The following is a 72,089-nucleotide window of genomic DNA, read 5'->3' on the forward strand; positions in this document are numbered from 1 at the left end:
ACTACCAAAATTCTATTTTCTATTCAAATTTCATGCAAATATCTGATAAAATGAGAAAGTTACAAGCAAAAATGTGTGAATAAAAAGCATTTTCGGTCACATGACTTCCATTGTAATTAATGTATAATATTTTAGTATATTCCCCATTATTATACATATCATGACTTTCACAATCCTCAACTGATTTTCACAATCCAGGTGTCCTCGTAAAGGGAATTTTCAGCTCTATCTAGTCATGTAATCCATTTTGAGTTTAGGGGTGTTTGGAAATTTTGTCATCATACCTACTAATATTGTTCATTAAAACTGACATTTAACAAAAAAGGCAGAGGTGTGCTTGTCATGTTTCATTTTACAAGTCCAGATGTATTACACACACTGCACCTACAGCTTAAATCACATATTAATGTTTTATTATTTAAAAATAAATAAAATTAAAAATTATATTTTGAAGAAAACAAAGAGGCAGTGGTGTTTGATATCACTTTTATTGTAATTATTGTTTTGTAACGCGTTGCATGAACCACATTTTTGTCGCTATTAATATGTTCAAGGTTAAATGAAACGTTAAAGAGGCAATGCTGTTTGATATAGTATTTCGTTTCACTGTAATGTTGTACATTCCCTGAACTACGTTTTTTGCAGGTATTATGTTTAAATGAAAACGAAAAGAGGTAGAGATGGTTGATATTATATTTCGTCTAATTGTAAATACATACAGTGAAGCAGTGAAGATAACCGGAGTAGAAAAGGCGAGCTGACTGACGTTATCAAGTACACTGCTGTTCCTTTTGCAGAATTGCAGGACTTGCATCCTTACGTCCTCAGGAGTTCGTACTCTCAAATCAAACTTCCAAGTCCGAACTAACGTTACGAAGGACGCAAGTCCGAACTTTGCGTACTTTGTATTGAGAAACGGCTTCAGTTTCTCTCCTTTCTTCTTATCATCACACGATTGATCCATGATATTGAGAGCGAACGGAGACGCACTTCCCTGTTACTGAAGGCTAACGCCTTCACTAACACTAAAGCATTACAACTTTATATTTAATAATATTTTACATAGCTTGTAAAACGCTTCAACTGCTGCAACAATATCCATTAGTTTAAAAAACTTTAAGAGCACAAACCTTTCTTCAGGCGACTCACAGCCATAGACAGATGAGGAGCGCGGCGCAGCTTTATGGCGTCACTCACATCCCCAGAGCAAAATAAAAGTCCCATTGGTGCACTCACTGCTCTCTAGAATCATCTTCTTCTTCTTGTGAGTCATTCAATGAGAATGAATAAAATTGGACTTGGATATTTTCACATTTTTTACCAAAATGTATAATTTGTATGTATATCCCATATCATTAAGGATATATTTAACTATCAGAAAAGGCATTTTCCCATCTCAGGCATTGGTTTTCTTTTATTATGGATTATATTTTACAAGATGTGGTGACTGTAATTCTTCAACCCCGTTATGGACACTTTGGAGTCTCTCTGAATATGATCGTAAAATGCATTTCCAAAGAAAGCAATATGTTTACATTAATCAGATGTCCCCCATACTAATCCAATAATTTTAAATAGAAAAATGACATAAAATCACACCTTTTTACTCTCTTAAATCCTGAAATGTAACTAATAAGTGAAAGCAATCTTATAATTTTTCATCAGAAATTTGGTTAACTAAGAATTGTAATTAAAATCAATGATCGTATGATAGTGCTCGATATTTTAAACACAAATCAGCAAACATTAAATTATTTTTTCAACATTTTAAGAAAATAATATATGAAAATGACGGGGTTGAGACTATTGATGCGCCTGCATCAGTGTGTGTCTGTCTGTATATATATGCATGAATGTGCCTTTTGTTTCATGAATTCATCTTGTGAGTCAGTTCCACACCTCTTTCAACTTCCACATGGCGCTTTGTCTCATTCTGTGGGGGTGGAATGAGTTCAAGGACATCTTCAAACAGGTACCAGAGGATATCGTCCTGATGCGGCCTGAAGAATCGGTTTGACCCGACACGATGCATGCATTTGACCTGGACATGTGTTGTTTGTATGTTTAGAATGATGCCTGGATACAAATCATTGTCATATCTGAGAATACACCATTTACCAATCAGCTCTGGACTTTCCCACTGGATTTCTTTTCTGGATTCCCCCCGCTGGCTGTCTGTGATACAGCCGTTTCTATCTTCTGGGCAAAACAACGGGTGTTGAAGCACTTGCAGTTAAACTGCTTCCGAGTTGTGCACGTGCAGCTTACATCACGAACCCTCAGTTCTCCTGGAGCTACAGTAATGACCTGGTGAATTCTCAGTTTCACACTTGTGTTTGTTTCAGACAAGGCCCTGAATAACTCTTCTGCATCTGGGATGTCATGCCCCTTTGCTACCATCATGTCAGCTGCTCTTTTTAAGGCTCCCCCAACACCATCTGGTGCTCCTTTTCCATGACTAGCCTCGTAAAAGTTCCAAGAACCAGCCTTGAATCCTCTTCTGTCCAGTTCTGTAGTGGAAAGGTAGAAGTTTCCTCGTTGTTTGTATTGAGCACAGGGTCCGTCGCTTAAAAAGTGCAGCACAGACACTTGTGGATGTTGGCCTTGAAGGTAATCTATGATGCTGCCATATTGCTGGAGGGCCTTTATGTCTACTGGGGGAGATGGTGCTAAAGCACACAGACTCTGAGAGTCCACCAACATACAACACACCAGTATGAAGGGTGGCCTGCTGATGTGAAGCCCCAAAGTGGACCGTCTGAACTTGAGAACAGTATTTACAGCTTACAGAGTAGTCAACGTGTATCAAAGCCTCCTCCCCTGACATGTTGTTCTTCAGCTCACGACAGAAGGCATACTAGGTACAGGTATATTAGGTGCAAATTTGGATTTAAGTAGGTATTAATAAATACTGAATAGATTAATAAAGTGTCTAATAGTGCTGCATGTTCCACGTTTACTGACTTGTGTTCATGAGATGGATTGCCTGGGGAAAAAACTGTTCCGGTGTCTGGTCGTCTTGGGGCTCAGTGCTCTGTAGCGCCGACCAGATGGTAACAGTTCAAAGAGCGAGTGTGCTGGATGTGAGGGGTCCAGAGTGATTTTGTCAGCCCTTTTGCTCACTCTGGATAAGTAGAGATCTTGAAAGGTAGGAAGGGTTTGAGTACAGTGGTAACTCCCCATTTCTACCTGTATGGCTGACACTGGTGTTGTTTTGAAAGCTCCGCAATCTCTCTAGAATCACAAACATATAATAGAAATGTTGTATGTAGAATAAAATTTTCGTACCCATATGAGGATGCTTTTCTGAAGTTATTAACATCGTAAATCGATTAATATTATTCAAAAAAATGTATGTACATTCATAACACTTTGTTTTATGTTGATATACCTTGCCATTAAATTAACATTAAACAAGTTCATGCTGCTGTGTAACTGTTACAAATGGGGTGTGATGACAAATTTGATCTATCATTCTTTTGACTATTGTAATCAATCTCTTGTTATTTTGTTTGTTTGTGTATTTATTTATTTATCTCTCTTTTGGAAAGTTACTGAAACACTGTCAGGGATTTTTATTTTTATTTTGCTATGGGGGCAAAACAAAAATATAGCTGTGTCAATTTCTATTAACCACTACAGAAGTGTACTTATAATGAAATATGATTAACATTTACCCAGAGTATTATTACTTTTTTTATTGGCATATAATCTGTGCTAAAATATGATTATAATATAAACAAGTTACATATAAAATTAAGTTTTCAGTTGCTGGAAATGTATTTACAAACGAAAGTCATTAATAACAGATCCACACTGTAAATGAACAAATCTTCTGTAAGGATTGGATGGAAATGATAATATGGTCTGTATTTGACCTTTTTTATTTCAGTGTAATGTTCTTTTATGTAAGCAATTTTGTTTTAGATACATTTTTTTGTTGTGTAAAGGAATATGGTTAATTCATTATAAACAAATATAAACATCTCACTCCCCTGCTGAACAAAAAAACAGCTAATACCAGGCTAGGCTGGTTGGCTGGTCCTACCTGGTTTAAGCTGGTCTCCCAGGCTGGTTTTAGCTGGTGGTTACCCTGCCAGAAAAGTGGCCAAAACCCCTCTTAAACCAGCTGAAACCAGGCTGGTTGACCAGCTAAAACCACCCAACCAGCCTAGCCTGGTTTTAGCTGTTTTTTTTTCACCGGGATCTAATAGGGGTCGGTATTTTTACAGAGTTAGAAAAACAGTAAAGAAAAAGTCTCAACTTATGTAGGAGAGAACAAGTTGTTTTTACACGTTTACGAATAGGACATTCAAATTTAAACCATACTTTACACATTATAGGCAAACAAAACACAGGTTTATGTGATGTTTGTTTGATAGAGGAGACTGTAGAACATGTTTTGAAGGAAAGCATGTGAAAAAGAAAGGAGGATTCTTAAGGAAGGGTTACAGGCAGTAGGTTGCCAGGTGCCCGGGGAGCAGTTGGGGGATCGGTGCCTCGCTCAAGGGACTCACCTCAGTCATGGTACTGAGGGTGGAGAGAGTGCTGTACATTCACTCCCCCACCTACAATCCCTGCCGGACCCGAGACTCAAACCTGCAACCTTTGGGTAACAAGTCTGAGTCTCTAACCATTAGGCCACGGCTGCCCCCAACATATAATACAACAATTAAATTAATTGCTGTGTCCCAATTCGCATACTATCCATCCTAAATAGCAGAGGTGGAAAGTAACAAATTACATTTACTCGCGTTACTGTAATTGAGTAGGTTTTTTGTGCACTTCTACTTTTTAAAGTAACTTTTAAATTTTGTAATATTACTTTTACTTAAGCACGTTTTGATTTAAAGGGATAGTTCACCCAAAAATGAAAATTTGATGTTTATCTGCTTACCCCCAATGCATCCCAGATGTAGGTGACTTTTTTTCCTCAGTAAAACACAAACGAAGATTTTTAATGAAAACCGGTGCAGTCTGCCAGCCTTATCATAGACGTGGATGGGCCAAAAAACCTTTAAAAGTAAACAAAAACAGGCACAGACAAATCCAAATTACACCCTGCGGCTCGTGATGATACATTGATGTCTTAAGACACGAAACGATCGTTTTTGTGAGAAACTGAACAGAATTTATATCATTTTTTACCTTTGATACACAGCCACGTCCATCTGTCATGAGCACGAGTTTGGCATCAGTCACGTCACATGAGCACGCGCTCTAGCGTAGAATACGCAAACGCCGGAAGGGGAAATCAGTGAAAAGTCCCGGATGAGTTTGCGCAAGCAAACATAATCTTTTAGCGTTAAATCGGTTTAAACAACCAGGATACGCACAAGTAATTACCATTTTGTATAGCCGCTATACCCACAATGTCTGTGCACTGTGTAAACAATGAGTGTCGTATACATGCGACAGATCGCTTCCGGCGTTTGCGTATTCTACGCCAGAGCGCGTGCTCATGTGACGTGACTGATGCCAAACTCGTGCTCATGACAGATGGACATGGCTGTGTATCAAAGGTAAAAAATGATATAAATACTGTTCAGTTTCTCACAAAAACCGATCGTTTCGTGTCCTAGGACATCAATGTATCATCACGAGCCGCAGGGTGTAATTTGGATTTGTCTGTTCATGTTTTTGTTTACTTTTAAAGGTTTGGTGCCCATCCACGTCTATGATAAGGCTGGCAGACTGCAACGGTTTTTATTAAAAATCTTCGTTTGTTTTTTTCTGAGGAAACAAAGTCACCTACATCTTGGATGCATTGGGGGTAAGCAGATATAAACATCAAATTTTCATTTTTGGGTGAACTATCCCTTTAAGTATTGTACTTAACTACATTTTAAATATCATCCGTTACTGAGTAAAAATAAATAAATAAAAAATAATACTAAAAAAAATAATAAATAAAAAAATGTGCGTGGAGGGAAGGAGGAGATCACGCACCGGAAACTACTGATTGCTTTGTGAGCGGGAGAACAAATGCAGCGCGCTAACTGAAAGATGGAGACGGACGGTTTTGCAGAGTTACATCTCTCGGCTGCATGCATGAAGCAAACCGTCGCGCTAATGTCAAGGTAATAACAAACTTGCGCGTGCCTAATGTATAACACTCGTGTAAATCAGAGTCGTACATTCTGCACGCATAAGTCCGCTATTGATTCACAAACTATTCGCGTTCTCTGGGCTCTGATCCCTATCGTATTTTTGCATCAAAATATTTGCCTAGTTGTCCAAATTATTGTCCTGTGAGTGTTTTATAGTCACCCATCAAAGAGGAGTAAGGCTCGCTGTTTATGAGCATCAGGCTGCACTGACAGTTCACTGGTCTCTGTCGAACCTTCACATCGATGCGTTTCAACAGATTTAGAATGTATTTGCTGTAGTTTGAATTCGTATGTTTTTTTTTTTTTAATGGAAACAGTAGATATTCAGTCAGTCAAGTTCAAAGGGATAGGTTTAGTGGTCTTTGGGCATCTCCCTGTTGTCCTGTTTGGTAAGGCAGGTTCACTTATTTAAGAAAAAGTACTCTGAAGTTGTAAAGAATGTCTGAAGTAAGGAATTCAGGAGGTTTAAACCTGTATATATAATTTTAAAAAGTTATAATTTAGCAGAGGTTTTCTTTAAAGGTTATACAGTATATTTAAAGTTTGTTTGAATTTTGAGTTTTTTATAACATGCAGCAGAAGAATAATAAGACAAAACAAATGTTTTGGTTAATAAAAAACACTTAAAAATAAATAATTTGGTAAATCTCTTTACTGTGGAAGTAAATAAGTAAATAAATGAATAAGAGGACATGTCTGGCATAGGGGGGCCTTGCAAAATTGAACGGAGATGGAGGGGGGCCCCACAGTAAAAAACGGTTGGGAACCCCTGCTCTACTGAATTCACAGTTTATGCAACATTCAGTGGTTGTGATGTTTAAAGTTTTAATGGGATTATTGCTGTTCAAAAAAAAAAAATACTCAGTAAATTTTACTCAGAGTAAAATTTTAAATGAGTTACTTTTTACTTTTACTTGAGTAGATATTTTGACCAGTACTTTTACTTGTACTTAAGTAAAACTTCATTGAAGTAACAGTAGTTTTACTTGTGTAGCATATTTTATTACGCTTTCCGCCTCTGGTAAATAGTATTCGAAAATAGAATTAGTATGTCCCAAATCGTAGTATGCTTAAAAAAGTATTCCAAAGATTCCCGGATGGTCTACTACTCAACTTCGGAATTCGAAGTGCGGATCAATGCACTCTAACGGCTAATATGGCCCACAACACATTGCGCGGTGAACGAGGATTCGATTAGAACTACAAACACGCATAAAAAGTTTTTTAAAAAACTACAAAGATGGAGGATATGCGCGACCAACGGACAGGTAGAGAAAGGGGTTTGAGACTGATAAATAATCAGTGTGCAACCTGATAAAAACTATTTTTAAATGTTCATATTTATATTTACGCATTATATTTCATGTGCAGCAACATTATGAACTTTTATAATAATAAGTTTGGTCATTAACGTTTAAATGCATATTTATGCAAACACGAGCGGAGTTCTCGGCATGAGCGATTCATGAAAGAACATGCCTCTTCATTTCTCTCTAATACGGAAGGAAATTAAAGTAAACGAAATGTAGATAATGTTAACCGTGATGATTGACAGGACAGTTTAAACAGTGACAGGATTCAGGTAACTAAGCAACAGAGCGTCCGTTAAAGAAGCCGCCCGTTATGACGAAGTAGTATGTCCCAAACACTGATCTATAATAAAGACAAAATCATTATATAGATCAGTGGTCCCAAAGCTTGCCTACTATTCTGCTGCATACTCAAAAGTATGTACTTTTTCTTCACAAAAAGATAGGCATAGTATAAGTAGGCGAATTGGGACGCAGCAAGAGACTGCATTTATTTGTTTCCTTGAGACATTCCATGTCTTTGGTCTGTGGATGAAACATTTGGTCTAATATTGATATTTGGGCAGAAAGAAAAATTCAACAACAGCTGGAGGGTGCAAAGACAAACGAAAAAAAAAAAAGTTTTTAAAATTATAGCGCAGTGTCTTGCAGAGAAGGGCATTAATTAATATTTAACAATTGATATTTTAATTTAAAACACCTTTATAGATGCAGGTTGCAAGGATGACGACTGTGAGGGACACAGAAGTCCCCATCTTGGATCTGGGGGTCAAAAGCCGCTCCAGAATCCCTGAGGTGTCCTTGTGGCGGGACCAGGCCCTGACCAAGCTGTCACCTCCAAGCAAATGCCAAGGCCTCAAAGTTTAATTCAACCATCTACACAACTGTGGAGGTATGCAACAAACATAGTGGCCCTCTGTCCTGAAGCATAATCAAATATGCCTGTCTTCAATCTTCAGGAAATCCAGAAGACTCTGGCAAGATTGCTCAGTTGTGTTTGATTGTCATTTTTACTGCATATAAAAATTGTTTCTCCTAAATTATCATGTGGTAACCATTTCATAAAATCAATAAAACGCCCAAGGCTGCATTGTGCCTAGCACCAACCTTCAGCCATGACAATATTCACAATATAGCACAGCCCTTCATAGATTAATGTGTAAACATAACTGTTATAACAACAAAAAGCAAAATCATTAAAGATTCATTATCACTAAATTTGTTTTTATTTATTTATTTTTTAACCTTTATTTATTTATTTTTTTTCAATTTCCAAGATTTTGGAGCAAGGACCAGTGGTGGAGGACATCGTAGTCATCAGCTTGTCTGAAGCCAATGGTGAGGTGTCCTTACGCGCTGAGGACTTTAGAGTACACCGCATACCCCGAGCTCCTTGAAGGAAGTCCAGAAGAGCTCCTGTGCCAGCTTCCACTTCCTCTGGAAGTTGTTCACAACCACAGGAAAATTAAAAAAATAAATTATGTTGATGAACTGTAAATTCCCAGTTGTGTGAAATAGTTTTTTTTTTTTTTTTTAATTCTGTTACTGTTTGCGGTTCCATTTTGTTATATACGTGTTATTTAATTGTTTTGCACACACACACACACACATTTAAATAATTGTTCTTTATGTAGTTTAATTATAGATTTTTTTAATGTAATGTTACTATTCTTTACAATTTCTCTTATAGTTACTCAGTTATTTCTTCAGTTTTATAAATGTATTTCACATACATTCCCTCTGTTCCTCCCAAAATTTTTTATTTATTTTTATTTTTTATTGTTTTGTTACTTATTATTTAATAGTAATAAAGAATATACAGTACAGACCAAAAGTTTGGACACACCTTCTCATTCAAATTCAAACGTTTGGTCTGTACTGTAGATATGAATTCAACTGAAAAAAACTTGTGAAAAAATATCTTTCAGGTGGTCAAATAGCAAATATCAAATAGTGGAGCTCTGCAGCCATCTACTGGTAAAAGTTTTTTTAACTTTTAAAACTGGATTTTCCAAAAGATGGGCAAAAATCTTACACTAAACCATGTGAAATTATCCATGTTATCCCCATGAAAGTTAGAAATGTGGGTCTTTTATAAAGTGAGTTTGACATAAAAAAGCAGTTTTTGTGTAAAAACCTATTTAAAAAATATTTATTTATTAATTTATAGATATTTAAAAAATATCACTAACCCACTGAAAACTGCACAAATGTAGAGTAAAAACTTTAATAAACAGAAAAATATACACTACAGACCAAAAGTTTGAACACACCTTCTCATTCATTTGCAAAATCTGATTTCTATATGGAACATTTATATATTCTACTCTTGTACCATATTCTATTAAATGTACCATTATTCTTTTAAAGCATAACTGACCAACATCTTCAGCGTTTATGTTCGCAAATTTACGGAAACTTTGTTTTTCAAGGCACTTTGAGACTCTTCTTACACAAAAAGTAACACTGACAAAATCTGGTTTCTTGATGATTTGAAATCTTACAGTAATTCCGTAATAAATTACATAACATTAACTAATGTAGAATGTATTATAACAGTAGTCCAGCTTCCCGCCGTCTAATGGGTCCACATCAGCATCCCACCATAACTTCAAAAGGCTGAAACGTCAAGGCCTACAAAATTTCAAATGCATCTGCTTACATAAGCGATTGCTCATTTCATCGCCTGTGTTTTTGCTCAGGACATTCTGGAATCACGAGATGCAATAATTAGCATATAACAGTGAAAATGTGGGAACCCAGAAAATTCTGGGTAAAGCATTGTCTCATAAATAACTGAATATTCTGTGTTTGGCAGGGAAAGAGTACAGATATAGAATTTGTCAAAATATAGTACAATTTTTTTGTGTTTACATTACATAATATCTGAAAATACAGTCAAAAATGACTGCTTTCCCATTTTAATAATAAAAGTATAAGTAATAATAAAAAGCTGTAACAATGAGAATTAGGTCCCGAGGAGTGTACTTTTTGTATAGAAGAAATTGTAAGAGGAATGTGGTTCTGATTTTAACAGTTTTCCACAAAATAAAGGTTTTTATTGATTACTTTGTCAAGTCAACCCACAGCTAATATTTCTTTTAGATTTTGAGTTTTTAGATTATTCTGTAACTTAAATCTCCACTGTGTATGCGTGTTTACTTTAGTTGGAGGTGATTTATTTATTTATTTATTTATTTTGTCTTCAGACGCATCAGCGCGTGAACAGGACTTTTATTTTCAGCTGGTGATGTGACGTTATAGATCTGCGCCGCTCTCCTGCGTATGTTTGAGCTGAAGAAAGGTTTGTGGTTTAAATCATTTAAAGTGTTTAAATTGATACAGTACAGCCAGTCTACTTTATAGTTTTTACAAACTTTGTAAAGGCAGTTGATTATTCGGTTACACGAGTAACAGAAGAGGTGCGTCTCATTTCGGTCCGTATTTAGTGAATCAGATGATAAACACGGATTTATTCAGTGATGGAGAAACGAATCTTTTCAAAACTCCAGTTCAACTGAATCAAACGATTCACAAATGATTCACTTTTAAATCACCGCATTCTGTCGACATCTGCTGCTCAAAACACTGGAAATACAACGACAACAACAAACACAAACAAGTCTGAGTAACTTTGACAAACAATAGCAGTTCTCTGTTTATATGTATTATATTAAATTCACTATAATCATTAAATGCTTAATCTTAATTAAAACTGGATGGTAACTGTGTGTAATTTATTTTATTTCATTCAGTTGTTATTTATTGGTAAAACTTCAGTGTTTTGGCAATAAACAGGCCATTAACTTTAGGAAGCTGGTTGAGATTTACAGTTTGAGATTTAGTTTGCATTTATTTTCTTTCTGTTAATTGTTTGCATCTTAAACAGGATAAAAGTGTTCAAACACACAGAAAAACTCCTGGTGGAGAAACTGAGATCCACGTGACACACTATTATAAAGATGGAGTTTATTAAAGAAGAGAGTGAAGACATGAAGATTGAAGAAGCATTCATCAAACATGAAGATACTGAGGAACAAACAAAGATGGAGTTTATTAAAGAGGAGAGTGAAGACATGAAGATTGAAGAAACATTCAGAGGCAAACATGAAGATACTGAGGAACAAACAGGTTGGTTTTCATTCTCAGAACTGAAATGAATTTAATGGATAATGTCATACAAGTGTAGAAATGTTGAGATCACATGACAAACACTAACACTGCCTTCAAGTGCAGCCGAGAATATCCTGCTTTTACACTACATTTGTTATTATGAGATCATGCATTTAAGTTGTAACAATGAAATGGAATTAGCCTAAACAAAAAAATATATATATATGTTTTTGTAACATTAAACCTAATATCTGCTAATTATGCAAAAGCCAAACCCTTGAAAAGTAATGATCACATTTGGCTTCTGCATGCCGTCTACATTTGGTCATTTGAAGTATTTGGTAAGCAAATAAAACAGCTAGTGGACACTTAAGCTACATCTTAATTAATCTGTATACAACTGAAAATAGCGTTTTTGTTTTAAAATGTTCTCTATTCACACTAGTGTTTTCAAGCATTTTCCAAAGGTTTCTCATCCACACTGAAATGTCAGAAAGTGTTAAATTCACCTTACTGCGCATGCTTAAAACCTCATAAAAGCTCACTGAGACTATCCAGATGGAACGGATGATACTTTTTCACACAATGCTTCTAGTAAGATAGTTTAATTTACCGAAATAACTTTTTCTGTTGCTGTTGTTTTTAGAACAAGACAGTGTAGGACATGCAGAATAATTAAAATAATATCAATATAATCAAGTAAATAAAGAGAAGCAGCATCAGTGTGTAGCAATAGGTCACAGTTATAAAGAAGCTACTGCATTTTACCATGAGAACAGTATAAACCAGTGGTTCTCAAACTGATGGAGGGGTACGTGAACAAAATGCTGAACTTTGTTAAAGTAACAAAAACTAGTAAAGTATTTCTGACAAGCAAAATGCTACTTTTAGTATAAAAACAGTTAAATGTGAGAAAACGGTCAAATGACATCGTTAACTTTTTTTTGCGGTCCAAACTGACTGCATCCACGAGTCCTTGTTTTGAAAGTCACAAGGCCGTGTTCACACTTGGCGTCTTTTTTTTTTTTTTAACTGCCAGCATCTGTTTTACATTATAACCCTATGGAGTAAACCATCTTTTCAAAAAAGCCCTGAGCGCTTTTTTAAACGCCACCGTCGGCGTCTTTTTCTGCAGCTCAGAGCGTCTTTTCAAGTTGAAAAAAGTTTCTGAAGAAAACGCCCTACGTCAAGCGCTTTTTTGACAGCTGACCAATGACAAGCGAGTAGCAAGACCTGTCGTTTCCATAACAACAAGAAAAAATGGGAAAATGGGACTTTTATTTTATTGTTGTGAACCAAATTCGCCTCCCCGTTGACTTCAAAAACCGACGTGCAGAGCTGATAGCTTCTAGAGCCGCACATCGACATCTACAGTAGTGCCGTTGCGCTTCATGCGTCCCTTTTTTTAAGTCCCGGCTCGCAGCCCTTTCCCGATCCCATCCCCTGCTCTCTCTCTCCCACTTTGCTTTCTGTCTAAATACTGTCCTATCAAATGAAAGGCGAAAATGTCAAAAAAGAAAAGAGCCAGCTTCCTCTTTTATTGATATTTCTGCACCACACATAGGCTACTGTTGCAGCTGTTGTTATAGCAACTAAAATACGTCCTCTGCTGCAACGCTTCCAGATTTTTTTGTAACTAAAAAAGCATGCCAGTCAACTTTTACTGTCAAAAAAGACGCCAAGTGTGAACACGGCCTAAGTCTCGAGTCATTGCATTCAAGTCTTGAGTCAAGTCCCAAGTCAAGACGAGCAAGTCCGAGTCGCAAGTCTTCAACGTTGAGCTTTAAGTCCTAAACAAGTCATTAATGCTGTTTGCCCAAATTAGTGTATAGAACTATAGTAGGCATAATTATAAAAGAGCAATTCCAGCGTTACGGACGTGACATTCAAAGTCAAAACCTGAAATGTAAATTCTCATTAATTTTATTCTTTACCAAAATATTGAGCCATCTCTTTATATATTTCAAAACCCTTTAAAATTGAGTGCAGACATCAGAAAAGTTCCAGTCTAAAACACTGTTTTATATTTTAAATGAGGGAAATACACACACGTTATGGACATGACAAAAAAAAAATATATATTTTGTAGAATTTCTGCGAATTACAGTGCACAAACCAGAAGTAACAACGTCTGCCGAATCGACAAGAGCTGGCTGTTTGCAAAACCTAAAGTATCAATTTTGTTTAAATTTTCACTTTTTTATGCTTCAGAGGAAAAATCAGCTTACGGACGTGACCATTCTGAAAGCGTAATTTATCTGTCCATGAATATGCTTATAAAATGCTTTAAAAACTTTAACAGATATGTGACCCTGGACCACAAAACCAGTCTTAAGTCGCTGGGGTATATTTGTAGCAATAGCCAAAAATACATTGCATGGGTCAAAATTTTTGATTTTTCTTTTATGCCAAAAATCATTAGGAAATTAAGTAAAGATCATATTCCATGAAGATTTTTTGTAAAATTCCTACTGTAAATATATCAAAATGTAATTTTTGATTTGTAAAATGCATTGTTAAGAACCTAATTTGGACAACTTTAAAGGTGATTTTCTCAGCATTTAGATTTCTTGCACCCTCAGATTCCTGATATTTAAATAGATGTATCTCGGTCAAATATTGTTGTATCCTAACAAACTATGCATCAATAGAAAGCTTATTTATTGAGCTTTCATATGATGTATAAATCTCAGTTATGTAAAATTTTACCTTATGACTGGTTTTGTGGTCCAGGGTCACATATGTCTAGTAGTAGCTACACTGAAAAAAAAAAAAAACCTGTAAAAAAACGGTAATTTTCTGGCAGCAGGGGCGCCAGAAAATGTCTGTTAAAAAACGGAAAAATACTGTCAGGAAAAAAACAGTAAAAAAAATTGTAATTTCTTATCCTATAATAACGGTTTATTACTGTTATTCTACATGCATTTCACTTAAATGTACAGGTAAATACCGTAGTTTCTGAATTTTTTGACTTATATGTACCAACATTTTGAAGTACTGAAATCTGTTTTGTACCTTTGTAATACACTGATAACCATCAAAAGCAGGTGGTGACGACAACATCACATGATGAACCAAAGCCCATCACAAGGAGGTTTTAAATAATAAGATATATAGAAGGTGCACAGTGTCATTCACACAAACAGTAAACACCATCATGGTAACACATAAAACTGAAATAATGCAAAAAAAACATTAATTTAACAACATTGGATGTAACTTAAAACCCTAATGTACAAAACTGCCAAGAAAAATCTAAGAAAAAGTTATTTCAGCAAAAAAACATTCAATTAAAAAAATTAAACACGGAATTCTGGGAAAGCCAATTTACGGTTATTCACTTTTCACTTCAAAAAATGGTAAAGTACCGTAAAATTACATGCAATGTCCGACACAGTTTTTCACCGTATATAGAAGGGGAACTTACCCTTAACCATTTCACAGGTTTTTACTGTAGCATTTTTTAATTTTTTTACCATAAAATTCACAGTAATTTTTTACAATGTAATAGTAACTAATAATCATTCGTTTAAGCCATTATTTAACTAAATAATGTATAGAAAAATTAGCCATTTTAATTATGTTTTCTTGTCAGCTGCAAGATGAAATTCACAATGCTGACTCTCATCTCCACAGGCCTAGACTGGATGTGTTTATATAGAGAAATAAAGCCTTCCTTCAAATTTTTATTTAAGCATGTTGATGCAGTAAAATGCAGGCCTAAATGAACAACTTAAACAGGGTTTTGTTCTTTTTGTAAAAACTTTATTTTTTTCATGGTATGGTTGACATTGGCGTGGAATTGCCCAATAACAGTTCAGTACATGGACATGGCATACCATGAGTCTCAAACACCACCATTTCTTCCCTCTTATACAAATCTGGTTTTTGCCAAAGACCACCAAAAAATAGGTCAATTCCAACATAGCACAGACTGTTATGCAATAGTCCTGATCGCCCAATCATCGGTAACGTCAGCACATCAGTAAAATAAGGCGAGTCACTGAAGGGACACGGTTAGCATAATGCTAGCGGTAGTCTGTTACATTGCAGTACATGGGATTTCACTTACCACATAAACAGAGATTTGACTGCACTGATGATGGCGAATGATTTACAGATCCTGAGCATCACTAAAGCATCTAAACTTGTTTGGTTAAGTCCTTGTGTCGCTGCAGTATAACGTTTCACAGAGCACATGCGATCACAATAGTGAGAGTAAAATGATTGTGCATTCAAAACAGCGGATTCAACAAACCACATTAAAATCGGCTAGAGCTCCATAATTAAATATATATTTTCTATGTGCTATGAGCTAGCTATTGAGATGAGCAGCTCTGTGAAACAGCCAATCAGAGCAGAGCTCCTCATTAATATTCATGAACCTTCCAAATAAGGCAATAACAGACCATTTCATTCTAGGGGCAAATCCTAGGGTTGCAAATGGAGCTGTAAAACCATTTCTGGGAAATTTTTACCCTTTCCTATGCCATATACCTTCTATGTAGATATCAGAGAACAATTTAAAATATTGTATCAATGCATTCTGTGGCACCTTTAATGTTCACTGCTAGGACTGAGTAATGCTTTTTTTTAATATGAAATAGCTATGTAAATAAAAGTTGTGTGCATGTGGTCTTGCTCTGATATAATGATGACATATGTGAAATAAAGTCTGGCAACAGCTGTCGCTTTTACTCGATTGGTGCCTTAAAGCAGCACTAAGTAGTTTTTTTACCTTAAAATAATTTTTCCGAACTCGTGTCAGTGGTTCATCAACTCATAACAGGGTGAAACGGCACTTTCGTATTCGCTTTGCGACCCTCTATCGGCCATAACAGCACTATGTAAGTTTGGGTCGTCGGGTCGCGGTTTTGTAGTTCAAATGAGACTACAAATGCGACTTGCTTTACGCCAAAAATAAATAGCAAACAATGTCATTATTATGATTTATTTCGTTTTCATACTTCCATAAAGTCATGTAACATACTCTACCTTGTCACTGGACATCGTTATTTCCAAAGCCGGTCCTGGATAGCCTCCAAACAAATAACGTGCATGTGACGCGACTGTAGGCTAAATTATTTACGACGGTGTAAATGAACAATTCAGCTTCCAACCTGTAGAGGGAGCGTAGAGGGAAAAGTTCCTTAGTGTTGCTTTAATAATTTACTGGATGTTAGTTCTCAAGAATTTATTAGTTGGTAAGTCACAGAAAAAATGGTCCAGGTGGTCCTTGATGTAGGCCTAATTAGGCCTAAATATGTAGAGCGGGTGGAGCATGAGGACTAGGGATGCACCGATCCCACTTTTTCAGTCCCGATACCGATACCCAGGGGCGCCGCTAAGGGGGGAAGTTAGGACAATTCTAAGGGCTCACGCACTTTAGGGGCCCCCAGAGGTCTGCTTTGGTGTGGTAGGGGGGGCCAACCTCATATTTTGTCATAGGGCCCAAAATTGTGAGCGGCGCCCCTGCCGATACCGATGCCTGGGCTTTGTATATCTGTTGATACCCGATACCGATCCGATACCATTGTTGAATTAATAATAAACTGCATACCTTCCACCATGTAGAAGAAACTAAAGGCACCAAACTTTCCTAACTAAACATTACTGTCCTAACCAAGACACAACAGATGTAATGTATTGAATACTTATTTATTTGTTATTTAAAGAACAATTGTGCATTCAAATCAAAAATAGAATGTAATCAAACTTCTTAAAACAAATTTAAATAAATAAAATGTAGTAGTAGAAACAAAAGTGTATTGGTCAAACACACAATAGTAATCAAACAAGTTACCAGACATTATAAACATATTACTTATGCTATATATTACTATATTGCTTATGCTCCAACTGTTCCAGCATGTGACACACGTGCTGCTAATGAATGACGTAGGATCTGCGGTCGTAATAAAGAGAAAAGAAGAAAAACACACTATAACAAGCATAAAATACAGTGTTTCTACTATTTATTCTGCTGTGGCGGTGTTTAGTGTCCTGCCAACAGCAGAGTTCCGCGTTCAGATGCACGCAGTAAGCTTAAACTGGCCGCAAAGCCCCAGCTAAAGCAATTACCATGAATGTGCCGGGGGAAAAGTAAGGAGATATTTAAATCATTTATTAATAAACTAATATTTTCTGAGTCAGTGTCGCAAAGATGAAGTTGACGATCCTAAATCGCCATCTGCTCACTGGACGCGCTTTTAAAGCATAATGTATCTTTATAGATTAGGCCTATAGCTAATGAAAGAGTTTAGTCTTTGATTTCGATTTGTTTTATACTAGTGAAGTAATAATTTAGTAAATTCATTACTCTTACATTTATGAGCAAAAATGAAGTTTCACATAGCGCTGACGTCACCATGTCCTGCAAAGCTTTCACTCTCGCACAAACGATTGGATATGCACCTATTAGCACACATTTATCTAGGTTAAACGATTAAATTAATATTGTGATATGCTTTAAGTTTTTTTTTAATATCTAAGGATTTTAATTTAAATCGTCTGCCGCTGGCCGCTTGCGGTCGTTACTTTAAAAAACTAAAACTTGACTGAAAACTTTGACTTCACAAACAAAACCGGTTCCAAATATATTTCTAAATTAACTTTATAAACTAAAGAAACGAAAATAAATGTAATTACTTTGCTATTAAAAACAGCAGCTGTGCAATGGGGAGGAGAAAGAGAACTCGGCCAGTAATTCTGATCAGCTGTCGAGATTGGTAGGATTTTTTGCAACGAGTGTTTGTTTAATAGCCTATTTAACACTTATTTAGGCTATTTTCTTATTTAAATGTATTATTTCGTTGATTTATTTTAGCGTTTTGTAGGCTGCTTGTTCACCGACGGAAGTGCTCAAATAAACACGAACGTTTGTGAATAATGTTTGAGCCTCATTTATTTATATATAAAACACCGCACCACCGGCGGAGGTAAAAATCTGCCACCATCACAGCCCTACTTTACAATTCCTACCCTCCATAAATACGTGCACTACATGTTGTATTTAAATCTAAATTTAACATTCAACAATGAATGTTTTTGCGAGTATTAATTGTCTCAATTAATGACTGTGTTCCAGTCTGACACGCTCATTCAGTAAAGATTTAAACTTAACACAGACTGCCAGAATGTATTTTTAGGCATAAATGGAAATGCTTGTGTGAATTTGTGACATTTACAGATAAGGATATGACCGTAAACTGAAAGTTTTCGTGCTGAGGATGTCAAAGCGCCTCACAGGGCAAGCCACTACACTATAAGATTCCAGTTTAAAATAAGGAATTCACATGTTTTTGGGATCACCTAACTCACCTGCAGCATCTTAGTCTGTTTCCTTCACTATTTGTAGATGCATTTTGTCAACAGAAATGCGTCATTCTGTGCTGTAATTTGACATGATTCTCTGAAGCTATAAGTGCACTGTGGGCGGACAGATTAATCGATAATAAGAATCGTTGTCAACGAATTTCATTATCGATAATAATTGATTTTATCCATTAGTTGTTGCAGCCCTAATATTTAGTCACTGGTTACGACCGAGGAAGAGAAAAAAAAAGAGGAAAAAAACGTTAGAAAAAAAAAATTATCCGATCCCCGATCCAGCTATTTTTTCAATATCGGGCCGATATCCGATCCTAATATCTGATCGGTGCGCCCCTAATGAGGACTAGAATTGAGAACCACTGGCTTAGGGCAGATAGGATGTAGTTGTATGTTAGTTTTTACATTTTACATGTTTGGATGTTTTGATGTCTGTTGTTTTGTGCCATTAAACAATGGCTAACTTGTACTTATCTTTTTTCACCTTAGATCTGATGGCACTGAAAGAGGAGAGTAAAGTACTGAATGAAATGGAAGAGAAAGATCATGATTTCATAAATGGAGAAAAATCTTTTAGTTGCTCACAGACTGAAGCAAATTCCTTAAGAGAAATATACCAAAAGACGGGAAGAAGTTATCTCACCTGCCAACAGTGTGGAAAGTGTTTCAATCAAGCACAAAGTATTAAAAGACACATGAGAGTTCACACAGGAGAGAAACCTTATGGCTGCCAACAGTGTGGAAAGCATTTCAGTCTTAGAGCAAGTCTTAAAAGACATGTTAGAATTCACACTGGAGAGAAGCCCTACACATGCCCTCAGTGCGGGAAGAGGTTTAATCATAAAAGACACTTTGAAGACCACTTACGAATTCACACAGGAGAGAAGCCTTTCACCTGCAAACTGTGTGGGAAGAGCTTCTCACAAAAAGGAAACCTTGATAAACACATGAGTGTTCACACTGGAGAGAAGCCTTACACCTGCCAACAGTGTGGAAGAGGTTTTAACCGGAAAGAAAAGCTTCATTGCCACATGTCAATTCACACTGGAATCAACCTTTTCACCTGCCAACAGTGTGGAGTAAGTTACACTCAAAAAGAAAGCTTTAACAGACACATGAGAATTCACAATGGAGACCAGTCTTACTCGTGTGATCAGTGTGGAATGAGTTTTGATCAACGTGAAAACCTTGAAGTCCACAAGAGAACTCATGTGAGAGAGAAACCCTACACATGCTCTGAGTGTGGAAAGAGTTATTGTCGAAAACAACAATTTAAAGACCACATGAGATTTCACTCTGGAGAGCAACCCTACACATGCCCTCAGTGCGGAAAGAGGTTTAATCATAAACGACACTTAGAAAAGCACAAAAGAGTTCACACTGGAGAGAAGCCTTTCACCTGCCAGCAATGTGGAAGAAGTTTCAACCAAAAAGGAACTCTTAACAGACACATGAGAGTTCACTCTGGAGAAAAGTCATTTATATGTGGTCACTGCGGAAAGAGTTTCAGAAATAAAGCAACACTTAAACACCACATGAGATTTCACACATGAGAGATCTGTATTTTTATGTTATCAATGTGATGTGAGTCATGTAATAACATCAGAGAGAAGTCTTTGCTGTGCCGTCACTGTGGAAAGACTAACAGAAAACTAGACAATCGTGATATTCAGAGAAGCACCCTTGATATAATTCAAAATACCTGAGCTGTGAATTTGGGCTTTGTTTACACCAGGGTTTAAAATGTGTTTTGCTTGATCAGATCACAAATAAACTGTCTTTGTATCACAGTGTCTTTTGTCCAACTTCGACTACTTTGCCCATTTTGTCAAGGGGAGGGTAAATATGCATGTGATTTTTCAGATCTTCCGATCATATAAACATGAGCAAGTTTAGGGAAAACGACCAAAGAGGGAAAAGAGATAAAGAAGAAAACTTAGTAAGCAGTGCTGGTGATGGTGAAAAGGAATCAATAAATTGAGATGTGGAGGAATGAAAAATTGTAGTGCGATTTCAAGAGGGGTACGGAGTAAAATGTGCAATTGCATTAACATACGAGTTGAAACAAGCGGACAAGGTAGAGTGTGAAAAAGTACTTGAAGATGGAGGGTTCCTTGTTTTGAAGATGGAGGATCCCTTGTTTTTCTTTAATGCCACTGTTTTCACAACCAAAATTTGTGAATGTATCCAGTGACAGTACTTGTGTCCTCTATTTTGTTTCTTGGCCTCAAATGTCATGATGACTGTTCTTTCAGTTTGCAGTTGTGCCAAACTCTGCCTTCTCAACACTTGTATACCCCACCAGCATTACACCTCAGACAAGACCAGACAGACCAATTAGCGTTCAGACAGACATCAACACCTCACCAGTTCAAAAAGAGGTCAAACACTTACACCAATGTGAAATAAAGAACACTAATTAAAGGGGTCCGTAAAACGAAATGCGTTGTGATTGGTTAACAGTCCCACTGCATTGCGATCCCAACAGAAAGTTCTGTGTACAACTGCGCAAGCTGGATTAAAATGATTCTTATGTTTTAAATATGAATATATTTCTGACAAAACACACCTGATCAATAAAGGAGGCTATTACTGCAAACCCAGGTTAATGTTCAAACAACATGTAAAAGGGAGTTTTGCATCTGAGGACCCCTTTAAAGGGATGGTTCGGAGTAGATTTGACTTCAAGTTTAGTTAAATGTTCTATTATTGGTTGATACTAATCTGTTCACTGATTGGTTAAAGCCTCTACCATCTGAAGCAAGGCACTGTGCTCATGGAAGCAGCATTTTGGTAGCCTTGGGATGTTGGGCTAGCGATTTTGCAAGCCCTGCATCTTTAAATATCTACACAAAGGCTACAGTATTGAAATGACAAATACATGGATTTTGAGCACATTGTTGAACCTCTAGTCCAGATGGTAGGGTCTTGCTTATTGCCACTCATCTTGGGCTGCAGACTGGCGCAAGCTCCATGATGTTGGAGGACCTTCTGAAGATTCAAGAGTTGTTGCCAGAATCTCCTTTAGTTTCTGCTTCTCACTGTCTGTAAGATGGACATGACAAAAAGCTCCTTTGTGGTTCTGGAAAGACTAAACTATTGGTATACAATACAGTGAAGTAACAAACAACCCTTTCACACTATTTATTTAATTAAAATAATGGCAATAAGGAGTCAGCCTACCAAGTAAGTTTTGAGACCGTTCTGTTCCGTTACCATGGGTACCTCCTCAGCTGGTTCACAAGAATTCAGGAGTGAAATATATTGTGATAAAGTAATTAGATTTTGCAGTTTGGTTCAAGTAAATCAAACATTCTGGCAGCATGCAGGCAAAGAAAAATAACTACTGTAATGTTACTACTTCACGCATTGCTTTGATGCTGAGACAAAGTTTGTCTGGAAAAATTACTAGCAAGGTGGCATTAGCATCCTGGAATGACAAATAAAAAATGATTACACTATAGACTACACTATAACTAGGATAATGATACCATTTATTATAAGGGGCCGTATAGGCCGTAATTATTGAAAAACCTCTTACAAACACTAGTGAAATGAAACTCTTGAAAGTCCTGTATGCAGGCGGGTACCGGACAAGTGACCTGCTAAAATTAACAAAGTTTTGAATAATATTTATGTGGTACGGGTGCGGTAGGACGGGTGACAAGCACGGGTATTAAATCTTTGGACTTACAGGAGAAGTCCGGTGTGATATTGACCTAAAGTGTAATGAATCATGATACCGAGTGTGAACTTACCTTTTTTATAGCTCATCTCGGCTTGTCCCCTGCACTCCGAAATCTGGCACTAGTTAGCCGATGCTAACAACAGGTTGTCTTTGAGGGTACCTCGGACATCGGACTAGCCATGTAAATAAATCACTGTTTTACACCATTTACGAGGCACAACCCTGCTGAAAAAACAGCATACAGTCGTGTGAAAAAAATTAGGAAACCCTTTGAAAGCATGTGGTTTTTTGTAACATTTTTAATATATGGTTATTTAATCTCAATTTCAACAATACAGAGAGATTCAAGTAATCCAACTAAACAATGAAGAAAAGTCTTTTCAAGATCTTCTGTAAATGTCATTCTACAAAAATGCCTATTCTAACTGAGGAAAAAGATAGGACACCCTGGCCCCTAATAGCTAGTGTTACCTCCTTTGGCTGAAATAACTGCAGTGAGACGGTTCTTGTAGCCATCTACCACCAGTCTCCGACATCGGTCTGAAAAATTTTTACCCCACTCCTCAATGCAGGACTTTTTCAGCTGTGAGATGATTGAGGGGTTTCTTGCATGTACAGTCCTTTTCAAGTCACCCCACAGCATCTCAATGGGTTTCAAATCTGGACTTTGACTTGGCCATTCCAGGACTCTCCATCTCTTCTTTTTCAGCCAGTCTTTGGTTGATTTACAAGTATGTTTTGGGTCATTGTCATGTTGCATGGCCCAGTTCCGCTTCAGCTTTAATTTTTTTAACTGATGGTCTCACATGTTCTTCAAGCACCTTCTGATACACAGTAGAATTCATGGTGGATTCTATGATGGTGAGCTGACCAGGGGCCGTATGTATAAAGCTTCTAGAGTCAAATTTTAGTCTTAAGTGTTTCAAAATTCTAAGAGTGACGTAATTTTACTCTTATTTCTGGACTTAAGATAAAGAGTGATTCATAAAAGTTCTTAAGTGTTAAGACTAGGTCTCAGCTCCTAAATTATTTAAGAGAGTTGGAGAGGTCTCCTAACCTAGTTAGGAGTAACACAATGGCAGCAAAAAGGAGGAAACACACACTTTACAATACACATATGACATATTGGAGTTATATGATGATATGGAGTTGATAAAATGATACAATCGTGACCATCAAGCATTCTTTAATGTATTTATTTTTGTAATTGACCAAGTAATAAGCATAATAACTTAATCCACTCTACAAATCAATGCTCTAGCTGCAATAATATGTTTGTTTGTTTATTTATTTTCACTGGAAAATTTGAAAGATTGTAAAAATGCAGCAAAGCACTGGTGATGACACAGTAAGCAGGGTCTTAAATATTGTGACACTAACCTCACCAAACACACCAGTGGCCAAAAGTGATGTGTGGAGGGTTTTAATGACCTCACATTTCACTTAAACCATCAAAATATGCTTTCAATTGAAAGTAGTTAAAGCAGTCACACAATGTAGCTGATAAGGATGAGGACATAATGGTGAGTTCACTGATCTATATAATATAAATATATCAGTGGGAGAGTGTTGTAATCTAAATAAGGTTTAGTCTCAAAGTCTCAAAAGGGGGAAGGACGTCAACAAATCTAGTGACAAAATCACTTAACTGTAAACATTGACATTGAATACAACATAATCAGTTATTAATTTTGTGTTGGTCCTCTCTTATTTTTGCATGTGTTCATAATTTCTTTGTAGGACAGCAATGCCAAAAATATGACAAATTTTACTGCATTATTATCAAAAAATAAAAGTAAAACAATTGACTCCAAGCAAATATGCAATATGTTTACAAAATCAGTAACACTTTTTTCTCTATTTTGGCCACAACTTAAAGGCAGTTTATTGACTTTCCAACTGACCGTCAAACCATGCTGCAAAACAAGAAACTTAAGTTTGTGGGCTTTCTTTGAGTTCTTGGAGCTGTTCACATCATTGCTCCAACTGTAAATGAGGAGACATGGATTTCAAAGCAACAATAATAATTTGTGATAATTTTCCACAATGCAAAGCATTTGTTTAAATACACTGAAATATTAAATAGTGTCTTAATTAAATGTTTGTATTGTAGTTCCATCAAATAATTGGTGTTGTGCTGCGGTGACTCACATGAGCAGCTCACTATTGGCTGATTCAGGCGTCAAGGGCGGCCATTTTGTGTTTCAATCATTGTAGTCTTTAATTTACAACACTTAAGTCAGAACTTAAGAATCAGTCTCAAACTTTACTGAAAGTTGCTTTTAGATTCTTTATAAAAGTCTCCTACTCTTAAAAAAGTCCTACTTCTTACTAAGAATTTTTTGACACTTAAGTCAAATTTTAAGACTACTCTTAAGAGCATTTCTTAGAAGTTTTATACATACGGCCCCTGGTCCTGCTGCAGCAAAGCAGCCCTAAACCATGACACTTCCACCTCCATGCTTCACAGTTGGTTTGAGGTTCTTTTCCTGGAATGCTGTGAATCCTCTCAGAGAGCTCCTAACTTAACCTAAAAATTCCTTGCCAGGAGTTTTAGCTTAGAAGTGATTCCAGAACATTTTCAGTGAACTCTGAGCAAGGAATGGATGGAAAATCCTATCTTAGTGAGGAGGTGTGGTTGACCCCATTGCTAGGTATGAGTCGTCATTTCAAAAGCCGTGATTGGTTGATCCTACAAGTTTGATGAAAATGAACTTTTGGTGATAATGAGCAAAGGATGTACCCTCAAATCAATAAACATAATTATACACTCGAATCTTATGCAGACTGTAATTGTAAATAATATTTCACATTCAAGAAAATATCTGGAAAATGAATAGTAAGCTGTAGGGGTTATAGCCTAACATTAGAATCTAAAATATGTGAAAACTTAAGCTCATTACACCCTGTTCAAATAATGATTCGTGTCTTATTTGCTCATATTAATATCCTAGCTGGCATATTTTGTACTTTCACTGCCATATGGACCCCATTGAAAACAAGATGGGCTGTCCTTAATGAAGTAGAAATTGCAACGTTACAACTCAGTGTGGTCTTAACGAGGGTAACAAGGCTCAGCTTTTATCAATGTCTGTGATTGCTGGCTGGTCTATTTATGAAGACTTGTTAACAAATATCCTACAAACACAGAAAATAGCCATTTTGTGCAGCTGCTTAGGGGAACTCCTAAGCCACTAAAAGTCCTCTTCCCTGCTCTTAGCAGATCTCGCCTTAGGAGCCCTTTTAAGCGCTAGGAATCTTGAGGAATAACTTTTATATTAACTGGGATTTTCGTGTCACTTTTAGGGGAAATTCTAAGAAAACGTCATGACTCTGAGAATTTTCTTAGAATTTGGCCGCTAGGAGCCACTTTTTGCACAAAAATTCTTTAGGGATACGGGCCCTGGTCTTTGTCATCTTTATCTCTGGCAAATGTCAGTCTGGCCTTGATGTTTCTCTTAGAAAGCAAAGGTTTCCTCCTTGCACACCTCCCATGCAAGTTAAACTTGTACAGTCTCTTTCTGATTGTAGAGGCATGCACTTCTACATCAACAGTAGCCAGAGCCTGCTGTTGTTCTCGAGATGACATTTTAGGGTTTTTGGAGACCTCTTTTAGCATCTTGCGGTCTGCTCTTGGGGTGAACTTGCTGGGGCGACCAGTCCTGGGCATTGTAACACCGCTCTCTTTTTAGGATGTTACTCTGAGGGGTTGAACAGATTTTTGACTTGTACTGATATAAATCACACCTCACAAAACAAATGCTCTTTAAACCAATTTAATTTCCTCACAAGTGCTTATAACATACCACAAAAAAACAAGTTCATGAATAAACTCTTAAGCAATTTCAACAGTCTTTGTCTCTTAAATGAGTCAATGAAAGGATGAGAACTTATCGCTTTGATGTCCAGTCTTTGAGATGAAATGACAAAGATGAAGTATTGAGAGATTCACTTCCAAAGGAAATTTGAGAGCGACGCAATGCAATTATCCATAGTACGAGACAAGTCCATGATCAACAGCGTTCGGTGAGTCATCTTCAGCGCTGCGTTGGTTAAAGCCACACTCCGTAACCTTGTAACCTGCGCGAACCGCACATGATTTCCACACCCTTCGTATCCAAATCTCGTTCGTATAAAGAACGCACAGATGGTACGGCACTAAAAAGTCCTTTCTACAAAGAAAGCAAAATGGCTGACATCAATACGCTTTTATACAAATACGATATCAAAATGACAAGACATTCCTTACTCACAGTTGAGCGTAAACTCAAGAGTTCTCAACAACGGACTTGAAAGAGCCGACAGGTAGCGCGAGTTCACCACAATGGCAATGGTTTCCCTCTACCAAACGAACTACTTACTCTATGGTAGCTGAGCCTTTATCTTTGATTACCTCAAGGCCATAGCGCCATCAAGCTGCTCCTAGAGGCATTACAGGCAACCCTTAGACAAACCCATAGAAGATGAACAAAATAACAGTGCAAGATACAATAAACAACCCGTAATGTTTTTTTTCCGTTACAGCATGTTGGCAGTTGTTTTGAAAGCCCTCCACTTGTAGACTATCTTCTGGACAGTGGAACATTCCTTACCAGACTCATAGGCTGCTACAATGGTTTTTCTGAAGTCCTCTGACAGCTCTTTTGCTCTCGCCATGGTGCTCACTCTCACCTCAACAGTCAGGAGCACACCAAACTAAATGTCTGAGGTGTAAATAGGGCAAGCCTCATTCAACATGCAGAGTAACGATCTACTAATTATGTGCACCTGGTGTGATATACCAGTGTGTGAAATGTAAGCCATTTTAAGAGGGAATACATGTGAGGGTGTCCTATCTTTTTCCTCAGTTAGAATAGGCATTTTTGTAGAATGACATTTACAGAAGATCTTGAAAAGACTTTTCTTCAGTTTTCATTGTTTAGTTGGATTACTTGAATCTCTCTGTATTGTTGAAATTGAGATTAAATAACCATAAATTAAAAATGTTACAAAAAACCACATGCTTTCAAAGGGTGTCCTAATATTTTCACATGACTGTATGCTGGTTAGGTAGGTTTTGGTGCTGGGATGCTGGTTTATGCTGGTCCCTTTGCTGGTTTATGTTGGTCCCTTTGCTGGTTTATGCTGGTCCCTTTGCTGGTTTATGAGCTGTAATGTGAATCTGGAAGTGACTTGAAATTGGAAAAAAGACTTGAGTGACAAACGACAAACCATTTTGTTATACATTTCCTTCTTTCCCACTATTTTCATACAAGAAAGAATTGACCTTGTAGAAAACGTGTAGACATCATAGCTTTTCATCTCCTCTCACTTATTTGCCATAGTTAAATTCCATAACATGCCAATTACATGTGATACCAATTTCACATGTTCGCACATCAGTTTTTTTGCATTTTTTTAGTTAGTTCTTATTTATTGCCTTGATAATAGAAAATATGAGCTAGGCATCATGTATGACAGTTGCCAAAGTGAGATATGAGCTAAAATGACCAGATCCTGCCATGAGCTATATAGGAGACATATCTTGTATGTACATATAGGGCTTATATGTGGATATAAAGAAAGCAATACTGGAGACCTATATGGCCTGTATATGCACATATATGCACCTCAATTATATATATGTGCATATATACTGCATATAGGTTTCATATATGCGCATATATCCTCATATAGGGTCTTCCATGTGGGTGTTTGGTTGCCACTCCCCTGTTTCTGTGTATTTATAGTCCTTGGTTTCTCACTCCCCTTGTCTGTGACTGTTTACTTTGGTTCTTTGTCATTCTGATTTACGTTCCATGTTTCTTCAATAAATATCTATTTCATATTAACTCTGGTTTCCTGCAAGTTTCCTCCTGGCTCCACTGTACGACCGTTGTGTGTAAGGATGACTTTATAAAGGTTTTGAATGGCGCCGTTTTGGTGACAATCAATAATATACGTAACATAAAATAATCAGAATCACTTTACAACACATATATCAAGCAGATCTGCATTTATGGTAAATTCAATTCAGTTTAATCTATACAGCACTAAATCCTAAATATGATTTCATAGTACTGTTAATACCCAACTTCAAACTGTAATACTGTATTCCAAGCTGACCTATGCTGGCTAGTGCTTGTCTGTAAGATCTGACACTGACATCTAGTGGACATTTTATTATCTGTGACTTTACAGACTTGCTGACAAACTATGCGAATCATAAAGGGCTTTTCCCAGACAGATTTGGCAACCTTGCTGACAAAAGAGAAGTGAGAGCAGTTTTTCATGCAGCGTTTCCACTTGACCGTTATTATTATTTTTTTCATTTTGAAAAACTGATCATCAAACTGTTTTTATTATTTGCTGATGTGGGAATTTAGATGTACGTAATGGGAAACCAAGGACACTTTGAGAACATATAGTTCTAGTTGCTGAACTTTTTGATCATAGCAAGTCTGGTGTGGAGCACAAAGGCACTTCCTTATTAATGTAAGTCAGCATAAAATACTACCTTTATCATGAAGCACTAAAGAAACATGAATAAATATAGACAAATATGTGACCCTGGACCACAAAACCAGTCATAAGTGTAAATTTGTTGAAATTGAGATTCTTACATAATCTGAAAGCAGTAAATAAGCTTTGCATTGATATATTGTTTGTTAAAATAGGACAATGTCTGTCTGAGATACAACTATTTGAAAACCTGCAATCTGAGGGTGCGAAAAAATCTAAATATTGAGAAAATCGCCTTAAAAGTTGTCCAAATGAAGTTCTTAGCAATGCATATAACTAGTCAAAAATCGTTTTTATATATTTATGGTAGAAAATTTACAAAATATCATCATGGAACATGATCTTTACTTGATATCCTAATGATTTTTGGCATAAAAGAAAAATCGATAATTTTGACCCATACAATGTCTTTTTGGCTATTGCTACAAATATAACCGTACTACTTAAGACTGGTTTTGTGGTCCAGGGTCAAATGTAGATCACGAGACTGAATTGTTTCACTCTGATCTATAATCATGTTTTCAAACTTTTACATAAATGATATAAAGATGATTTTAAAGTAGCCTTCTGTTGTCACCCATAGGTTAAAGTTCTATGAAATGCAATAAATGTTTTTTAGTCATAGATATAACTCATTATTGTCCTTCCTAATGAATGTATTAATAATCCTAATTTCATCTGCATAAAAAGCGATAAAGTGTGTATGACTCAGTAATCTAGCTGACTTGTAACATGAAGTAAGGACTATATCTCTTCTATTTAACAGACTCTAATGTAGCAGTTATAATAATAACATCTTGACTTTATGTAAGCTACAGGCTTTACCTAACCAGAAAAAAACAAGACAATGGTCAGAGACATGGTGTACCAAATAATAGAATAAGACTCAAATAAATCCATGTTCAAAGAATGGGCCCCTGATCTCATTCGCTTCTGCTTCGTTTCGCAACAAATAATTGTTTTGAAAAACTAACTGAAAAGTCAAGAATCAAGTGGACAATGTAAACATATACAGTTAAATATACAGCATATATGTGACCCTTGTCCACAAAACCAGTCTTAAGTAGCACGGGTATACTTGTAGCAATAGCCAAAAATACACTGTATGGGTCAAAATTATCGATTTTTCTTTTATGCCGAAAATCCTTAGCATAATAAGTAAAGATCATGTTCCATGAAGATATTTTGTAAATTTTCTACCAAAAAAAATATTAAACTTGATTTTTGATTAGTAATGTGCATTGCTAAGAACTTCATTTGAAAAACTTTTAAGGCGATTTTCTCAATATTTAGATTTTTTTTTTTTTTTGCCCCCTCAGATTCCAGATTTTCAAATAGTTGTATTTCGGACAAACATTTTGCTATTTTAACAAACAATATAGCAATATTTATCAAAGCATATTTACTCAGCTTTCAGATGACGTAAGAATCTCAATTTTGACAAATTTACACTTATGACTGGTTTTGTGGTCCTGGGTCACATATGTGTCACAGTTCTGTCAGTTTATGTCTTTGGTTTATCCCATTTGTCTTCCCCCCGTTGATCCGTATCATTTGGTTTAGCCCTCGTCATTATTCCTAGCACCTGTCCTCGTAATCATAAGTCATCTGTGTCACCTGTGTTTAATCATTAGTTCCCCTTTAAAAGCGTGTCTCTGTTTTCAGTTCTCTGTCAGTCCTTAACGTTTTGATGTGTGTGAAAGCTCTTCGTGTTCCTGCCTTGTTCCTCTTGGAGAATTATATTAAATATGTTGTATTTGTGATTATTGTCTCGTCCTGCACGCACCCCTAACAATATGTAGAAGGTTATCTGAAAGACAATGGGAAAGAGAAATAGAAAGAATGTTTAGCTTTATAAAGGAAAAGAGAGAAAGAGAGATGCAATTCAGTCTCTACCTATGGCTCATGTAAAGAAAAGTCCCATGCGAAGAGCCAAAGATACATATAGGCAAGAGCCAGCAACAACAGAACAGGTCAAATGCATTGCTCAATCTTTCACTATGGCATTAAAACAGGTACTAAATGAAGGTGCCATAGGTGTAAACTTTTAGATTAAGGGCCAGTAATACATGCAAGCCAGGGGGCGTTCAATGAATGCAAAAAGCAGTGGCAAAAGTGATGGCAAATAAATATAATAGATAAAATGCTAACAACAAAAACCCCTATATTTTATGATGTCTTGGGTTTTTAAACTCTGCTCTTGGACACATACCAAATTGTGTCTTAACCACTGAGAACAAACATTGTCTGAGCTTATTTTGAATCCAAAAAAAAACTGTTTAATATGGAGTAGAAAACGCAAGGTTTCTAAAAAACAATGATTACAGCATAATATATAGGCTACAACAAGGTTGTTCCGCAGAGGAACAAAACTGGGGTTGCCTGATATAAAGAGATATAATCCCTGAAACAGAGCTTCCTACTTGTGCAATACAGAAATATCCAAGTTTATATAACTGCAGCCTGGACATCTCTAAAATGCACCTACGTCCTGCGTCATTATCAGTTTGCAGAAGCAATCCCTTTAAGAAGAAATATGAGAATACATTTTTCAAGACTTAAAGTGAAAGAGCTTTAAGATGGATTTGCATTTTTTTAAGATCGTGTTGATCAAAATGATGGTTGTGTAACAGTAAAAAAAATTGACAGGTGCTCGAAAATTTACATTGTGTACTGCATAAATGTCACTTCTTGTGACAAACTGCTTGTGTTGATACTTTTTGGATAAAAGCATATGCTAAATAAATAAATGCATATAATGTGAACTTTGATTTTCTAGGTACTATCAATAATCTAGAGAGGTACACCATTTAGCGCTTTATACGTAAGACATCCTTGTAGAAGTAAAAAATAGTCTTCTAGATCCAGATGTGACCCTCTGTGAAATCCTGGCTAAAGTCTCAAAATCGAATTATTACATAACAAGCATCAAATTTTGATTTCATTTGATTCCATTCATTTCACTGTGATTTCAATTTTTGACATGGCCTTAATCAATATTAAAGATACTGTCAGTGATAATCTGTGAAGGTTACATTTTCACAGAATGTTCTTCACTTTATGAAGGATGATTTTACAGCCAGGGTCACTTATTGTATTCATGTTTTCATGTATGTAAAGTGATCTTGAGCTGTGGAAAGTTGCTATAATATATAAGTAAAACTTCTTCTCCTTATGCATAGAGGTTTTTGGTGAAAGTAATAAAATCTCTGTCATATGGATTTAACAGAAGGAAATTGATGTTCATCCAAATCTGGTCTAGAGGAAATTGTGTAATAAATACTCAACAATGATTCCCTGAGAAAAATACAGTTTCAGGCCCTATTTAGTCAGTGTTTAGTAAGAGTGACCTATTTTCTTTATGTTCAACAGCAGTCAGTGAAGAACGATGGCATCTGTTAAAAGACTGCTTTATGACACACTGGATGATCTGGAAGAAGAAAAATTGAAGAGATTTAAGAGCTACTTAAGAGAAGATGGACCTATTCCAGCTTCTGTACTGGAAAAAGCGAATGCGACTGACACAGCGGATCAGATGCTGGATCGTTTTGGGCCAGAAAGAGCTGTGAAGATCACGCTGGATATCCTGAAAAAAATGAACCAGAACCATCTTGCTAAAGAGTTAGAGAATAAACACTCAGAAGGTAATAAGTAAAAAAAATTGGTAATGTCAAAACTGGAATGTAAAAAAGTGATAAATCTTTCCATCGCTCTTTCAGTCAAGAAAATCAGCTGTGCCCAGACTGAAGTCAGAGTTGATCTGAATACTGAAACAGGTGCAAAAGTAAATGCTACGACTGTAAAGCATATGTTGGTTTAATTATAGATCCTGCACAACATTTACTTTATAAATCACATTAGCATTTGATTATTCAAGATTTTTAATCATACCCAGAATTATTGATCTCTTGCCAGGTGCTCTTCAACCTCGTCAGGCAATATAGGAGAGGCTAAGAGCTGTAATCTTGGCAAATGGAGGTTTTCCAAAACTATTTAATAAATGGGTGTCAATAATTGTGTGTATTTAAAACTTTTTTATATAATGAGATTTATTTCCCATTTTTAATTGTTTTAGAGGTTTTTGTTTTTAAGGGTTTGTTTTTTGGGAATTGTTTTGAATAAAAGATCAAATAAATTAATGATGCAGAATAATTTTCACAGACTTTTTTGTGTATATTTACTAAGGCCGTGACTTTATATATAATTCACATACGTAAAGTATTCAGACCCCTTAAATGTTTCACTCTTTGTTATATTGCAGCCATTTGTTGAAATTATATAAGTTCATTTTTTTCCCTCATTAATGTACACACAGCACCCCATATTGTCAGAAAAACACAGAATTGTTGACATTTATCGGATTTATTGAAAAAGAAAAACTGAAATATCACATGGTCCTAAGTTTTCAGACCCTTTGCTGTGACACTCATATTTTTAACTCAGGTGCTGTCCATTTCTTCTGATCATCCTTGAGATGGTTCTACACCTTCATTTGAGTCCAGCTGTGTTTGATTATACTGATTGGACCTGATTTGGAAAGCCACACACCTGTCTATATAAGACCTTACGGCTCACAGTGCATGTCAGAGCAAATGAGAATCATGAGGTCAAAGGAACTGCCTGAAGAGTTCAGAGACAGAATTGTGGCACAGATCTGGCCAAGGTTACAAAAACATTTCTACTGCACTTAAGGTTCCTAAGAGCACAGTGGCCTCCATAATCCTTACATGGAAGACGTTTGGGACGACCAGAACCCTTCCTCAAGCTGGCCGTCCGGCCAAACTGAGCTATCGGGAGAGAAGAGCGTTGGTGAGAGAGGTAAAGAAGAACCCAAAGATCACTGTGGCTGAGCTCCAGAGATGCAGTCGGGAGATAGGAGAAAGTTGTAGAAGGTCAACCATCACTGCAGCCCTCCACCAGTCGGGGCTTTATGGCTGAGTGGCCCGACGGAAGCCTCTCCTCAGTGCAAGGCACATGAAAAAACACCTGAAGGACTCTAAGATGGTGAGAAATAAGATTATCTGGTCTGATGAGACCAAGACAGAACTTTTGGCCTTAATTCTAAAGGGTATGTGTGGAGAAAACCAGGCACTGCACCTCACCTGTCCAATACAGTCCCAACAGTGAAGCATGTTTTGCAAAAGCAGCGATCAGCGTCTGATATTACATCTGTGGCTCTACAGGCAAGCAGTAGCCATGTGGGTGTTCGGGATAATCCACAGTAAATGAATATCAATATTGTGTCATACAATGCCCGGGGACTGCGCGTTGGGCATAGCGAAGCAGATAAATCACGCCGCTTTGTGGTGGAAAAACTATTGGACACCTGTGATGTTCTTTGTGTTCAAGAGACTTTTTTACCTAAGCAGGACTTGGAAAGACTGAATTCCCTTCATAAAGATTTCTATGGAGCGGGTGAATCTACCACTGACCTAAGCACTGAAATAGTTCATGGTAGAATACCAGGAGGCGTTGCTATATTATGGAAGAAAAAGTTTGATCAATTAATTAAGGTGGTCAGACTAGATGTTGATTGGGCCATAGGGATTGAGTTTAGTAATGGTGGAAAAAGGTTTATTATTCTGAATATTTATACACCATATGAGAGCTCTCAGAATGAAGATGAATATCTCAGTAGGTTGGCTTGTGTTATGTCTTTTATTCAGGATAATGCTTCCACATGTTTTTTTATTTTGGGTGATATGAATGCAGATGTTTCTGATGGTAATTCCTTATTTGCAAATCATTTAATGCAGTTTTGTTCTGATAATGGTTTGATTCTGTCTAGTAAAGTAGGTTTACCTGCTAATAGTTACACTTATATTAGTGAGGCATGGCATACAACCTCCTGGTTAGATCACTGCATCTGTACAGCAGACGCACATGATTCTCTAGAGACCATGAGGATTAATTATGAATTTGCCACTACTGATCATGTGCCTCTCTCTATATCTGTAAATTTGGGTAATTTACCTACTGTTTTGCCTCTGAATAATGACATTCATGAGGCGAGATTAGACTGGTCTTATTTATCTGAGGATGATCTTAGGGTATACTGTGTTCAGTCTGACACAATATTGAGTAATATTGATTTGCCGAAAGATGCAGTCGTATGTGGTGATATTAATTGCAAGAACCCGCAACATGGCATTGAGTTATGTTCCTTGTATAATAATATTGTGGAATCTCTCCTTATATCAAGTAGGTCCTTGTGTAAGTCCAAGGTGCATAAGGTTAGGCCAGGATGGAACAATTATGTTGAAGAGTTCTATGTTGAGGCTAGAAGGGCTTTTTCAACTTGGGTTGAGTCAGGTAGACATAAATATGGCCCCTTATTTGAATATAAGAAACGAGCAAATGCTAACTTTAAATATGCGCTGCGTTACATTAAGAGGAATGAAAATAAAATGAGGGCTGACTCACTAGCAAGGAAATTGCAAGATAATAATTCAAATAATTTTTGGAAAGAAATTAAAAGAATGAACAAGTGTACAACATCCTTGCCAACAAATATCAATGGTGTAAGTGGTTCAGAGGAAATTACTAACTTGTGGCAAAAACATTACTATGAACTGTTTAATTGTGTTAAGAGTAAATCCTTTGTGGTGGGCAATATTGATAATAATGAAGATGTGACTGTTTCTCCTCAAGAAGTTTTGGATGCAGTTATGATGTTGAAAGATAATAAGGCATGTGGTATGGATAAGATATTTGCTGAACATTTAAAATTTGCAAGTAGGAAACTTTGTATTCTGCTTGCTATCTGTTTTACTGGATTTTTAGTGCATGGTATTTTACCTGATTCTATTTTGTCTGTTATGTTAGTGCCTATTATTAAAGATAAAGCTGGCAAAATAAATAGCATGGACAATTACCGACCCATAGCTTTGGCCAGCATTTTATCTAAAGTCCTTGAGAGGACTTTGCTAAATAAGTTAGAACTGTTTGTTTTGTCCTCTGATAACCAGTTTGGTTTTAAATCTAAACATGGCACAGATATGTGTATTTTTGCTTTAAAGGAGATTTTAGATTTGTATAACAGGCATAACTCTACAATGTTTGTATGTTTTATTGATGCTTCTAAAGCCTTTGATCGTGTAAATCATGAAAAATTATTTTGTAAATTATGTCAAAGAGGGGTTCCTAAGTTTTTAGTAAGAATTTTGGCTTTTTGGTATGCTCATCAGTTTATGCATGTGAAATGGGGTAGTTGTATGTCTGCTCCATTTTCTGTGGGTAATGGAGTTAGACAGGGAAGCATTTTGTCTCCCTTTCTTTTTAATGTTTATATGGATGACTTATCAAAGATGTTAAATAACTGTGGAACAGGTTGTATGGTTGGTAATACTGTTATCAACCATTTAATGTACGCAGATGATTTGGTGATCTTTTGTCCATATAGTGCAGGCCTTCAACAGTTATTGGGGGTTTGCTCTCAATATGGCTCAGATTTTGATATTAAATATAATACAAAGAAGAGTAATGTCATGATAATTAGGAGTAGGGAGGATGGGAAACTTTCTTTTCCTGAATTTTATTTGTCTGGTACTGTCCTTGAAATATGCAAGGAGATTAGATATTTAGGACATTACATAACGGATGACCTGTCTGATGATAGGGATATTTATAGACAATGTTGTATGTTGTATGCTCAAGTAAATATGCTGATGCGTAAATTTAGTATGTGCTCAGGATCTGTTAAGACTACACTTTTCCGAGCATTTTGTACCCCTATGTATACTGCCCATTTGTGGCGGCGTTATAGAAAGAGTAGCATGCATAAACTTAAAGTAGCGTACAATGATGGGTTGAGGCTGTTGCTTAAGGTTCCACGATGGAGCAGTGCAAGCCAAATGTTTGTTAGTGTTGGTGTGCCAACATACTCTGCCATGTTGCGTAATTTGATGTACAAGTGTATGTGTAGGTTATCAGACTCTGTAAATGGTATTATTTTGACACTGACGAACCTGGCACTTAGTTCAGTTAGATTTTTCTCCAATATGTGGAAACATTGGCGAACTAGTTTGTATGTAAATTTGTGATGTTGAGGATTCTGTCTGTTTTTTTTTTGTTTTTTTTTTTAATTATTAATTGTCTTGTTGTATTGTTTGTGTATTTGTTTGGACCATGATGTGTCTGTAATAAAGTTCTACTACATGGTGGTGGCAGCATCCTGCTGTGGGGATGTTCTTCAGCTGCAGGGACAGGACGACTGGTTGCAATCGAGGGAAACATGAATGCGGCCAAGTACAGGGATTTCCTGGACGAAAACCTTCTCCAGAGTGCTCAGGACCTCAGACTGGGCCGAAGATTTACCTTCCAACAAGACAATGACCCTAAGCACACAGCTAAAAGAACGAAGAAGTGGCTTCACAACAACTCCGTGACTGTTCTTGAATGGCCCAGCCAGAGCCCTGACTTAAACCCAATTGAGCATCTCTGGAGAGACCTAAAAATGGCTGTCCACCAACGTTTACCATCCAACCTACCAGAACTGGAGAGGATCTGCAAGGAGGAATGGCAGAGGATCCCCAAATCCAGGTGTGAAAAACTTGTTGCATCTTTTCCAAAAAGACTCTGGCTGTATTCGATCAAAAGGGTGCTACTAAATACTGAGCAAAGGGTCTGAATACTTAGGACCATGTGATGTTTCAGTTCTTTTTTAATAAATCTGCAAAAATGTCTACAATTCTGTGTTTTTCTGTCAATATGGGGTGCTGTGTGTACCTTAATGAGGAAAAAAATGAACTTAAATGATTTCAGCAAACGGCAAGTATATAAAATGCCTATTCTTCAACTATTATGTTCAACAGTAACAAGTTTTTTTTTGCTTTTTCATCATGTTTTATTCAATTTTATCAGTCTTTTTAACAGAGGACTGGATGCTGCATAAGTTTTTGGAAACTCACAAAACGAACATGAAGAAAAAAGCTAAATCTATTTTTGAGGGCAACAAAGAAAATGACACAGATCTCATGGCCGTTTACACAGAACTGTTCATCACAGAGGGAGATATGGAGGATGTCAATCAGGAACATGAGATTCTGAAGATTGATGATGCTTTCAAGAGCAAAAAAACACAGGAAAAACCTATTAAATGCAATGATATATTTACTGAACTGAGGAAAAACTGTGAGGAGAAGATTGTGCTGACCAAGGGAGTCGCTGGCATTGGAAAAACTGTCTCTGTGCACAAATTCATCCTGGACTGGGCAGAAGGAAACGCCAATCAGGATATAGACTGTGTGTTCCTGCTTCTATTCCGAGAAATCAACATGATTAAAGACAAAAAGGTCAATCTCCATGAGTTTCTGCTGAAATTTTATCCTGACTTGAAAGACTTGGGGAAGTCAAAGTTATATAAGAAATGTAAGCTAGCATTATTATTTGATGGACTTGATGAGAGTCGATTGCCTTTGAACTTTAAAAGTGAAACACTGGACACTGTCGAGGAAAGATCATCTGTAGATGTGATGTTTACAAGTCTGGTCAGAGGAAACCTGCTTCCATCAGCTCTAGTCTGGGTGACATCACGACCAGCAGCAGCCAATCAGATCCCTCCTCGGTATGTGGGTTTGTTCACAGAGGTGCAAGGATTCACTGACCAACAGAAGGAGGAGTACTTCAGAAAGAGAATCACAGATGAGACTCAGGTGTCCAGAATCATCTCGCACATTAAGACGAATCGTAGTCTCTACATCATGTGTCACATTCCTGTGTTCTGCTGGATCACGGCCACGGTACTTCAAAATATTATCATCAAGAAAAATGCAGAGACCATCACCACAACACTCACTGAAATGTACATTCACTTCCTGCGGATACAGATGGACATGAAGTGTCAGAAGTTTGATGAACAAGAAGAAAGAGAGCATTTAGAGCATTTACAATTAAATAGAGAAATGATTTTGAAGTTAGCCAAGTTGGCATTTAAACAGCTGAAGAAGGAAAACATTGTGTTCTATGAGGGAGATCTGAAAGAATGTGGTATTAATGTGAGTAAAGACACTGAGTTCACAGGAATGATTGCTGAGATCTTTAAGATGGAAGATGGACTTTATAAGAGAAAGGTCTTCTGCTTTGTGCATCTAAGTGTTCAGGAGTTTCTTGCCGCAGTGCATGTGTTCCTCTGCTATCTGAACAAGAACAAGCGAGAGCTTCGGTTTTTCTTTGAAGATTCACAAACTACAGCCAGACTTAAATTCTTTTTTAGACAAGTACAATTTCATGATTTAACAAAGAGAGCCACCGATAAAGCAATGCAGAGTAAGAGAGGACATCTGGACCTGTTCTTGCGGTTTCTCATGGGAATATCACTGGAATCCAGTCAAAATCTGCTGAAAGGCCTGATCACGCACACTCAAGACACCACAGAGATCATCAGACAAACAACTGAATACATTAAACAAGTACAAAACAAGAATATCACAGATGAAACTTCAGTCAACCTATTCTACTGCTTACTTGAGCTCAAAGATCATTCGTTATATGAGGAAATACAGAGTTACCTCAGCTCAGATGAACATCCAGAAAGAGACCTCTCATCTTCAATGTGTACAGTGCTGACCTACATCCTGCTGATGTCAGAGAAGGTGCTGGATGAGTTCAACCCAAAGAGGTTCACATCATCTTTAAACTACCAGAGACTAATCCCAGCTGTGAGATGCTGCAGAAAAGCACTGTGAGTAATTTCTTTTTTTTTATTTTTATTTTTTTTACATAATTTATTTTATTTACATTTGAACAAATTATTCATACCCTTCTCAACAATCAATAGAAAAGCTTTTATTGGCTATTACAGCAATCAAACGCTTCCTATAATTGCTGACCAGCTTTTTGCATGTCTCCACTGGTATTTTTGCCTACTCATCTTTCAGGTTGGAGGGTCTCCTTGCCATCACCCTGATCTTTAGCTCCCTCCACAGATTCTCAATTGATTTATTGAATTTTCAACAGGATTCTGGCTCGGCCACTGCAAAATGTTAATGCTTTTGTCTAATAACCATTTCTTCACCACTTTTGCTGTGTGTTTTGGGTCATTGTCGTGCTGAAATGTCCACTGGTGCCCAAGGCCAATTTTCTCTGCAGACTGCCTGTATTGCTCCTTTTTCATGGTGCCATTTACTGTGATTAGGTTCCCTGGTCCACCGACTGAAAAACACCCCCAAAACATTAGGTTTCCACCACCATGTGCCAGTGGGGATGGTGTTCTCCTTTTTTATGACAAAAATGTTGGCTACATCATTGTGGCCAAACAATTAAATTTATGTTTCATCTGACCACAAAACAGAAGACCAGAAGTTTTCTTCTTTGTCCAGATGAGCGGGCTTCTGTGTGCCTTATCTGGAGAAGTGGTGTCCTCCAGTATTAATAATACTTTGCACTGTAGCCACTGGAACTTCAAAACATTCAGATATAGTCTTATAGCCCTTTCCTTCTCTGGCAGCCACAATCCACAGCCGCAGATCCTCAGTGAGCTCCTCTGTCTTAGCCATGACTGTCCACAAACCAACAGCAAAAAGCTTGTTTTTCACCAGCTCCCTGCTGAAAAAAACCAGCATATGCTGGTTAGGTATGTTTTGGTGCTGGGATGCTGGTTTTAGCTGGTTAATGCTGGTTCTTTGCTGGTCCTTTGCTGGTTCTTTGCTGGTTTATGCTGGTCCTTTGCTGGTTTATGCTGGTCCTTTGCTGTTTTGTGCTGGTCATGTTGCTGGTCAAGGACCAGCATAAACCAGCAAAGGACCAGCATTAACCAGCATAAACCAGCAAAGGACCAGCATAAACCAGCAAAGAACCAGCATAAACCAGCTAAAACCAGCATCCCAGCACCAAAACATACCTAACCAGCATATGATGGTTTTTTCAGCAGGGCTGTTCCCAATCAATCAGGGTAATTGGATTTTCACATAGACTGTGACAGTTTGCAAAGGGTATGAATAATGTTGGACATGCCACTTTTTGTTCAAATGTTAATAAAAGCTGAGAAATATTTTTTTTTTCCACAATGATGCCTCTTGTACATCATCTTTATTATCCTTTGGAAGAAGCCTGTGTCTTTTCCGGTCAACAAAATTGGCTGGTTGAATAAAAGTAAACTAAATCTGAATTTGCAAGGGGTATGAATAATTTTGGGCTTGACTGTATTTTATACACTGTATCGATCCACTCTTCAATTGTGGATGACTCGGGTTTCAACCACTTTCTAGTAATTACTTTTTTACTAGCTGCCAGAAGAATTAACAACAGTTTTCTATCCTTATTGCTGAACTTGTAGATTGCCTTTGTGATTTACAAATTTTCCCCCAATTATCTTGTGAAATCTTTAGATTTCCTTCCATTCTCCATTTGTCTCTGACATGTAATGTATCCTCCTATACTGTTTGCAGAAATCTATTATATAATTTAGAGATAATCTTATTACATGGTTGAGCCTTAGACACTGATAGGATCACCTTTATTATTCCTGTCTCCGCTATCTTCAATATTTTTTTATTTAAAGGAACTGTATGTAAGAAATTTATGTCAGTTAATCATAAAATGGCCCTGACATGTCACTAGACATTAAGAAATCATGTTCATTTCAAATACTTATATCACTGACAACAGTGGTCCGGCCAGGATATTGTCATTTAAAAGTGAGAGTTGCAGCCCACAACTGATGTTATTGTTGTCGTTTTGTGTTTTGGTCTGAGGCTCCACCCTCCAGCTATCTACCAATCACGAAATCAGTAGAGTTTCTTGATCCGGGTTGCCAGCTCTGTTACAGCTGCGGCTATACGAGCGTGTCGGATAAAACGCGTATAACGTTACGAAACGTAAAAGACCTCATTATGAATCCGAAATACGTCGTGACAAAGTCCGAAATAAAACAAGGATTTGTATAGGAGATGCCTTTGAAAGACGGAGACGGCTGAAAACGGAGAAGAATTTGAAGACAGACGCCATCGTTGGTAGTTTTTTCATGGACAGGTTAGATTCATCTATGTTTGGCTAACTTTGCTTCCGTACACAGTGGATTTCCCGCGGTCGGCCGTGCTAAATGCGTTCATAAAAAGCTTTATATCGCACCACTAGCAGGGTATGAAAACAACCTATGTTCCGACTGAAATGTGGTATTACAGTACATCTTTACGAAATATTTGGCTAATCGCCATCTGTAAATTTCTGCGATACATCTCTTGTGAAGCATAAGCATAATTAACAGAAGAAAAACAAATTACTGTGTAGGACTCATCACTTGCCGTTGGAAGCTCCTTAGCAGCCTACTCCTGCAGCTTAGCTGGCAACCTGGAGTCAGGGGGGAGTGGGAGGGGAAACATCGTTCTACAGTATTTTGAAAGTGATTGCAGTACCAGTTTTGGCCACAATCCTACATACGGTTCCTTTAAAGGAACACTCAACTTTTTTTGGAAACAGGCTCATTCTCCAACTCCCCCCGACTTAATACGTTGAGTTTTACCGTTTTGAAATCCATTTAGCCGTTCTCCTGTTCTGGCGATATTACTTTTAGCATAGCTTAACATAGATCATTGAATCCTATTAGACCAATATAGCATCGCGTTGAAAAATAACCAATAAAAATAACCAATAAGACCAGTGGAAAAACTAAAGCTGTGATTTTCTAGGCTGATAAGATTAGGAACTACACTCCCATTCCGGCGTAATAGTCAAGGAAGTTTGCTGCTGTAATATGTTACGGCAGAAAACTTCCTTGACTATTACGCCAGAATGGGAGTGTAGTTCCTAAAAGGCCTTAGTTAAGCTGCATTGTCCACACTGCATTACCGCATTGTCGATTGAACATACTGAGGTTTGACATTCACATTAACTGAATCACTGTTCAAATATGTGGGTAAAAATAGGTGTTCCGACCATAACTATAGCTATACTATAGTTAACTAGCAGATATTTCCTCTGTCTTTTTTTGCTCAAAGTCTTTTTATTAACATTTTACATAATATAACAATTTTACAAAAAAAAGGTGAAAAAAATAACAACAACAGAGCCACCCCCACCTCCCCCAACCCACCGCACCATTGTTATACATTACATTGTGCACACTTTTAATATGTTCTATACCATATTGTTATTTATATACATGTACACATACACATTCATTAAACAAAAAGGGAGGGAAACGCAAATATCAAAATTAAACAGAAATTAAATTTGGATCCATACGTTCTATGTGTGTCAGCACTAGTTGCCAGATAGAGAAAAAAGTTTGATTGCAGCCTTTAATAGAGAACCGAATCTTCTCTAATGCAAGATGATACATAAGATCCCTGATCCAATGACTAAAAGTAGGGGGAGATTTGTCCTTCCACTTACGCAATATAAGACGTCTTGCTATTAAAGTCGAGAAAGAAATCATATTCTTTGTATTTTTATCTAAACAGAGTTCTGTGGTTGAACCAAATATTGCAACAATAGGAGAAGGATCAACAGGTAGACACAGGACTTCTGAAATGAAATTAAATATTAATTGCCAAAAATTAACAAGCTTGGAACATGACCAAAACATGTGTGTATGATTAGCTATCTCAATTCCACACCTGTCACACAAAGAGTTTATATTTGGTGAAAATTTCGATAATTTTGCTTTTGTCCAATGCAGGCGGTGAACCACTTTAAATTGAATAATTACATGTCGTAGACAAATTGAAGTTAAATGAATCTTATTTATAATATCTTGCCATGTTTCCTCTGAAAAAAGCAAATCAAGTTCACTTTCCCATTGTTGCTTTAATTTTGTTAAAGATGCTAAATTTTGTGAGGAAATCAGAGAATATAGCAAACCTATATTATTTTTAGAGAGTGGGTTGATTTTTAAAATTGTGTCAAGTAGTGATTCCGTAGGTAGAACTGGAAAATCCATAGTGTTAGATATCATAAAACTACGAATCTGCAAATATCTAAAGAAATGTGTTTGTGGAATATTATATTTTTCTCTTATTTGATGAAATGACATAAAGCTAGAATCACTATATAGATCTTTCAATGTGGCAAGTCCTTTCTCTACCCAGCAATTAAAAGCAGCATCTGTAATTGAAGGAGAAAACATATGATTTCTCATAATAGGAGCCTGCATTGAAAGATCAGTCAGTGAAAAAACTCGTCTAAACTGGTTCCAAATTTTAAAAGATGCTCTAACAATCGGATTTAGAGAATGTCTAGATACTGGGTCAGAGAGAGGAATCTTTGTACAAAGTAAAGAAGATAATTCAGATTTACAAGAAGCTTTTTCTAATAACAACCATGCTGGATTGTCAGAAGGATTAAGCCAATACAACATAAATTTAAAATTAGAAGCCCAATAATATTGTTGAAGATTCGGTAGAGACAGCCCACCACAAGAACGATGTCTTTGTAGGATACTTTTACGTATTCGAGGTGTTTTCCTATTCCAGATAAAATCAGATATAAGGGTGTCTATGTTCATAAAAAAAGATTTTGTTAAAAAAATAGGAAGACTTTGGAACAAAAACAAAAATCTGGGTAGCATATTCATTTTGACAGTATTAATTCTACCACCTAAAGATAATGGGAGCAGGTTCCAACGGTCAAGATCCTGTTTTAAATTGTTTATAAGTGGGCAAAAATTCGCTTTATAAAGTTTATGATATTTATGAGTGACCCAGATACCCAAGTATTTAAATTTTTCAGCACTTATTTTAAATGTAAAAGAGTTAGATAGAACTGAATGTGATGTCAAATTTATGGGCATTAATTCACTTTTCTGCATATTAATTTTGTATCCGGAAATTTGACCAAAGTCATTTAGCAATTCAATCAGAGCTGGCAGACTCGTAAGTGGATGAGACAAATACACAAGCATATCATCTGCATAGAGAGAGACTTTATGTTCAATATCTCCTCTCTGTATTCCCTTAATGGTACTCCTCTCGCGTAAAGCCACGGCTAGCGGTTCAATTGCCAATGCAAACAAAAGAGGTGACAAAGGACAACCTTGTCTTGTACCACGTTGTAGAGAAAAAAAAGGAGATAAGTTATTATTTGTACGTACTGCTGCCAGTGGTGAAGTATAAAGGACTTTAATCCAATGTCTAAATTTTGACCCAAACCCAAATTTTTCCAAAGCATAAAAAAGAAAGTCCCACTCCACCCTGTCAAATGCTTTCTCAGCATCAAGTGATAGTAATACCTCAGAATGACTAGATGGAGTGGGATCATAAAGAATATTTAGGAGCCGACGTATATTAAAGAACAATTGCCGATCTTTAATAAATCCGGTTTGATCTTTGGATATTATAGAAGGCAAAACTTTTTCTAACCTACGAGCTAACATTTTAGCCAGAATTTTACTGTCCACATTGAGGAGGGAGATAGGGCGATAAGAGCCACAATCCAGAGGATCTTTGTTTTTTTTTAAAATAAGTGATATGACAGCTTGTCGCATTGTTGAAGGCAGAGTACCTGAAGAGAAAGATTCCTCAAATACGTGTGATAATAGTGGAGATAGTTCACTCTTAAATTTTTTATAAAATTCGCTCGGAAACCCATCAGGACCCGGTGACTTTGCATTTTGCATTGACTTTATTGAGGCACTTATTTCTTCAACTGAGAAAGGTGTTTCAAGTTCAGCTGCAGTCTCACTATCAATTGAAGGTATAGTAATTTTGTCAAAAAATGATGAAAACAAATTGTTATCTTTATGAGATTCAGAAGTATATAGTTGTGAGTAAAACTCATAGAAACAATGGTTGATCTGTGAATGTTCAGTACACTTATTACCTAATGTATCTTTAATTTGAGTTATAGTGCGATCTGCAGTCTTTTGCCTCAGTTGGTGAGCTAAAACTTTGCCAGTCTTCTCACCATGTTCATATGTTCTATAACGTATTTTATTTATTAAGTTCTCAATGCGTTTAGTATTTAAAAGATTATATTCTGTTTGAAGTGATAGTCTTTGTTTGTTTAGGGCAGGTGATGGTGTAACGGCCATGGTAGCATCTAATTTTAGTATAGCGTTTGTTAATTCCTCAAGTTTGGCTGTTTGTGTTTTTCTAATGTGAGAACTATAAGATATTATTTCCCCTCTTAGGTTTGCTTTCATTGCTTCCCATATAACTGAAAAAGGCATTCCCGGTGTTTGATTATGTTCGAGAAATATTTTTATCTTAGAAGAAATAAAGTTAACAAAAGTTTCATCTGAAAGCAACAAAGTATTTAAACGCCAGGGACAATATCTCTCATATGTGATTGGTATGCACATTGTCATTAATAAAGGGGCGTGGTCTGAAATTACAATAGCACAATACTCACAATAACTTATCAAGGGGAGAAGATTCTTATCTAAGAAAAAATAGTCTATACGTGGATATGTCTGATGAACTGGTGAGAAAAAAGAATAACTTTTAGATCCAGGATTACGAAATCGCCAGACATCAGATATCCCATATGTGTCTAGAAATAATTTAATGGCATCAGCTGACTTGGAGGGAACAGTAGTTTTGACAGAACTACGATCTAAATGAGAAGACATTACACAATTCATGTCTCCTCCTATTATCAAATAATGCGTATCCAGATTGGGTAGCCTAGAGAAGATATTTGTGAAAAAAAGACTGTCGTCATAATTTGGTGCGTACACATTAGCTAAAATAACTGATATATTATAGAGTTTACCAACTACAATGACAAAACGACCTGCAGGGTCTACTTCAATCATTGAGGCCTCAAATGGAATGTTTTTCTCAATAAGAATTGCCGTGCCTCTAGATTTAGAATTAAAATTAGAGTGATATAACTGACCTACCCAATCACACTTCAATCTGTAATGATCTATTTTGCATAAATGAGTTTCTTGAAGAAAGGCAATCCCCACTTTAAGTTGTTTTAAGTGCAAAAGTACTTTTTTACGCTTAACCGGGTGATTTAAGGACTTGACATTCCAACTAACAAAATTTACATTGCAACCTGCTGACCTATTGGCTTTATTAATCATTCTGAAAGTGAAAGTATAGCAGTAATCGCTCCTCCAACTTAATAGAAAAAAGGCAAGTTACGTGAAATGTAAAATATACATTTGGTGCAGTAAAAACCCATTCCCTGTCACTCAACGGAACAGAGTGACCCCCTAACCCATTGAAAAGGTATCCACACATTTAAGTGTTTGTTACGGAGAAATCACAGTGAAGCAGGCGCTCCTGAACTAAACATAAGTAAAGAGCGTATAACCATTTTTCAATATTTCAGTTGAAGGCAATATGATCATCTTACATTTATAAAAGAAAATGAGAGGATAAAAATATAGATATATTATTAAAAAAAGAATAACAATAACGAAAACTAAGTTTGACGTCATGCCCTTCAACTTTTAAATTTTTAAATAAAATTATGTAGGCTACTCACCATTTGTGAAAGACAAAAAAGAGAAGGAGTAAATAAAAAATATGTAACAACTTAACTGCGTACAACCAGTAGCCTACTATCTAAATTTAACGTCTATATTATGCAGCATTGCCTGTCAGACGTCAGTATGCGTATTCAGTCCTCAACAAATGTATTGTCTTCTATTCAGCCTTATCCGAGACGATGTTTCTCTTCACAAAAGCCATGGCTTCCGCCGGGTCGCAAAACTCCTTTTCGTTACCATTGTAAGTGATCCTCAGTTTCGCTGGATGGAGGATACCGTAGCGCACTCCATCGCGACCACGAAGCAACTTCTTAACATCATTAAACGCGGATCGTGCGCGAGCCACGCTGGGAGGATAGTCTGGAAATATGAGAATTGTAGATCCTTTAGACTGAAGCGGACCATCTTCCCTAGCTCTGCGGAGAATCTCGACACAGTCTTTGTAGTAATGCAATTTGGCCACAATCACCCGTGGTTTACCGCCAGGCTGCCTTGGTTGGAGGCTGCGGTGTGATCTATCCACAAGCACTTCTCGATCCATGCCTAGTATTTCTTTTAGCAGCTTTGAGACCGAATCAGGAGAGCTCGAACCTGGTCCTTCTGCCACGTTCAGTATACGGATGTTTGACCTCCTCATCCTCCCCTCCATGTCAACGCATTTCTCCTGCAAAGCCGCAACAGCCGTTTCGAGTTTGCTCACAGATCCTTGTAATGATGTCACATCGTCCGAGCACGCGGACAGTCCGTGTTCCATATCGGTTACTGTCTTTTTCATAGATTCCAAATCTGAGCGTAACAGTACGATGTTGCCGACGACCTCCGTTTTGACGGCCTGCAATTCTGACCTCATGTTATTAAATTCGTCCGCAAGAACAGTCTTCAGTTCAGCCCTGAGCAGCGTGGGGATATCATTTTTCAACAGCGACAGGATTTCTGCTTTTGTATCCGCCATTTCGGTTTGTTTCTCCGGTGATTTCTGATCGCTGCTCGAGGGACCAGGCCTGCTTGCGATACTTTTCCCCGTGTAGGTGTATTGTCGCAGACTTTTAGCCATTTACGTACTTAAGTAATAAACAGATGTTGAGATTCCGAAAGAGTATATTTAAGTGCCAGTTTTAAAACGTCGAACGCTCAAAATTATAATAAATGTAATAAAATTTTGCGGAGCTCACCCAAAACACAACCTACTCCATACCTGCTCACTAGCGCCTCCGATATTTCCTCTGTCTATATTGTAGTATGATTCAAGTATGATATCAAGGCAGACAATGCCTACTCAGAAAAACTGATGAGAAAACAGTCAAGAGTTCCCAACCATCCTGGATAACATGGAATTCTATAATGCAGTTTTCCAGTAATGAGAATGAAATAATACCTAAACTTCCTTAATGACTTCTTTGAACAGTTTGTTTCAAAGAACTGTTTTATGTTTAAAAACATGTTGGCCTTTCATATGGATCTGATGGTCGCACTTTACATTAGGTGTACCTACATTTAAATTAATCATGTGGTACAATGTACTTATTGTGTACGTACATTTTTTACATTGTACTTATATATTTTTAAAAACCTATATGTAATTACTGTTGACCCACTTTAGATTTTAGTTCTCACTTTAGATTGGGTCATGGTATATCCCAAAATGTAATTAATTATAATATAATAAAGTGCTCAAAACCAACCTTTATTGGTCATTAATTGCATTAATATTCAGTTTTTTTTAAATGTACAAATACATGAAGCCTATGCCCAAAATTAAGCATAACCACTTAAAAATAAATAGCATAATGCTGTCAATATGAAGTGCATACAAATACTTATTAGATCACGTTGTTAAAAGTTATCAGTAAGGATTAGGTGTAGGCTTACAGTTAGGCTTGAAGGGGACAGGTTATACAGTATAAAAATGTCCCTATAAAATATAAAAACTGGTTAATAAGTTGTCAACAAAGCATTATCTAACTCTTCACATATGTGTAATTAAATATGTTAATTACAGTGCCATCAATGATGAACTCACTATTTCTATTTAGTCTTTTAATGTATTAACTACTAATGAACTATAATAGTTTTGACATTTACAAACATGCACTCCAAATTCTAAACTATATAACCTATCTGATAAATTCACATTATTATGGTTGTTTGTTTTGTTTTCTTCACAGGCTATGTGAGTGTCATCTCACTGCTCAGTCCTGTGAAAGTTTGTCTTCAGCTCTAAAGTCCTCAAACTCTGTCCTGAGAGAGCTGGATCTGAGTAACAATGACTTGCAGGATTCTGGAGTGATGCTTCTTTCCGAAGGACTACAGAGTCCAAACTGTCAGGTGGAGATACTGAGGTAACTGGTTTTCCATAAAATAATTAACAAAATGCTACTCAAATGGTAATCAGGGTATAAACCAAATCTGGCCAACATATGTTCCAGAAAATGTGGCCCAGGTATATTAAAACCTATCTGGGCCAGTTTTGGCAAAGATGTGGCACTATAAGCACTGGTTAACGTGGACCAGAGACTAAAGTGACCCTCATATAAAATGACAAATATTACCCATATAATTATTTAACACTTTTGTCACTTTTGGCAAATATATGGCACAGTCAGCATTGGAATAGGGAATAGGGAATATTTGGTTCTTCCTGATAATGCTAAATGAGCAAAAAATTGTATTTTTTGTCACTAGTTGTTTTTAATTAATAAATAGTTCATTATTAAAAGGAACAATAAACACTAATGTGATATGGACTGTTGTATGTTTTCGTAGGTTGTCTGGCTGTATGGTGACAGAGAAAGGCTGTTATTATGTGTCTTCAGCTCTGACTTCAAACCCCTCACACCTGAGAGAGTTGGATCTGAGCTACAATCACCCAGGAGATTCAGGAGTCAAGATGCTTTCTGAAAAACTGAAGGATCCGTACTGCTCACTGGACAAACTCAAGTATGTCAGCTGAAGGAGGTTTTGGGTTTACTGTTTAAACTTTTCAGTGTCTCTGTATTATCTATATGAGTATAGGCATTTTTAGAGGATACAACAATATAAAGGATTTAAAGAGCACAACTCAGGAGTAAAATTTTAACTAAACTGCTCAGACAAAACAAATTAACAACATAACATTTATTTTACTCCCTGACTGGCAATAAATCGGAGCAGACAGTGAAAATACAACAAAAATGTCAGCCACCTTCCTACAGCTTTTAAAAAAGGTAGAAACAAACATATTCAAAATGATAATTTATGTTGCAAACATTAACAACTTAACAAAAAAGCCCTAACCCTGAATATTTTACCTTGAATAAGTTACACATTAGAGTCACTATTAAAGTAAATTAGTTGACACTACGCCAGATTAAAGAGCACTGCGGTGAAAATAAAAACTGACAGACCTGGCTTGGAGTGGAGTGGTTAGATTTACATTCATATTTCTATTTTTAGTGCACAAATGTGAGTTAATGCAAATGCCAAGTTCCAAATGAGAAAAACCAAAGAATATATAGTTCTGATATGCAGCAAGATTGTTAAGCCTCACAAATTAGTAAATTGCAATAAGAAAAGAGCTAAAGCATTAAAAAGCCCCAATAATTATATTCCAATTAACAAAATATGTTACAAATCTGCCTGGAAGAGGACATGTGTCTATATCATCCTAATGCATGATGAGGAGAAGAGATTGAGTGACCAGAGACTCGTCAAAGATCACAACTGGAGTCCTGGGGTCACAAAGCCTTAAAAGATCTACTAGCACCTACATCATTACAAGTTGTTTAGGAGGGTTTCAAGAAAAAAATTAGGAAAAGAAAATGCTCCCAATCAAAAACAAACTCCAACATATTAACTTGCCAGACACGACTGGACTTTAACCCTACACAGAAATGTAACCCTAGTTCCCTGAAGGGAACGAGACGCTGCATCGAAACGCTATGGAAACGCCTTCAGCGTGACCGCGCTCTGAATCACGTGTGTATTCAGCCCAATGGAATCGCAAGACATCACGTCGGGGTGACGTCAGCGACCAGCACGTACAGTGAGAGCAATGCTAGCTTTCTGGAAGCAGCAAGCGCCGCAGGGATGCCGGAGGTATGGCCTCGAGACGCAGCGTCTCGCTCCCTTCAGGGAAACTAGGGTTATATACGTAACCTGAGACGTTCCCTTCCAGGTAACTCGAGCTGCGTCGAAACACTATGGGAACGAGAATGCCCATGCCGCCATACTGAAGGTGTCCCTGCCGTTAGTTAGGGCAAGAGAATGAAGGAGCCGGGAGCGGCTGGAAGATCTAGGCTGTAGAACCTAGTAAAAGTAAGGGGCGTGGACCATCCTGCAGCGTTACAGATCTCTTGGATGGAAAGGCCCGAAAGAAGGGCTTTAGAGGCAGACATACCGCGAGTCGAGTGAGCCTTGACTCCCAATGTTGAGGGGAGACCAGAGGACTCGTATGAAAGAGAAATGGCATCCACAATCTTATGCTTATGGAAGGCTTGGCAGCAGGATGGCCTCACGTAGGAGGCCTCCCCTGAAGGGAGGAGGATGAAAGGCCTGCAGTTCGACAGGGCGTGGTGCAATAGTGGGGACCTTCGGAAGGTATCCCACTTTGGGATACAGAAAGCTCTGATGTGCCACCGAGAGGGGTGTGGTAAGCTGCTATGGCCGCCACGTAGACCTTCAGGGTGGAGTGGGTTAACCCGGTGGAGAGACGGGCCTGTAAGAACTCCAGCACTGTACCGACTGGGCAGTTAACTGGGTCAAATTGGCGGTCTCCGCACCAAGAAGTGAAGAGTCTCCACTTCAAGGTGTACAGTTTCCTCGTAGAGGGAGCTCTGGACTGGAGGATGGTCTCAACAACCTCGGTTGAGAGACTGGAAGCTACGAGCTGTGGCCCCTCAAGGGCCACACCCATAACTTCCACAGCTCTGGGCGGGGGTGAAGAATAAGACCCTCCTGCCTGTGAGAGGAGATCTATCCTGACTGGGCCTCGGCCCCTGCCTCGCCAGAACGTCTGCTCCCAAGTTGAGACACCCAGGGATATGAACTAGGTACATTAAATGTCAGCGAGAGGAGTTTTCCCTGGGCCCACACAAGGATCTGGTGCGCCAGCTTGTATAAGGGGCGCGAACGCAGACTTCCTTGGTGGTTGATATAAGAGACCACGCCGAGATAAGTGGTTCTCTGTGAAGGAGAAAGCACACTTTTCTTGGTGTTTAGTCTTAACCACATCTCTTTCATGTGTGACAGAACAACATCTCGATGTTGAACTGCCACCTGCACGGACTGAGCCAGAATCAGCCAGTCGTCAATATAATTGAGTATGCAGATGCACTGGAGTCGCAGAGGAGCCAGAGCTGCATCCACACACTTTGTGAAATTGCCGGGTACGAGTGCAAGGCCGAAAGGAAGAACCCGATATTGGTATGCTTCGCCCCTGAAAGCAAATCTCAGGAACTTTCTGTGTTGGGGAAGGATGGAGACATGAAAGTAAGCATCTTTCAGGTCTATGGTCACAAACCAGTCCACGGACCTGATTTATGACACGACCTGCTTGACAGTCAGCAATCTGAATTTTAGTCGCATGACTGAGCGATTTAGAATGCGCAGGTCTAAGATGGGCCTGAGGCCCCCATCCTTCTTGGGAACAATGAAGTACCTGCTGTAGAACCCGGACTCTTGCTCGTGAGGAGGGACCACCTCGATGTCTCCTTGGTGGCGCGGAGAGACAGATCAGCGGTTTGCCTTAGCTCGGCCATGTCATCAGGCCGTGCCCCCTCGCCTTCATCCAGCTCTTTAAGCAGGTCGGCTTGGCACGCCTGTAACACCACCATGGTGTGCAGACACGCACCAGCCTTCGGGGAACAGCTAGATCGCAAATGTCTGTTCTACCTGGGGCGTCATCATGAGAGCGTCCTCAGACAGCCCTGCCACGTTTGAATAGTGGGCGGCAGACGGGCTGTAGAGCCGCAAGGAATATGGTTTTCCCCATGACCTCGACACCTCGGTGTGGAGGTCAGGGAAAAACGGAAGGCTCCGGCGCAGAGGTGGTGGCCGAGACTGTTCTTCCAGAAAGCGTTCATCCAGCTTGCAACGCTGCGGGTCAGCCTGTCTCTTGGCTTGCCACTCCAGATTTGAAGTGGCTACAGCACGAGTGACCACCTCTGATAGCTCCTCATATTAGGGAGATTGAGGGGGTGATTCCTCTTTAGCACTCTCTACATCCACCTCCTCTGAGAAAGATAAGAGAGGCGCCACGCCCTCTCCCAGTGGGGAAGAAACCGCAGAGTGGGCTTCCGAACCCAGAGAGCGGGTCGATGGACTCGTGAGGTAGAAGATAGGGACTCGCCCGTCTCCATACCCTGTGCCAGATCCAATTGCGATCCCCAGGAGTGCAATCGCCGCTCCGCCTTGGCGGAAGAGGGACCAGACCCGCGAGGAACGCTGGTGAAGGCTCCTTCTTCGAAGAGAGCCTTCCGGGAGTGGAGCACACGCAGCGGCATGCGTTCGCAGTGCAGACCGCAAGGCAGGGAAACTGGGGATACAGGATAGAGGGGCGGCCTCCAGGCAGATCAGGGAGTTCGGGAGGCCATGGCGGAGCAGACAGTTCAGGGGGCCATGGCAGGTGAGCTAGCTCGGGAGGTCATGGTGGAGCAGTTCAGGAATATGGTTCCCCCCCCAAAAAAAAATTCTTGGGGACGATTAGGGGAACACAGACCAAAATAGTCTCTGGAAGGCTCTTGAGGTACATGCTCTGGAGGGAGCTCTTGAGGAGCGGGTTCTGGACGGCGCTCGGGGCGAGTGGACTCTGAAGGGCTGGACGTCTCCGGCGGATACTCTGGAAGAGCAGGCTCTGGGCGAGTGGTCACTTGAGGGCGCTCTGACGGCGTGGACACTGGAGGGCTGGACGGAACCAGCGGAGACTCTGGAAGGCATTTTGCCCGGGGGCAAACTGATCGACCGCCCTGCCACAGTCCCCATAGACAGTCTTCAGCCCGATTCATCTTGTATAGGTCCGTGATTTTGTCACACTACTGCCGAGGAGATGAGCCAGATGAACTTGGAAGAAAACAGGAGTATAAATAAAACAGAGATTTATTGTGAAACAAAGAATCATCAATAAGAATCAAAAACAAATAACCAAAGAAACATTAATCACAGACAATGGAAGTGAGAGACCAAGGACTATAAACACACAGAAACAGGAGAGTGGTTACCAAACGAGCTAAACAGGGGAAGTACAAATATGGGCAAGGCTGAACCAAAAACGCTAAACCAAAAGGGGGAGACAACGGAACAAACCAATTCAACTAGAAACACAAGGGGGAAAACACTAGGAAAACAGAACAATACATAAGAAAATCCTGACACGTGTACAGTGCACACAAACAGTAGCCTAGTACTTTGTTTTAACCTGTAAAGTTAGTATGTTATTGCCTTGAAACCAATAATGGCATCTCTTTTGATAATAATTGCGCTTTAGTCATAAAGCAAAAAGTAGTGAGAGCAAAGTAGTGGCACGCAATCAAGTTATTAGTAATAGCTTGCAGAGCCCTCTGCTGGTGAAAATAATCACAATCATATGATTGCCAGCTGGATATATTGATCAGGCTTTTACAGTGTATTTGCAGGTTGTTTTGAATGTGCTGTAAAACTGGGAACATCTGGTCACCCTACTGAATATGAAATATATCAAAATACACAGCCCTACTAGCAACCACCCAAGTGCCCTAGCAACCATATAGCAACACCCTAGCAACCACCCAGCATATATGTGACCTGATCCAGTAAAATGAGTCACAGTGAACCAAATTTCAAAATAATACCATAAAATAATAAAGTCATACCTTGAATGGTTTTAAAGATATACCCATTTGAATTATGGTCGTCCGCTCTCTTTTTCCAATTAAAAAAATGAGAATATCACTTTAAAAGTTTTTTGCCGTTTTTTTCTTTCAAAATCCATTGCATTTAAAGGCATAAAATATTTATTTTACAGCTTAATTTGACCAAAGACATTTGTATATATAAAAATGCTATTAAACCAATCTAAACCTCAAATTATTTTAAAGTATTGGAATAAAACACTGTGCGTACGTGCACATGTACACGCAGTCACAGAGAGAAAGCATGTCTGTCATTAAATGAACATGGTTGAGTTTACAACCTTTACAGCAAAAGGCGCGTATTTTGCTAACTTGTCATCTCAATCACTGCTAATTGTTCTCACACACTGCTTCACAACTAGACATGACTCTATTAACTTTGCCAACATCAGTCACAGGCTGTTCAACGCTTTCATCAGAATCAGAATCAGAATCAGAATGAGCTTTATTTCCAGGTATGTTTACACATACTAGGAATTTGTTTTAGTGACAGCAGCTCAACAGTGCAATAGAGTGACAGTGACAAGACATAGATTATTAAAAAGAACAATATACAAGTACACAAGACAAAATGCAAAGTGCAACATAGCAAAAACACAATATACAGAGTATGCCATTACTAGGTACAGGTATATTAGATGCAAATTTGGATGTAAGTAGGTATTAATAAATACTGAGTAGATTAATAAAGTATATAATAGTGCTGCGTGTTCCACGTTTACTGACAAGTGTTCATGAGATGGATTGCCTGGGGGAAAAACTGTTCCAGTGTCTGGTCGTCTTGGTGCTCAGTGCTCTGTAGTGCCGACCAGATGGAAGCAGTTCAAAGAGTGAGTGTGCTGGATGTGAGGGGTCCGGAGTGATTTTGCCAGCCCTTTTGCACACTCTGGATAAGTAGAGATCTTGAAGGGTAGGAAGGGTTGTACCAAGCTAGCGAGTGCCAAGCTTCATCATGATCGTGATCCTCTTCCACAGGGGTGACAAATGCATGATCCGTTTCTGCATCCAAAGGACCTTTAACATCACTGTCGCTTTCATCGAAGGATGACACGTCTTCAGATCAAAAAAAAAAAAAAAACACTGACTAGCCTTAGCCACTCTCGCTAGCTTGTTTACACAGAGCGCTGCTAGTCTGACAGGAGGATGGCTGGACCAATCGCATGCCGGTCAGTCGAAACGGGGCTTTCCATTGACAAATAATCAGTGTTTATGTCACTGTTTGTGTACATTTCTAAGCTTTTTGGTTAGTTTTGTACAGAGATAGTAACGTTTCAGGGGATACTTGAAATATAGGGAAATGCTCAGAAGTGACAAAAGGAGTTGAGAAAAGCAATGTTCATTTCACCCAGAACATCCTTGCCACTACAATAACAGCCTAGCAACCACCCGAAGTACCTTAGCTTTTGTTAACTGATTGAACGTGTGTGTGTGTGTGTGTGTGTGTGTGTGTGTGTGTGTGTGTGTGTGTGTGTGTGTGTGTGTGTGTTTTATAGTGTGGATCATGGAGGAGAATCCAGGATTAAAGAAGGACTGAAGAAATGTATGTCTACAAAACACACACGCACGCACACACACACACACACACACACACACACTGTAGTGATTGTTGTTGTAAATGTCTCTGTTCTTGTGTTCAGATGCCTGTTTTCTCACACTGGATCCAAACACAGCAAACACTGAACTCAGTCTGTCTGAGGACAACAGAAAGGTGACACGTGTGCGGTGGTATCAGCCGTATCCTGATCATCCAGACAGATTTGATGTGCATCTTCAGGTGTTGTGTAGAGAGAGTGTGTGTGGACGCTGTTACTGGGAGATTGAGTGGAGTGGAGATGTGGATATATCAGTGTCATATAAGAGCATCAACAGGAAGGGACAGTATTATAAGTGCTCATTTGGATACAATAATCAGTCCTGGAGTTTGTTCTGCTCTTCCTCCAGTTACTCATTCAGACACAATAACATAGAGACTGATCTCCCTGTGAAGCCCATCAGCAGTAGAGTAGGAGTGTATGTGGATGAGAGTGCAGGAACTCTGTCCTTCTACAGCGTCTCCAGAAACACAATGAGCCTCATCCACACAGAACACACCACATTCACTCAGACGCTCTGTCCTGGGATTACTGTTTGGTCTGATTCATCAGTGGAACTGTGTTGATGAATCACAATGAACTGAAGACAGATCCTACCCATAATGCTTTGAGCTGCATGATAAATCAGTAATAGTGAGATGACATTTTCATGACATTAATACTGCAGCTCAACTTCTGTCACTCAAATAACAGTCAGAATTAATCATAAATGTCATAAATGTCATCTATATGTCATAAATCCTCATATAGACAGTAAGATCACTGCGTTTATTTTCGTGTCTCATCAGTCATGTCAATACATCTCAAATTATTATTTCAAATTATTTTCTGTCATGTTTTAGTCACAGTATATTTATAGACAATTTTTTTAATTACTGTTTTAATTTACTTATTTGTATATTGAATTGATATGAAGATATAATGCAAACATTACTTCAGCTGACATATTTCTATCAACACTTTTTTATTAATGTAAATGATTTTAATTAATAATAATAATAATAACAACCAAAATATGAACTTAAATGTATTTAAATGATAACAAATCAATAAAAATACTCTTGTAATAAACAGTACACTGTAAACAAGTTTCACCCATTTCAACTTAAGAACGTAAGTTTTGTGGCTGCCTTGTGCTTGTAAGTTGAAATTACTTACAAACATAAGTCATTTCAACTCACGACTTTAAATCTTGCCTAGTGTTGAATTGCTTTAAACAAGTTCATTTGACTTTACAATATTTTCAGTTTCAACTTATTAAATTAAGTAAAAAAAATGTTTAACATACATTTTTAGTTATGATAATGTAAACTTTATTTTAAATATGAATAAAAAAATACTTCAACATTTAAAACATTTTTTTTTTAAATAAACAGGTTTTTAATATTAAAAACAGTACACTATCTGCCTGTGCATGCTTATGTGTGAATGTCAGTATATGTATGTATACAACAAGGGCACAAAAGTAGCAAAAAACTGCTAAAAACAACCACTGAGACAAGCTTAGAAAAAAATATGTCCATTACAGTCCTTTTTTTCTTAATAATTTAAAAGGAGAAAGGTGTCCTGCAGTGCACCATCGTAGTCTTTGTATTAGGAGGCCTTTAAAATCAGAAAATAGGTAAAGTAAAAATTACTAACAGTTGGTTATTATATATACACACATTGATAAACTTCAATATACACAAATACTTTGATTCAGAAACTTATTAACTTTTCTTAATTAAAAAAAAGTGATGGTTTAAAGCAGGGGTGTTCAATCCTGCTCTGAGGGTCACTGTCCTGCAGAGTTTAGCTCTATCCTTAACTAAACACATCTGTAACAGTTAACTAAGGTCTTAATGGGCACAACAGAAACTTCAAGGAAGGTGAGTTGTAGCTAAACTCTCCAGGACACCTGCCTTTCAGGACCAAGTTTGTAGTCTTCATCAGTTAAAAACTGCAAATATGTGATGATTCAAGTCAGCTAAGACAGTAAACAAATCACAAAACAGCAAGGACTGCTGAAGCTGTGACCACAGTTTAAAAGCACTATAAATTGCCACAATAATGAATAGAAGCAAACACGATGGTAGCAGCGGCAGGGAAGATGGTTGATGACCAGTCACAGTCACAGTAGATATGAATTCAACTGAAAAAACTTGTGAAAAAAATATCTTTCAGGTGGTCAAAGAGCAAATAGCAAATAGTGGAGCTCTGCGGCCACCTACTGGTAATTTTTTTTTACTTTTAAAACTGGATTTTCCAAAAGATGGGCAAAAATCTTACACTAAACCATGTGAAATTATCCATGTTATCCCCATGAATTAAAGTTAGAAATGTGGGTCTTTTATAAAGTGAATTTTATATAAAAAAGCAGTTAAAAATATAAATTTATTAATTTATAGATATTTAAAAAATATCACCAACCCACCGAAAACTGCACAAATGTAGAGTAAAAACTTTAATAAATAGAAAAATATATAGTACAGACCAAAGGTTTGAACACACTTTCTCATTCATTTAAATGTGTCCAAACTTTTGGCCTGTACTATATTATTATTATTTTTATTATTACCCTCCAATGTCAGCAACACAGCTTAGACATTCAAGGCAAAGAACGGTATAAAGAAATTATTAAAATAATCCATGTGGCTCCTGTGGTTTAACCTCAATTTTTAAAGCAACATGAGTGCTTTGTTTGCATGCCAAAAAAATCTAAATAATTTATTTTTTTTATTTACAATAAAATATTTCCCAAAGCTTGTTCACGCTACAATGTCAACTCTTGCGTGAACACACATCCATCCTGGTTCTCTTGTGAGTGTGTAGATCAACATATTTTTGGATATAAATTGGTAAAGTATGTCTTTTGCTCAAACAAAGCAATTAGGTTGATTCACAAACTGAGGTTAAACCACTGGAGTCACATGGATTACATCATTAGTGTTTTTCTTACCATTCTGGACCTTGAACATGGAAGTTGCTCTGCTGCCAATGGGGGGACACAAAGCCCTGGGATTTCGTCAAAAAAAATTGTTTTATTTTCATTCTGAGGATCAACAAAGGTCTTACAGGTGTGGAATGACATGAGAGTAATTAATGACAGAATTTTAAATTTTGAGTGAACTGTCTCTTTAATATGCCAAACCACAATGACCGGTGGATCTGCAGCTCCAATCGCGGCGACCAAACGGTCTCAGCCATATAATGATAGAATTAATCCCCACGGATTAATTATTTTTTCTTCTACAGGTGACGTAAGGGGCTCCATATAATTTAAAGTTTGAAGGCTGATCAGCTGAGCATAAGCTCCATTACTAATATTTTGGATGTTTACTGAAGAAATCGTTTAAATCCGTTCATCTGTTAAGGGTGATTTTGTTGTTTAGTGCATTTATTCACTGTGTCAAACTGTTGTTGAAACTACAACTTCCGCTGATATCCTTCAATTTAAAAGTCCCAAAATCATGTTTTACTGCTCACTCATAAAACAGTCTCTTATCGCCATCTAAAGGCTGAATAATGTAACTAAAACCCCGAATCACGAATGTACACACGTTTCTCAATATGAAACGCTATTATTAAATACATTATTTAAAATATTGTTTTTATACATTTTTATTCATTGAATAATAATACTAAATAAACAACAAAAACAGCCATGAAAAAGTTGCTAAGCAATTCAGTCGAGAGTAAAAGCAGCTAGCCTTCTGATTGACAGCATTGAATTTACATAAACATGCGAGTTTGCCAAAACTATCGTCTTCTCTTAGCCTGGGTTGCCACATGCTGCCTGAATTTTATTCACGCTGCTAGGCAACCTGGAAACTATGGACCAAATTTTCACAGAACGGGGAGGGAGCAGCAAGACGATGACGCCTTCTATGCGACTCACCAAAGCAGTTTGTTTATAAAAATGGATCCAGTATGGCAGCCGACGTGAAGTTATCATTCGATGCAACCTTGGGGGCCGTTCACATGTCGCGCCTAAAAACATGTGGAAAAGGCTAGCCGTGCCGCTTTCTCCTTCTTTCCACACCTCTCTGTAGCTTGTGCCTGGAAAAAACGAGCGCGTCACGACCATTATGCGCGTCTACATTTGAAAAAACGTACTTGAGCGTGCAAAAGACGTGACATGTGAACGGCCCCTTAGTGTTCTAAGTAGTTAAGAACACAAGTTTATTTTGAAAAAAGAGCAACTTTTGGTGTTAAAACATCGCTCCACATACGTCATCCGGTATGATTGAAACGATTGGCTATGAGCTACGCACTGGCGCATTTGATAGACATTCGTAGCGCCCAATAAACGGCTCTGGGCATTCGTAAACCACGCCTCAAATAAGAGAAAATTAACATGTGGTTCCCAGACCACCAATCATGACGTGGTTTGGCGTTAGCCAGGCTAGTCTTCTCTCGAACAAATAATGGATTAATGAGACCAAAGACTACTGTTAGATTCACCCATAACGAAATATATCACATGTGTAACCACTACGGAGACATCAGAGCCAGCTATAAATTCCAGAAGATCTGGCCGTGGAGAGAGCGCTCTCGAGCGGATTGATGAGTGCAGAACGCTCGCTGCCCATCGGATCTTACACTTCGAAAATGACAAAGCAAATTTAAAATAGACATTATCTTTATTAACAAACTGCACATTTGAACTATAAACAAGTACATTCTCGCCTGAAAACCTCTTAAAACTACATTCCATGACACAAAAAAAGTAATATTTATAAAATGATACGGTATTTGGACATCCGCCATGACTCTCGAGACCCAGTGAGAACAAGCGGAGCGATACGGCGTTCCTGTGGTGATACCAGTACAATATCTCACGGTTGTCAGGTTTTATAACTCTAGATGGCTCACTTATATTATATTACTTTGTATGAAAGTCAAAGTCAACTTTATTGTCAATTCTGCCACATGTACAGGACATACAGAGAATTGAAATTGCGTTACTCTCAGACCCATGGTGCATACAAGTAACATTAAATACAGACAGTAATATTAAATACAAACAGTAACATTAAATACAAATACAAATTGTATGCATGGTTGATAAAATTTAAAAAACACGCTTACTTTACTTAGTAACGAATACAGACTCATACGCACCAGGTGAGGCCTGATTGACTAACGTTAGGATAAACATGCAATGTGCGCGAAAATGTCGAGCTCACTCAGCAAAGACAAATGGTACGCACTTGGTAAAACACACATATAATCTCTCAAATTTAAATTTTCTTTTTCCCATTTTAACGATGCTGAGAAGGTGGAGAAACAAGTTTGTTTCCAATTGGACTTGTACATTACAACTGCAGTGTTAAATGTAGCACAGCTTATATAAAAAAAACTCTTTGCAGCACGTCAGAGCGCTGTATCAAACTTGAAAGGTAAACACAAGGTGGTGTGCATGTGTCTCTGTGTGTCAATTTAGTTATTTATTTTTGTGGCTCAACCTTTTTTGAGTACAAATTTTTCAAGTACATGTGCCATGCCTTTTACACCAAAACAAACACACTGTAAATGTGTAAATAAAAAAGTTTATAGCCACATGTGTGGATTAAAAATTGCAGAAGACACACTAGATGAGAAGCAGACAGTGGACGACTACATCCTCCAGAAGCTAACACAGCATTGGCCACGTCAACATTTACCATTTATAAGACTTTTCTAGTGTATTTGAGGCTGTCATGGCTATTGAAAATCCTGAGGAGAAAACTGAAATGGGCAACGACAAATATCAAAAAAAGCCAGGAACTTTTTTGTTTCTTTTAAAAGGGAAACAAGAATAAGCTGCTTTTCGCATCAAGTGTGTTCTACTTATAGTAAATCATTATTTATTAAAGCAATCTACTAATTGATTTTAATCTGTTGTTACGCTTTTATTATAGGTTTGTGAACATCCTCAGCTGGGACTCAGCAGTTGGGAGAGTCCTCACAAACTTTATTTGTGAGTCTGCACTTGTATCACAGGTGATGAATTAATCTGGTTACCTTTCTATAAACCAAACAAAATAAAAATTCTGACTCGTAAAAAATGATTATTTGCGTCTACGTCATCACGTCAAGAGGTCAGGGTTCGTCAGAATGCAAAATGGCGGCAGCAAAATCAATCAGAAGTATAAGAGAATAAAATAAAATAATAATAATAATAAATAACACTTTCTTTTAGGAAGGAAATGGAGCATTATATTAACACTGTACGGTTTTCTATTAAACAAAAAGCAATTAAAATGGTGAATGTTTATACACACTTTGATATTTGAACTTGTTTCAATCATGTATAATGTTTATTGTTTACATATGCATGTAATTTCATCTTGTTTAGAAAACACTTGAGAATAAACACGGTGGATGATAGGCAGGACGACTTTGCGATAATAGTGTCTGTAATTTCATAGGCAATGCAGACAAAAATACAATTTAAAATCAACCAGAGCTAGAGAAATGTATAGTAAAAATTATTAATAAAGTGTCCTATTTTGAAAAGGCTACTTTCTATGACCTTTATATCCTGCAGTCATTCAATTTCACCTCCACTTGAGGTGTTTTTATCTAAAAAGTTTACATACAACTTGCAGAAACAGCAAAAAGTTATTTTGCCAAAATAAGAGGAACATACAAAATGCATGTTATTTCTCCATTTAGTGACCTGAATTCGATATTTTACATAAAATAGGTTTACATATAATCCTCAGGAGAAAATAACAGTTTATTTATAAAAAAATGACCCCATTCAAAAGTTTACATCCCCTTGATTCTTAATCCTGTGTTGTTACCTGAATGATCCACTGATCCACTGTACTTAAGAAAAATCTTTTAGGTCGGTTTTTCAACATTTTCTTGTAGTTGAACCCTTTTCAACAACGACTGTATGATTTTGAGGTCCATCTTTTCACACTGAGGACAACTGAGGGACCCATATGCAACGATTACAGAAGGTTCAAACACTCACTGATGTTCAAAAGTTTGCATTCCTGGAACTTGAAGGACAAAAAAAAGTATATTTAATTTACTCACTGCCTTACATGTCTTTTTTTCTACAGTAATAAGAAATTATCTTTTTTAAGGAACACATTCCAGGAATTATCTACTTTTAGTGATGCCCGCAAGTTCGAATTTCCAAAATGCAGTTTAAATGCAGCTTCAAAGGGCTGTAAACAATCCCAGCCAAGAAAGAAGGGCAGGGCCGCTGCTGGCCAAATGGGTGCCCCAAGCAAAATTTTACTTTTGTGCCCCCTCCCCCAAATATTACAGAAGTAAAAATAAAATAAAATAATATAAAAACACCTACTATAGGGGCCAAAATATAACTTTATTCAAATAAAAGTAATTACACAAATAAATTGTATCATTTATAAATTACAATTGTATCTCTACAGAAAAAAAAAACAACAGCTAAAATTACACTTTAAATAAAAAATTTTAAAATGTGAAATCTGAATAAAATAAACAATAATAAACTGAAATAAAATCAACACTGTCATCTGCTGGAGCTTTCCAAAGTTCAAAATTTACAATAAAGCAGACTTTGACAATAAAGCAGACAAGGGTTATGATGTCCACATATTTTTGTTGAGGAAATAAGAAAGATTTTGTGGATATTTTAAACGTTTGGTCAATATTAAACAAGGAATTTGATCATCATGTAAGTGTAACAACTGCATTTGGTGCCCTTTTCAGGCATTTCTATTAAAATTGTAATGTAAACTGTTAATTTTGTATTAGATTATGTATTTTAACATTGTTATTTAATGACACCATATGGTCATTATTAATCAATAATCATAATTGCCTCTGCGTTTTAATATAATGCATTTTAAGTCACTGTTTTTACTTAGATCTGCTTGTATTCATATTAAGAAAGATGCTTTAGTCGTGAAATTATTACCGACATTAAAACACATTAAAAAAAAAAAAAAAAGTTTCACAGGATTATGAACGCACCTGAAAGTGATGCACGGGCTTAATCTTGGGCTTTTTTTTTTCTTTCGTTTCTCGGCGCCGGACTGTTGATGTCTCTTTCCAGGACCAGGCATATTGTTCATTAATTATTATCATCATTTTTGGCCAAATAGGCAGCCGTAAACAGAGGTGAGGGCGCGTCGCGGCCGTCGCGGCGCAGATGCTGCACTTCATCACGTGTGCTTACTAGCCTACTCTGCGCTCACCGTAAAATGCAATATACGTTTATATTTTTATATTTTTGTTTATTTGTATATGTATATTATTAATATTAATTTATTATTATAATATATAAAAACGATTTTTTTTTTGAGCAGCTGGGATGGGGCCCCCCTGGGAGTTGGTGCCCTATGCAGACTGCGTACTCTGCGTATAGGGAGCGGCGGTACTGAAGAAGGGTCTTAACTAGTGAAACTATTGGTTATTTTATCAACTATATGTACAGTTGATATACTTTTTAACCTCAAATGCTCGTCTTATCTAACTCTATGTATCCTGGGGTATGTCGAAAAACATCTGTCTCATTTTCTCCTCCAACTTCAAAATCATCCTACATCGTTGCATAAGTATTGACCTAATGTTTACAAAATGAACATGCAACGATCAAACATGATTTTAAAAAGTACACAAATTGCAAATCTTTTTTAGAAAATGACCAGTTGTTTTACTAGATAACACCCTTCTTCCTCCACTGGGATTGTTTACAACTCTTTGAAACAGTATTGAAACCATAGACTGTAAAAAAATATAGACGTAGACGTAGTGTCCGTGACGTCATCCGTAGGTTTCTGAAGAGCGATTTTGAAGCCTATATAGGACGGGAATCACCGTCGCCATCTTGGAATCGCGTCATCGTGTGTCACTCCAGGATAATCGAAAATGGGCAAAGAGGCGGGACGTGGGTGGAGCTGGGTGCTGAAACCACGCCCACTTAGTGTCCACAGCGGCAGCAATCCCCCTGTCACTCAAGTGACCACGCCCTTAATTATGCAGAACTTTACGGCCTAATAAAACTTAAACGGATGAGTTATTAAAAAAATTCACTCCCCTCGCAGTTGACATAAAGGGCGAATTTAGCTATATAATCTAAAACCACTTTTTGAACCAGGTTTTTTTCTGCTATAACGTTGGACATTTTAACATGGGGAGACAATGGGACTGAATCCATTTTCAAAGTTCAAACTCACAGGCACCAATGAAGTCCACTGTACTCCTCTTTGTCAAGAAACAATTTCTTTACGACGGAAAAAAGAAAGACATGCACATCTTTAATGAATCCTTTTCCCTTGCGGAGCATCTAATTGAGCCACTCATTATATGGAACTATAGCAAAGAAGATCATCAGGGGTGGTTACAAGAGTACAAATGCACAAATGAAAATAAAAAGCCTTACAGTAACAAATAACAATGAACACTTACAGGGTCTTACATGTGCATGTCATTTAATGTGTAATGGGAGAAAAATTTGTATTATTTTGACCGGAACTGAATTGTCTTTTAGAACGAAAGCACAGTTGATTATAGACATTTCCTTTCTTTCCCAGGAAAATGGCTATTTCTTCCCAGAATGAGTTTTCAAATGCTGTTTCAGGCCGCATTGATGTGCGAAACTCTTCTCACACTGAAGACACGTGTAAGGTTTCTCTCCCGTGTGAATTCTCATGTGAGTTTTAAGGTTGGCTTTAGATGTGAAACTCTTTCTACACTCTTTGCAGGAGAAAGGCTTCTCTCCCGTGTGAGTTATCATGTGAGCCTTGAGGCACTTTTTGCTTGAGAAACTTTTTCGACATTGATTGCACATGAAAGACTCTCCGCTGAGGTGCATTATTAGATGATCCTCAAGGCGATTCATGTCTGTGAAACTCCTTTCACACTGACGACATTTAAAAGTGTTTTCTCCCAAGTGAACCTTCATGTGATTATTAAGGCTTAGCTTAAGTTTGTAACTCTTCCCGCACTGAGGGCAGGTGAACGGCTTCTCTTCAGTGTGAACATTCATGTGGGTCTTTAGGTTTGCTTTATGCTTGAAACACTTCCCACAACGTTGGCAGGGGAAAGGTCTCTCGCCAGTGTGACTTTTCATGTGGGATTCAAGATGCTGTTTTAGTGTAAAACACTTTCCGCATTGAGGACATGTGAAAGGATTCTTTCCAGCGTGAATTTTCATGTGGACTTCAAAACTTTTCTTTCGTTTGAGCACTTGTCCACACTGTTGGCAGGTGTAAGGTCTGTCTCCGGTGTGGGAATTAAGGCTTGTACTTTGTGCTTTTTGAGCTTCCCTTGGCGAGGACATCTTTTCAGGATGTAAACAACTAATTGTTTCTTCCTCAATTTTGAAATCATGATCTTCCTCTTTCATTTCATTCAGTTCTTGATGCTCCTCTTTCAGTGCCAGCAGGTCTGAGGTGAAAGAAACAAAGACAAGTTAACAGCAGTTTAATGCAGCACTTTCTAGTCACACTGACAGCTGTCAGCATCATCTTGGTCTGGAGGACCGACTACACCGAGAATAAACAGTTACTGGCCACAGTGTTTGCCATCCCTGCTGAAAAAAAACAGCATATGCTGGTTAGGTATGTTTTGGTGATGGGATGCTGGTTTTAGCTGGTTAATGCTGGTCCTTTGCTGGTTTATGCGGGTCCTTTGCTGGTTAATGCTGGTTTATGCTGGTCCTTTGCTGGTTTATGCTGGTCCTTTTCTGGTTTATGCTGGTCCTTTGCTGGTTTATGCTGGTCCTTTGCTGGTTTATGCTGGTCCTTTGCTGGTTTATGCTGGTCCTTTTCTGGTTTATGCTGGTCCTTTGCTGGTTTATGCTGGTCATGTTGCTGGTCAAGGGCCAACATAAACCAGCAAAGGACCAGCAAAGGACCAGCATTAACCAGCAAAGGACCAGCATAAACCAGCATTAACCAGCAAAGGACCAGCATAAACCAGCATTAACCAGCAAAGGACCAGCATAAACCAGCATTAACCAGCAAAGGACCCGCATAAACCAGCAAAGGACCAGCATGGACCAGCATAAACCAGCATTAACCAGCAAAGGACCCGCATAAACCAGCAAAGGACCAGCATAAACCAGCATTAACCAGCAAAGGACCCGCATAAACCAGCGAAGGACCAGCTTAAACCAGCAAAGGACCAGCTTAAACCAGCAAAGGACCAGCTTAAACCAGCAAAGGACCAGCATAAACCAGCATTAACCAGCAAAGGACCCGCATAAACCAGCGAAGGACCAGCTTAAACCAGCAAAGGACCAGCTTAAACCAGCAAAGGACCAGCTTAAACCAGCAAAGGACCAGCATAAACCAGCAAGGGTGCCCCAATTAAACATGATCACATTGTTATTTATAGCGTGGTGGGTTTCCTTGTGCACGATCTGCGACGCTGTGAAGTATAGGTCAGCGATTCTCTTTTCCAGTCTTTGCAGACCCCTCTGGTCCGCTTATTTTGCATGTCTATCTTACTTAACAAACCTGATTCAAATCATTGCTGGTCTCATGGTGCCTTCACATGCAATTACAAACTTTACAAGTCCCACTTCTGGTTAACTTCAAGTGGTCAACTTCACATTGCTTTCATATGCAATTTTGAACTACCACATTCCTATTTACAATCATTTTGGTAGCACATGAAGGCAGCATCAGTGTTATCAGGCAGAGACAATAGTAGCTTTAACAACATCAGCCTTACAGAGTGCCATGAAGTTACCCTGGAAATCCAGAGGTCTGGCGAGAGCACAATTTGAATTGTCTCTGCAAGACACTCTGGCATCGAGCAATGATGCAGGTTACTGCATTACGTAAGCAGTTGTGGGAACCAATCAAATTGGTGTATCTGATGTAGGCGGGCCAGAGGCGAGCTAAGCTGATGACGACAGCGCTGAGACGTCCGGACTCATTTAGTAAACATTAAAAGATGGCTACAGATGAACAACAATTGTTTGAAACGGCTTTGGCCGCTACAATGAACGAGTTAGACTTGGCTTTTCATATAGAAGAGGAACAGGAAACCGCGCTAGAATCGTTCCTTTGCAAGAAGGATGTTTTGCCGACTGGATACGGCAAGAGTTTAATCTATCAGTTAGCTCCGCTGGTAGCTAAGCGTATGGGGCTTAGTGAAAATTGATTGGTCGTGGCATTATCCAATTGCATGCAGTGAGAGTTTCAAATGCATGCTTGGTGCTGCCCTTCGAGTTAGGCATTTTTCATTGCTCGATGCCAGACCTTTAATCTTAATAGATTAGGGTCTGGATTTTTTCCAGGCTAGTGCTCCAATCAAACAAGATCACATATTTGGTTTCTGTTATTTATAGCATGGTGGGTTTCCTTGTGCACAGTCTGTGACGATGTGAAGTATAGGTCAATGATTGTCTATTCCAGTCTAGAGTTGTCATGATACTGGAATTTCTAACTTTGATACGATACCTTGAAAAATATCGATATTCGATACTATTTTCGATACCACAGAGAAAAAAACTGCTACAATATTAATAAAAAATTTCTTTTTTAATTTAAAGATAAATATAGTCTAGAACATGACAATGATGTATATGCATATGTACACTGCTACAGCCCTGTTCAGCTTCTTAGCTTCATTTGAGTTTGAGCTTCAAACTTTATTTGCTGTTCAAATACAACTGGTAGTGTAGGTCGTAAACTTTTTCTTTTTCTTTTTAGACCACACAATTAACTAAACTAACTAATCTTATAACTAAAGTTAATGGTAAAAGATATTTGTTAGTTAACATGAATAAACAATGAAAAATACGTTTAAAACATTTATTAATCGTAGTTAAAAATTAAGTTAATCTTTAATTTACTAATACATTAACCAATTAAAATCCAAAGTTATATCTGTTAATATTTTTTATTGGACCAGAGCTAACATGATCCGTTGTATTTTTATTACCTACCGTTATCAAAGATTAAAATATTCTGTAACAAATGCATTGCTCGTTCATAAATGCTGGTTAATACATTAACATTATTTGATGAACAGATTTAAATGCCGGATTCATAATCAACGATCCATGCAAGCAAACATGCGTGCATCACACACGAAAACAATGCTCAGTTGCTCACTGGATAGACATTAAGACAAATCACAGAATTTAGGTAATGTTTTTTTTTTTTTTTTTTTTTTTTTATAAAGTTAAATAAGCGCAGTTAATTTACATTTGACCGCAGTTAAAGTATTTACTTGTCTAAGATTCCTCAATCTGTTTATATTAACGAACTACGGTAAAAAAAAAAAAAAAAAAAAAACGGGACAACACTCATATCAGCAACAATAATAGGCAATCTTATTTAATGATTCAGTAATGTTAAAATGAGCACAGTTCTTCTTTATATAGATACGAGTGTCTGTCTTTCAGGTGCTTTGCGAAATTAGTGGTGTTAGCACCTTTTGTTACCACTGCTCTGTAGCAACTCTTACATATTGGCTTGCTTGTGTACTTCGACTTTCCATGTTCGTTTGTTTCATATCCGAAATATTTCCAGATAGCACTCCTGCTGTGCTCTTTATCAAACAAAGCCAGTCGCGGGGTGCCGCGCTCTCCTTTTTATTCGCTTCACTTGAATGAGACGAGACAGGCACTGCGGTCACGTGTGGTGTTTGTAAACTCGCCTTTGTGTAGAAGTGAAAGTGACAGCTCGGCTAGTATCGATACTTCGGGAAATGAGTATTGGTATTGTTCGGATATTTCAGCATCGATATTTATCAAAATATCGATATTTTTGACAACACTATTCCAGTCCTTGCAGACCCCTCTGGTGTGCTCATTTTGCACGTCTCTTTTAACAAACTTGATTCAAATCATCGCTGGTCTCATGGTGCCTTCACTTGCCATCACAAACTTTAGAAGTCCCACTTCAGGTTATGAGCTTCACAAATTCAAGTGGTCAACTTCACATTGCTTTCAATATTTAACTACCACATTCCTATTTACAATCATTGTGGTAGCACATGAAGGCAGCATCCCCTGCTAAAAAAAACAGCTAATACCAGCCTAGGCTGGTTGGCTGGTCATAGCTGGTTTAAGCTGGAAGTAGCTGGTTTAAGCTGGTCAGGCTGGTTTTAGCTGGTGGTTTCCCAGCCTGACCAGCTAAGACCAGCCTGGTCAGGCTGGAAAAGTGTCCAAAACCCCTCTAAAACCAGCCTGCCTTCCAGCTATGACCAGCTAAAACCAGCCAACCAGCCTAGGCTGGTATTAGCTGTTTTTTTTTCAGCAGGGTCAGTAGCCGCTTTTCCACTGTCGGGACAGTGCGAGCCAGTGCTAAGAGCGTGCCGGACGGGGCCAATGGCCTCGAGTCGCAAAGTAAGCTGCGTTTCCACTATCGAGCCAGTAGCCTTGCTGTGCAAACCTAAAGCCCGCCCTTTACACAACTCTTTGGATCAAACGTCACAAAACCCCTCCCCTTTCAGCAGGAAGATTGAAAGTAAGTCAGGTAGGCCACCGTAGTGTGAGCATCGAACAAACAAAATGGAGACAGCCGAAGCGGCTGTTTGTTTGCTCCTTTTGGTGTTTTCTTAGTGGAAGATGAGGCAGCGAAACCAAGATGCGAAGATGGAGGCTCAGCAGCGTTTACGCCGAAAGCTTATGTTAGCTGCAAGGCGAAAATTAACAATACAGCGACGTGGAAGACGGAGATGGCGAATGCAGAAACGCAGATAATGAAGATGCTGAATGTTCACCTTGTAATGTTGGTGATGTCTGTTCTGATGCAAGAAGTGCTCTGCAACAGTTGTTTATGCAGCAGCAATATTTGTAATATATTACATTAATAAATCACTTGAAAAGAAGCTTTGTTTTACTGACCTACACACAAATCTTTCGTCTAACTTGGTATCACATCAAACAAAATGTTGCATACTGTCTACACACTACTGCAAAAAATAACTACACAGTTGTACTTCTAGTATAATCTTTTGTGCCTTTATTTAGGTACAGATACAGGTACAGTGTATGTTATCAAAGTGTGTTGGTGAGTTTTTTTGGGGGGGTGGGGGGGTTGGACGATGTAAATCAGATCTCATTTTTATAGGATCTTATTTGCATTTGTCCAAATTTAAATAAGAGTATACTCATTAGACATGATGAGTATACTTCTGCAGACGCCGTCAAACTGGCGTTGCACATTGTCCTCGGCCCAAATGCTTAGAAGAGCCCTGGTATCTTCCACAGACCAGTACTGACGATTCTCCATTTTAAGTTTTTGAGTTCTTAGCACGACGTAATTCAGCGAAA

At 37.8% G+C, this 72,089-nt stretch overlaps 3 protein-coding genes across 3 annotated transcripts in view; 2 read left to right on the plus strand and 1 right to left on the minus strand.

The window, feature by feature from the left end:
- The first annotated feature begins 11,327 nt into the window (after positions 1–11,327).
- On the plus strand, positions 11,328–20,650 carry LOC141333932 (uncharacterized). The gene is made up of 2 exons (XM_073839088.1): positions 11,328–11,551; positions 19,352–20,650. Exons 1-2 carry the CDS (start codon positions 11,383–11,385, stop codon positions 20,413–20,415), a joined length of 1,233 nt encoding a protein of 410 aa, XP_073695189.1. The 5' UTR covers positions 11,328–11,382; the 3' UTR covers positions 20,416–20,650.
- Positions 20,651–32,439: 11,789 nt separating this feature from the next.
- Positions 32,440–57,582, plus strand: LOC141332899 (NACHT, LRR and PYD domains-containing protein 3-like). Its single transcript, XM_073837861.1, has 9 exons — positions 32,440–32,695; positions 37,914–39,732; positions 49,596–49,769; positions 50,194–50,371; positions 52,657–52,793; positions 53,920–54,031; positions 54,113–54,379; positions 56,769–56,832; positions 56,930–57,582. The coding sequence occupies exons 1-9, from the start codon at positions 32,440–32,442 to the stop codon at positions 57,448–57,450; spliced, it is 3,528 nt and encodes a 1,175-aa protein (XP_073693962.1). The 3' UTR covers positions 57,451–57,582.
- Positions 57,583–61,577: 3,995 nt separating this feature from the next.
- The window catches only part of LOC141333917 (uncharacterized), an 11,935-nt gene continuing 1,423 nt past the window's right edge, over positions 61,578–72,089 (minus strand). The window contains exon 2 of the mRNA XM_073839072.1: positions 61,578–67,240. Coding sequence (XP_073695173.1) covers positions 66,393–67,240 — 848 coding nt within the window. The 3' untranslated portion in view covers positions 61,578–66,392. The remainder of the gene's footprint in view (positions 67,241–72,089) is intronic.

Source organism: Garra rufa, chromosome 4 (assembly GCF_049309525.1).
Source record: "Garra rufa chromosome 4, GarRuf1.0, whole genome shotgun sequence".
NCBI classification, from domain to species: Eukaryota; Metazoa; Chordata; class Actinopteri; order Cypriniformes; family Cyprinidae; genus Garra; species Garra rufa.

What these genes read in the sequence shown, in the direction of transcription:
- LOC141333932 (XM_073839088.1), top strand. Translation starts at nt 11,383, where the DNA reads ATGGAGTTTATTAAAGAAGAGAGTGAAGACATGAAGATTGAAGAAGCA. An exon ending in AGATACTGAGGAACAAACAG is followed by an intron (nt 11,552 to 19,351) that starts GTTGGTTTTCAT and finishes TTTTCACCTTAG; the next exon opens with ATCTGATGGCACTGAAAGAG.
- LOC141332899 (XM_073837861.1), top strand. Translation starts at nt 32,440, where the DNA reads ATGGCATCTGTTAAAAGACTGCTTTATGACACACTGGATGATCTGGAA. An exon ending in AGATGCTGCAGAAAAGCACT is followed by an intron (nt 39,733 to 49,595) that starts GTGAGTAATTTC and finishes TTTTCTTCACAG; the next exon opens with GCTATGTGAGTGTCATCTCA. An exon ending in TGATCGACCGCCCTGCCACA is followed by an intron (nt 54,380 to 56,768) that starts GTCCCCATAGAC and finishes GTGTGTGTGTGT; the next exon opens with GTGTGTGTGTTTTATAGTGT.